Here is a 71,538-nt window from a genome sequence, read left to right on the forward strand (position 1 = left end):
TCTGGTATACACCATCTCCGTGTTGCTGCCCTCCGCCTACCTGATCGGCCTCATCTTCACCCTGAAGACCCACTCCCACATCTACGACATCCAAGTCAGTGACGGGCACGACCACCACCAGGGTCAGTGCCCACCGGGGGGCGCCAGCGGTGAGCCCACCAACCACAAACACTTTATTATTTCAAGCTTTTCCCATAAGTTCTAAACTTTTGTGGTGTCGTGGTTATATAGTAGACAGGAACTGGAATGTGTGATACTTCATTGTATTGGTTTCTAATGTTTGTTTGTGTGTGTAGGGGGTCACGGCACGGTCGTCCACTGGTCCAGGTTGAGGGCTCTGTCTGTGCTGATCATGGCCACGCTGCTAATGGCTGCCTGTGCCGACCTCACCACGGAGCACATCAAACCCATCCTCGACCACTCCGCCATCTCCCAGGTACGCCCACACCTGAGCCATGTTCATTAGGCCACAGCGTAGAAAAATGTTGTGCAACAGAAAATAAGCATTTGCATTTCTTATTGGCTAGGTTCAGATGGTACGTCCCCGTTTCACTCCATTCTAAACCTCTTCCTTCCTTTTCATGCCCATTGACCAACCGAGACCATACCCAGGGGAATAATAATATGATATGGTTCTTGTAATTGGGTAGAAAATGTCTCTGGAAAGCTTATTATTGAAAGCCCCTGTCATTTTATAAAACAGAATTTTACACGCATGATGTGACCTGCTGTTCAGGATAAGCATAAGGATAGCCAAACAACTTTTACAATGTTATGTCCTGACTATGTAAAGGCTAGTGCAATGTGTCACTGTCGGTCATTCATTTCTGCAGTATTTCATCGGCGTGACCGTGTTGGCGATGGTGCCAGAAATTCCTGAGATCTTCAACGGAATCCAGTTTGCCCTGCAGAATAACATCAGTCTCAGGTAAGCCACTATCAAGCTCTAATACTGCGTTTTCACTCTCCTGATGGATCTTGTCTCGTCATGTATAACCTAGTATCTCTAGACAGACCGGTTGCCTCCCACAATGTACCAATGTTCAAGGATACACTGTACATAGGGGGCAGCAGGTAGCCTAGTGGTTAGAGCATTGGGCCAGTAATCGAAAGGTTGCTAGATCGAATCCCCGAGCTGACAAGGTAAAAATCCGTTGTTCTGCTCCTGAATAAGGCAGTTAACCCACTGTTCCGAGGACGTCATTAAAAATAAGAATTTGTTCTTAACTGACTTTCCTAGTTAAATAAAACATAAACCAACATCAGTTTGGCTGAGAGGAAAGGGTGGAGTTGAGCACTGGGAAATCCGTCCAGAACCCTGCCGTAAACATTTCTGGTAGCTAGCTTGATGGAGCTTGCGAAAGATATTTTACACTCCCAATGAGTGTATTTCTCCAGTTACTAGTAGTATTACAAGCTTACAACAACCACTGACTGGCTGTGGCTAAAATTAGCCTAGCTGTCCGCGTCCGCGTTGTGTGTCCGCCTCTGTCATGTTTCCAAGGGGATTGTTTTTAAGCCCCACCTACCCAAACTCGTCGTTTGTTGAGAGTTGTCTGTCTGAAGATCACCCTTATTGATTTGGCCATGAAAATCTGACATGATTCCCAGAGCAAGTGCTGTTGCCCCCCTAGGCCCGGGGTTTCCCAGAACTGTAACCTCACATTGATTTGTCTGCAGCTTGGAGGTGGGAAACTGCATAGCAGTGCAAGTCTGCATGATTCAGATTCCCTTACTCATCTTGTTCAACACTTTTTATGTAAGTCGTTTTAAATCTTTATCTGCATTGTGTTTAATTGCATCAGATGTGCACTTAATCAATATAATTGTCAGTATCTCACTTGTTTCTGTACATAAAGCCTCAAGTTTTGATCGTAGACTGTAGTGGTCAGTGAGAAGGTCCCATCAAACAGGACTCCATCTCTTTTCCAGGATGTGGGATTCATGCTCCTGTTCAGTGACTTGCATCTTTGGGCCAGCATCTTTAGTGTGATTGTGGTCAACTACATTTTCATGGATGGCAAGTCTGACTACTTTCAGGGTAAGTTGTTGTGCTTGCTTCACATTGCTATGCAGGATATCACGGATTAGACTGAATTCCAAACCTCTGTTTCCTTTCCAGGGACTGCTTTGGTGGTGGTTTACCTCATTCTACTGGCGTTGTACTTTTTCGCCCCATCACCCCGTGCCTGTTGAGCTGCTCCGCAAAGAACAAACTTCAACTCCTAGAGTCCTGTCAGTCACTATTTACAGGAGCTGCCTTTGTGTTAACTATTTCGATGCCATGTCGAGTTATATTCTGTCTTTCAGTCGTATTCATAAGGGCTCGCAGTGGGAAGTCCAGGTAGTCCCTCCCTGTTGCAATTTGTTTTCTTCCATTTGTGCCTAATGAACATGCCCTTTACCTTTGGAATTATTTGCATTATGATTTTTAAATTAACATTCCTTCTATTTAAGCACTGCACATCCTGGGGTGTATGTAAATGACATGTAGGAGACATGTGTTTTCAGTAGGATTTTGGTAGATTAAAATGCAAATGTTAAAGCAGGGTATGTTAATATTGAATTTATAAAGTGGTCACAATTGTGCTTCACATTCATTGGCCTTTGGGTATTAAGCTGGGTTCATATGGACCAAGAAATCTACACATGGTGTTATGCTAGGATTTGTATGGGAAAAAGTACACATTTACTGCCACTTTCTTGACCTTCCTGTTCTGTTTTCTATTCTTGTGATTTTCTTTGTTGCAAAGTATTGCATTGGATAAGGTGCAGCCAGGTCTATTTCAACAAGGTCTTGTACCTGAGCAGGCAGGTAAACAACCTTCCACACAGCTCTCTGTAAAGGAATGGTATCTAGTCATAAGCAAGGGCATGCCAATTTCAATGTGCTTGTTGCACAGAGGATGTTATGGTGGTTAAATAAATCTTGACTATTAGGCAAACCTAGATAGTACTTGGTAAAGTGTGCACTACAAGGGTTCATGCAAGGATGACAGCTCATTCCATGCCAGTTACCATTACTGTTGAAGCAGACAAACCATTCCCAGATCGGTTTGTGCTGTCTTGCTTCAACGACTATCGGCAAGACCGCACAAACAGATCTGTGACCAGGCTAAGCAAACGAAGGTGATACCGAACTATTTACAGTACATGTTTATTGACTTGTCAACAATCGAAACAAAACATTCACAAATACAATTATCAATTCAGCGATCGCCTAAAAACCATTTGCTGCACAGAAGGGATTCAAGTCCAAGGGAGATGACTTTTCCAACTCAAAAGGTGACTAATGACATCATGCGGAGAAGAGGTGTAATAAAATGAGGACAGGCACAGATTTAGGCATTTCCTTGATGGGGAGTAGGGAATCATGGGTTTTCATTAACATTTTAAACTACCCCCTTGGCAACGATCAATAAATACAATTTTGTTCCACAAGGCAGATTTTAATGGCATTGAATTCAAGGTGCCATAATATTTGGCGTTAAACCACGTCCCCAACTCAGCATATAATCTGAACTGTGTTGATTATCTGACCCTGGCACTCTGTCTGCATACATTGAGCCTTAACAGCAGAATACTGTTCAGATTCAGCCCAAGTACAACATACATGAACTCTAAGTCATCCATAAATACAGCAGCATAAATACATATTCCCACATTATTGCTGCTTTAACTATTTGTCCAATGATTGCTTGACAATGGAGCAGTTCAATGTGTTTGGAAAGGGCACAATGAAAAGATTCAGCAATGCATTGTTGACTGATCTGACAAGTGATGCATATGTTATCTTTAATGTGAGGGGAAATTATAGAGAAGGAGAAATGATCCCAAATGGGAGTCATTTTTAGATGGTCAGTATGTTCAGATCAAGCTAAACCATTACTCATGTTTCCTTCTCCTTTCTAGGTTGTGGTACTTCAATATCATTGAAACTTTGGGAAAGGCACTGAATCAGATCAATGTTAGTATTCTACTTAAAACAGATCCCCCAAAATCTGTTTATATTTATGTTCTATTAGCAAAGATGGAGTAAAAGTTGGAACAGAAATTGAATATTTTATTTAAATAAAAACATTTTAAAGTCTTTTATGGAGCACCATATTCACAGTGATGGGATGATTTAGTTTACAAATGGACTTACCACAAGCATACTAAAGTGACTGATACAGTTCAGAATGAATGGAGACCAGGTGTTTTGACTCTTACCCATCTTCCATTCATATTATGTTTCTACTATGGTGGATATAAGTCCCTTGGTCAAAAATAGTGCACTACAGAGAGAATAGGGTGCAATTTGGGACACTGATACAGATAACTATCACAGAGAACTGTATATCAGAGATAATTGTTCCAAATACCTGTATGTATATCCGAGATACCTGAATGCATATCAGATAAGTGTTAAATGGGTATTAGGTGAAAGGGAAGGGGTCTATTAGAGACCCAACTACAGTAGCATCAGTCTGTTCTTCACACATAAACTATTAAAATCAGACACTATCTGTTATTAATAAGCCTTGAATAGGGAAAAGTGTTGACGACAACCTCCGTCTAAGTCTGGCATGAGGGTGGTACCAATACTACCTTCCCCTTGTCACACAAAAACATGCCAACTTTCCTAATTGTATGTAGAGAGAAAATAAATGTGAGAGAAATGCCGAACAGGATGTCTCGTGAAAATACATACAAATAAACGTCCTTCAAATAAATAATCATTCCTCTGAAATGTCTTTCTTATTAAAGTCATGAAGGCCAATATAAAATGAGGAAGTAGTGAGGGTCGTCGTGAATCTGAAAGCCGTGGAGCAAATGATTTCTGGGTCTGCACTGGGTCTGTAGGCCGGCGGATTGAGAGGCTAGAGGCGTGTGGGGGGGGAATGGGGGTGAGACGGGGGAATGGGGCGGGGTCAAGAAACATTCAACTTGGATTCCCTTTAAAATCATCAGACGTCCAAACGCAAAAAGAAATCCCATTGTTTTTGGTTTTAAGGCGGGGCTACGTAGGCAGAGGGACCATCAACTCCTTCAAGGCGACCCCCTTAAAAATAAATCCTGTGTTCTCCGTCCGACATCACCTCCCGTCCGTCCATCCATCCTCCCTCCTTTATTTCAAGCGCTCGATGAGTTCCTGTGTGAGGCCCAGGTGGAGGAGCTGCATGGTGGGCAACTGAGCCAGCTGGGGGTGGGCCTTGAGCAGACGCTCCCAGCACAGCTCCAGCAGGCTGGGCACCACAAGCCAGATCTTAAACAGGGAGCCAGTCCGCTTGTTCTCGTGGATGTTCACCACACCACCGTGGATGTACATGCAGCCAGCCTGACCGGAGAGAAGATCACAATCAGAAACCTTTATCGCCATGCAACAGTCAGTCGCACAGAGAGAGTGAGTGAAATATGAGCTGGATATTGAATTGTGGTTATTGATTTAGGATGATCCTGTGTTCTTGTTTTGGCAGTGTAAGAATATACTGACTAATCGTGCCAATAAAGCTAGTTGGATTGGAAACAAATGGGCTTAGGCCAGAGAGATGAAGGGACTTACAAATGAGTTCTGAAATGAGGTAGTAGAGAGGGGTTAAGGAGACATAGCACCTTATTAAAGGAACATCGTCAAGTGACACTTTGCTTCTTGAAAGTCCAATATCTTTGAAGTTTGACTGCTGACATGCAAAACATTTTGGGACTGTATCAACATTGGTAGTTTTTGAGTGGCGTTTCCTTTTAAGTCTACTATGCTAGATCTTGAAACCAGCGAAATGCGTATACACTAAATGGGACACTATGACAGTTCTACATCAACTACTACATAATAAACAGCTGAGCTTTCCTCTGGTGTAGTGCCCTACTGACCGGGGTCACAGCAGCACAGTGGAAATAGGCTGGCTCAGGCATCACTGCTGGGAGCTTGGTCCACTGGAACGTCTGCAGGCTGATCTTCCACAGATCAGCCACTATGACTTCACCGTTGTAACCTCCGCATAGAAACACATCTGAGACACACAACATCATGGGTTAGACTGAGACCAGTTAGAATATATTGATGGGATGAAGAAAATAACTTTTTTTTTTCCCCCCAAACCCTATTTGAGACTTCATTGAATGGAACTGTTGAATGAGATGCGGAGGCAGACAGAAGCAGACTAATGAAGACTTCTGAAAGTGGCTCTGATAAAACCACCACCGTTAGAGGGTTAAGTGGTCCGGAGTGGGCAACGACACCCCTACACCTCCTGTACAAACATTGTAATACTACTGCTATGGAATAAAATGAGAAGAATCTCACCGTTCCGTATCTGCACACAGCTGTGACATCTCCTGGGAGCAGGGTACCCTGTCAAAACCCAAAGCAATTGGATGAGTAGTGATATGTGAAGAAAAAGACCCATAGACAGCACATTCGTTTTCTATTAAAACATCAAACACAAACCTATTTTATCATGAGGCTTGGTTGAGATCTCCTCCCAGGAGTTTGTCTCCAGGTTGTACGCATGTATCTGGTACAAAAAAAAGAGGAAATGAGTTCACCTCCAACACACACAAACACAACCCGGCCACACAACCCAGCCTCACAACCCAGCCTCACAACCCAGCCTCACAACCCAGCCTCACAACCCAGCCTCACTCAGTGACAGAAGTCGCTGCTTCCTCGATCTTTATGGCTTTACAGCACTAAAAATAGCCTGAAAACCACCAAGTGACCAAATGACCCAGATTAGCTGTCTGTTTGCCTAGTCAGATTCACTACCATCACAGGTTTACGATCATTCTTCTGACCTTCCTTGAAGTTATCACAGATCTGAATTGGATGGATAGGTGAAAGTGATTGGAACAGGGCCACAAACTACCACAGGTTTATGTTGATGACAGATTGGTGTACTACCTTGTCCAGAGGATAGGAGGTCCAGGAGGTCCCTCCTCCCAGGATGTATATCCTCTGACGGTCGTGTGCTATTTCATGTCTGTACCTGTGACACAAACAGACGTGACTCATTACTTATGAGGCCCTCTGCTCCTCTAGGAGCTGAAAGGAATAAGTCAGGTCATGCTACCCAGTGACTAGGGTGTATTCGCTAGACACCAACCAGAAGAAATTGGACAAACAGGGAGGGACAATGACATGATCCGGTGGGACCGATTAAGGCGTGATGCTCACCGTTCCTCAGGCAGGTCATCTGGTGGGTTGTTGGGTTTGAGGTGGATCCACTCTCTAGTGTTCAGGTCCAGTCTGTGCAGGTCTGTGCTGTAGATGTAGCCCGTTGTTCCCCCAAATACATACAGGAAGCTGTTAATGATGGCCATCGCCTTGGGGAGAGAGAAACAAAATGGCTACCAAATCAAACTTTAATGGAAATCAACAACAATAAATATTTTTATTTGCAAGGATTGCCTATATCTACTTCTGCTATATAATATGCTCCCCTGGGATTCTTTAATGCCTTCTAGTTAAGTCAATCAGAATTTATTCAAATTTTACAAATGCATATCAAAGTGCATAAGAGCTTTCTAATCTAATGTTCATTACCTCCAACTCAATACCAGTGTCTACAAGTGAAAACAGTGCATTTCTACATTTTGTAGAACTAAATATGACGTTAAAAAGTTATATCCAATGACATCATCAAAAGTTAAAACATTTTGAAAAACTGTGATTTTCAAACACTATGAGATTCACGGTGACGTGGGCAACAAGAAAAAAACCTCCCTCTGGCTAGAAACGATTTGCAGGCTTTGAAAATCCCTTGTTTCACGATTAATCCTACCCTGTTATGTCACAGAGAAGCAGTTTTTTCAGGACCCTTCTTGTGTTTTAACCACAGATCACAGAAAGGTGCTGTTTTCACATACAGTGACTTGAACTTTCCACATTTTGTTATGTTACAGCCTTATTATAAAATGTATTAAGTATTCAGACCCTTTGCTATGAGACTCCAAATTGAGCTCAGGTGCATCCTGTTTCCATTGATCATCCTTGAGAAGTTTCTACAACTTGATTGGAGTCCACCTGGGGTAAATTCAATTGATTGGACATGATTTGGAAAGGAACACACCTGTCTATACAAGGTCCCACAGTTGACAGTGCATGTCAGAGCAAATACCAAGCCATGAGGTCGAAGGAATTATCCGTAGAGCTCCGAAACAGGATTGTGTTAAGGCACAGATCTCGGAAAGGGTACCAAAACATTTCTCCAGCATTCAAGGTCCCCAAGAACACAGTGGCCTCCATCATTCTTAAATGGAAAAGTTTGGAACCACCAAGACTCTTCCTAGAGCTGGCTGCCCAGCCAAACTGAGCAATTGGGGGAGAAGGGTCTTGGTCAGGGAGGTGGCCAAGAACCAGATGGTCACTCTGACAGAGCTCTAGAGTTCCTCTGTGGAGATGGGAGAAACTTCCAGAAGGACAACCATCTCTGCAGCACTCCACCAATTAGGCCTTTATGGTAGAGTGGCCAGACGGAATCCACTCCTCAGTAAAAAGGCAGATGACAGCCACTTGGAGTTTGCCAAAAGGCACCCAAAGACTCTCAGACCATGAGAAACAAAATTCTCTGGTCTGATGAAACCAAGATTGAACTGTTTGGCGTGAATGCCAAGCGCCACGTCTAGATGAAACCTGGCACCATCCTTACGGTGAAGCACGGTGGTGGCAGAATCATGCTGTGGGGATGTTTTTCAGCAGCAGGGACTGGGAGACTAGTCAGGATGGAGGCAAAGATGAATGGAGAAAAGTAGCGAGATCCTTGATGAAAACCTGCACCAGAGTGCTCAGGACCTCAGACTGGGGCGAAGGTTCACCTTCCAACAGGACAACAACCCTAAGCATACAGCCAACACAATGCAGGAGTGGCTTCGGGACAAGTCTCTGAATGTCCTTGAGTGGCCCAGCCAGAGCTCGGACTTGTACCCGATCGATCATCTCTGGAGACCTGAAAATAGCTGTGCAGTGACACTCCCCATCTAACCTGACCGAGTTTGAGAGGATCTACAGAGAAGAATGTGAGAAACTCCCCAAATACTGGTTTGCCAAGCTTGCAGCGTCATACCCAAGAAGACTCGAGGCTATAATCGCTACCAAAGGTGCTTCAACAAAGTACTGAGTAAAGGGTCTGTATACTTACGTAAATGTGATCAACTTTTTTTTAAGCAAACTTTTTTTTTTTTTTTTCTGCTTTGTCGTTATGGGGTATTGTGTGTAGATTGATGAGAGTAAAATATTTGTTTAATCCATTTTAGAATAAGGCTGTAACCTAACAAAATGTGGAAAAAGTCAAGGTGTCTGATTACACTGATATGGTACTGGAGATAATGAATGAGGTTGAAAAGTGGCGGAAGTGCCCTTTAACAGGAAACGGAGTGTAGGCCTAAACCTCAGAAGAGTCCAGAGCAAGCCAAGGAGGCAGTGGCAGACAGAACAAGTAGAGAAGATAATCAGAGGTGAGCCAGTAATGCCAGATTTGATTGGCCTACCTGTCCGTAGATTCGGTTGGGCTTCTTCCCTCGGCAGTTGAGCAGCGACCACCGCTTGTACTTGACGTTGCAGACGTGGACGTCATTCCCGTTGTTTTCCCCAAAGGGAATCCCAGTGCCACCAAACACCAGCAGATTGTTTCCATGTAAAACAGCTGAGGGACACAATACTGAGGGTTTAAGCTGGGTCGTGTTCATTAGGGCACACAGTAGCAAAACCTTAAGACATTTTGCAACGGAAAACAAAGTGTTTCTTACTGGACTTATTTTACAAGCATTTCGCTACACCCAAAATAACATTAGCTAAATATGTGTTTTCAACCAATAAAATTAGATTTGAAGTCCCTCCCATTGTCATGGCTACTGGACACTATACCCAGCGGTCTGACAGCAGGTGGGATTGTCCATCTGGAGGCTTTTCACCAAATCACTAAACTTGATAATCCATTGTCTTCTGAGGTCATAATATCATGGGATGACGAGGTAAAACCGGAAAATCATCCACAGACCAATTATTTATCAAACAGTCCATTTGATGTTAATGAGGTGTAGAAATGCTCTTTCGTGATTTAATACATCAATGAGTTAGCTAAATCATATTTTACTAACCAAAACTTGTCACAAGTGACTGCGTTCTAAATCAGTTTAACCCCCACCAGCATCTCATTGGCAGTGCTTGTTCATTCAAGCATTCTTTCATACAATCACAATTGGTTTGATTTAATTAAACATTTTAGATGTGGAGAATTCTAGGATTTTTACTTTACCCTCTTGATAAGAAGTGACCATACTGTATTAAGTTGTTATTGATGGATTACATGCATTGGAAATGAAAAAGTAAATACTGCAACCTGAGTTTTCCATTCATAAATGTCAAGGGTAAATTACTACAGTAGATGGGCCCTGGTATTTCATTTGTACTGAATGACTGTCAAATCTGTGCTAAGTCTGCTCAATGAGCTACATTTATACTGCAGATCAGTGGCGATTTTAGCATGTAAATCTTGGTGGGGCAAATTAAAACAAAACAAGTTTTTATATGCATGCCAGCAAAGCCACTACACAACACCAACTGAGCCACACGGGACCCCTGAACATAATACCCTTCAGTACCCCTGAACCTAATACCCTTCAGTACTCCTGAACCTAATACCCTTCAGTACCCCTGAACCTAATACCCTTCAGTACCCCTGAACATATTACCCTTCAGTACCCCTGAACATAATACCCTTCAGTACCCCTGAACATATTACCCTTCGGTACCCCTGAACATAATACCCTTCGGTACCCCTGAACATATTACCCTTCAGTACCCCTGAACATAATACCCTTCGGTACCCCTGAACATAATACCCTTCGGTACCCCTGAACATAATACCCTTCAGTACCCCTGAACATAATACCCTTCGGTACCCCTGAACATAATACCCTTCAGTACCCCTGAACATAATACCCTTCAGTACCCCTGAACATAATACCCTTCGGTACCCCTGAACATAATACCCTTCAGTACCCCTGAACATAATACCCTTCGGTACCCCTGAACATAATACCCTTCAGTACCCCTGAACATAATACCCTTCAGTACCCCTGAACATAATACCCTTCGGTACCCCTGAACATAATACCCTTCAGTACCCCTGAACATAATACCCTTCGGTACCCCTGAACCTAATACCCTTCAGTACCCCTGAACCTAATACCCTTCGGTACCCCTGAACATAATACCCTTCGGTACCCCTGAACATAATACCCTTCGGTACCCCTGAACCTAATACCCTTCAGTACCCCTGAACATAATACCCTTCAGTACCCCTGAACCTAATACCCTTCAGTACCCCTGAACCTAATACCCTTCGGTACCCCTGAACATAATACCTTTCAGTACCCCTGAACATAATACCCTTCAGTACCCCTGAACCTAATACCCTTCAGTACCCCTGAACATAATACCCTTCGGTACCTGAAGATACTACATCAAGGGACACCGTAGGCTAAAAGATCATTTTCACTGTAGTGTCCCTTTAAATTCCATACCTGAAAAAAACAATCCTACTGGTTCCCTTACCTGACATGGAGGCCAGCTCGGTGGGCATGTAGCCCTCTGTACGGATCTGCTGCCAGGTGCCCGTGGCAAAGTGGTACCTCCACAGCTCCCTGAACAGCGGGTAGTCCTCGTTTTCCTGGCCGCCCGACTCATCATAGTCCGGATTGTACCCCCCGAACACGTACAGGTTGGTGTTGTCTGCCACGCAGCGATGCCCGCTCCGAGCTGGGGGCATATGGAGACCTGTGGGGTGGTACAGAGTGGTAGAGGTATTAGGAGGAGGATGACAGTAAGGGACAAGGTGGAGAGAGATGTTAAGCTACAGCGGGCTACAACTACAGGAATCACACATAGCCTAGTTGGCCATCGTTCATCAGTCCTGTGTTAATCTTCATGGGTTCACATCATGCTGCCATGATAATAAAAGTTGATCAAAAAAATATAAACTGTTCTAACTAGAACCAAAAAATAGAAAAACAAGGAAAATGTTCCCTTGTGGGGACATTTCCCAGATCCCCAATAAGGCAAAGGATATTTTAGGCTTAGCTTAAGGGTTAGAATCAGGGTTAGGAAAATAGTATTTTGATGGGAATAAATGTTTGGTCCCCACAGGGATAGAAAAACAAAGTGTGTGTGTGGATTCACTGAAAACAAAACGTCTCAGACTTAGGAACACAGCTTTCAAAAGGTCCCACCGATGGGGCGCTCTTTTCCACAGTGACTGTCCACCAAGAGAGATCACAAGAGCCCTGCCACCTTCACCTTTCAGCTGCATGACTTTCCTCTCTGCAGTAAAAACACAGAGCTCACCACCAATAGCCTAATTCCTAGGCTGGGCATTTGGTCCATAACCTGCAACACTGCAGCTGATACCAGTGTTCCCAGCCAACATAAAGAAAACAGTTCAATTCTCATTTGGATGCATCAATTAAGTAGCCAGCCACATAAGGATTAGGGCGAGTAGTCAGCTATTAGACTGGCAGCTGGCACGTAGAGAACACGCTGATTCTTACATTCTTATCATTTACCAGACGCTCTTATCCAGAGACATTTACAGTAGTGAGTGGATACATTTTCGTATATTTGTAAGTACTGATCCCCCATGGGAATCGAACCCACAACCCTGGCGTTGCAAGCGCCATGCTCTACTGACTGAGCTGATAGTCAGAGAGAATCAACAAAATGGGTGGGTGCTGGAAAGTGACAAAAAGACACTAACATAAGGCAAGTGTGTTTTTCATGGCCCGGTGACCCGGGTGGGTGGAGAGTTCACTTAATGATCAATGAAATGGTCTAAAATGGAAGGACCGATGGAAGGGTCTGCCCATCCGGGGCATGCAAAACGAACTCGCCCAGACACACTCACACCCAACCTAGAGGCCATACTAATTTTCTTAGGGCCCGTCACCACAATCAGAGTCGTCAGTCGGTCAGTACACACACATCAACCACTTGTTTCTTAAACATCAGCAGCAGAGCAAGGGGTCCCTAATGACTCAAGGGGGTCAAAATGGCCTCTTCTAACATAGCACCATGATGATGTTGTGATTAGATGCAGATCCTAGGTTAGGCTAACAGAACCCAGGACATTGTTTACAGGGTAGTCATTTTTCAGAGACCGTGGGTTGCAGTGTGAACTACAGAGGGCAAGCTATCCAAAACATGTTTCCCATGTCCAACAGCATAGCGAGAGTCCGTGCTAAACAGAATAACCCGTTTCTGCAGCACACTGTGTACAAGAGAAAGGAACACACATTCCAGAGACCTAGAATGTTACTGGTTTGTTTATAACAGGGTGTTGGGCCACCACAACAGCTTCAATGCGCTTTAGCATAGATCCTACAAGTGTCTGGAACTCTATTGGAGGGATGCGACACCATTCTTCCACAAGAAATTCCCTAATTTTGTGTTTTGTTGATGGTGGTGGAAAATACCATCTTAATAAGCACTGCTCCAGAATCTCCCATAAGTGTTCAATTAGGTTGAGATCTGACAGACACACACACACCACCCTTTAAACCCCCTATGCTCTTTTGAGACCCCTCTTTCAAAGTTCCTGAGATCTCTTCTTCTAGCCATGCATGGTAGTCATGATGGGATGTTAATTCCTTTATTAACTTTATTAACTCTGCAACTCCACCTGTGTGGAATCACCTGCTTTCAATATACTTTATATCCCTTATTGACTCAAGTGTTTGGTTTATTTTGTCAGGTACTTGTCCATTCACACCATATGTGAAACACTGATACTCTCAGCGCCAGGCTTGAGACCGAGATAAAGCTTTACCATGCCAAAACGACACTCAACTAACAAGCTAAAAGACGAGATAAGAAATGGGTTGAGCACAGGTCATTCTTCATCTTCAGTCTCAATGTAGGGCAGGCATGATCAAATCCACTCTACTAGAATCCAAAAATGCTATACTTTAATGAAGTACAGGACCTAGGCTACCTTAGGTCAAGGGAAAGGGAAAACCTAGTCAGTTGCACAACTGAATGCATTCAACCGAAATGTGTCTTCCGCATTTAAACCAACACATCTATTCTAGGTTTGAGAACATTCCACCATTCAATGCCACTTTCACATAGCACGAACCGAGTGGGGATGGTGATGCCGTTGTATAATGCAGTATAATGGACCAGGCATGTGTTTTGTCCATCAGCAGACAGACAGTGCCAAGCTCAAGAGGCTGGCTCACACCCAAGCTCTGCTACCAAATCCCACTGTCACTGTCCATTGGCCCAGTTCCTGTCACACTGTTGTTCTCCCAGGCCCTAAACATCCCCATGCATTCTGTTCTCCCAGGCCCTAAACATCCCCATGCATTCTGTTCTCCCAGGCCCTAAACATCCCCATGCATTCTGTTCTCCCAGGCCCTAAACATCCCCATGCATTCTGTTCTCCCAGGCCCTAAACATCCCCATGCATTCTGTTCTCCCAAGCCCTAAACATCCCCATGCATTCTGTTCTCCCAGGCCCTAAACATCCCCATGCATTCTGTTCTCCCAGGCCCTAAACATCCCCATGCATTCTGTTCTCCCAAGCCCTAAACATCCCCATGCATTCTGTTCTCCCAGGCCCTAAACATCCCCATGCATTTTGTTCTCCCAGGCCCTAAACATCCCATGTATTCTGTTCTCCCAGGCCCTAAACATCCCCGTGCATTCTGTTCTCCCAGGCCCTAAACATCCCCGTGCATTCAACTTTGTGAGCTGGTCTGACAGCCTGGCTTTATATTGCCCAGGCACTCATGTCCTCTCTATGTTGCTAGGTGGCTTTTTTCAATGTCACTCAATGTCCACGCATTGAAAGAAACATACATAAGCTTATCTGGACATACGATCTATAAGTGTTTCTGTGTCTGTACTGTAAGACATTTCACCAGCCGCTGAAAACCAGTCTAGGATTACATCTGCTCAGTGATCATGAGTTACAGAGAAGAGTGCATGTACATTAGCATGCATGTAGCCTAGCCTCTTTCTACAGCATGTAGCCTAGCCTCTTTCTACAGCATGTAGCCTAGCCTCTTTCTACAGCATGTAGCCTAGCCTCTTTCTACAGCATGTAGCCTAGCCTCTTTCTACAGCATGTAGCCTAGCCTCTTTCTACAGCATGTAGCCTAGCCTCTTTCTACAGCATGTAGCCTAGCCTCTTTCTACAGCATGTAGCCTATCCTCTTTCTACAGCATGCAGCCTATCCTCTTTCTACAGCATGCAGCCTATCCTCTTTCTACAGCATGCATTCTCATTAGCACATGTCCTTTGTGCACACACACTCAACATAATTTTAGAAGAAGGAAGGCATTGCCTAGATATTGCACAACAGCTAAATAGTAGGCCACACACAACTATACCTACAGAGAGCAATAGTAATGGCGTCTTTTTGTAGGCACTAACTCCGCCATGGCTCATTAGCCAAAGCCTATGGGGAATGTATATTGATAAACAGAGAAAATAAGGTCTGTGGTAAACACAGGCTTAGGAGATCTTATACGTTTTGTGATAATCTTCATTAGCTAATGTCACTTTAAGCATTTATTTAATCAAAACAAGAACATAGTCTTCATAATTCATAATTCAGAAAGGTCCTGTTAATTGACTGATATTATCTCATAGGGGGGGAAAAAACACAAGATCTCCTAAGCCTGCGTTAACCTCAGACCTCATTTTCAGTGTTTATTCCAAAACCCCATTCTTTCCCACCATAGGAATTGCTGAACGAACCAGATGTAACCGATTTCCTGTATTTAGGACTACAAGCTGGTGAGCTCTATGTTACTATGAACAAGGGTTGCCGCCAGCTGGCTAACAACTGTTGGACTGTGGACCACAGTACCTGGGGCTCCGTATGCAGTCCTTGATGTAACAAACACAAATCCACCCGGCATCAGTATATATGTGATTATTAAACAGCATTAGATTATATTCCTGTGTATTGACAACAATAGAAAGCCTAATGCCTGAGGACCAAAATAATGTGATGATGTGTATAATGAAATATGATCAATTTCTCATCTTGGTGGTTTGGAGTCAGTGTCGAGGTCATTCGCATACTGTAAATCAATCAATACCGTGGTCAATAGCTTCAGTTAAATGTATGAATCACGTTCTACTAAACAGATTTTTTTTGCAAGGATGGAGGATCACCTGGAGTTGAGCATTTCTGCAGATGAGTCGACCACCAACCATCTTTCCATAATCATAATGATGTCAGTCTAGCGAACGTTATGCATCAAGCATTTGTATAGCCAACAACTGACCCAGAATCTGGTCTTATTAATGCACGTCTCCTGTAAAGACAGATTCTGGTTCAGCCAACAACATGAAGCGCAAAAAACTGACATACGTGAAATAACGTTAGCTAGAATTAACGTTAGTCAGCTAAAACATTTGCAATCCAGCTAATAACGTTAGTAGATTAGGCTAATATGAGATTGTTTACGTTCATATTTTATTCTTAAACGTTGTTTCCATGGTTTATTGCTCTCTGACCAAACCAAAATAAACATAGATAGCTAATTACCTACCTAGGTAACGTTAGCTAGTTAGTGGTTCAGACATAGGCTAACTAGTTAGCTACCTAGGTCGCCGCTATTGTTACATTTGGTTAAACATCTTGCCTTTCAATGTCAATAGCATAAAACCCCAGTTATCCTCTGCAATCAAGATTTGCGGACTTTGTCAAACATATATTCATTGAATTGGTTTCATAACAGTAACGTTACCAGCGGACAGGTCTCTAGTAATATGGCTAACGTTAGCTAGCTGGATATGCTACATGTTGTTTTTGACTGACCTGCTACTCTGACTGGAGGCCTCACTGTCAGTTTCTCGAATTTATTCAGTTGTTCCGAACTGCGATCGCCTTCTGCGGCCGACATCGTTTTCCAGATCCAAGACGATCAACAAAATGTTACTCAAAATTGCGACAAAATGCTTTAAGGTGCTGATAATACATTACAACAAATAAAACATTACATTATTCCCAAGGAAAGCCATTTACAAATGCACCGTTCATGTGTCCCTGACCAATCAGAGAGCCTGTTATTGATGTGCATCGCGTAGGAAAGTTATTGGGTTTCCACTAGTTACCACAGCCATCGTAAATATTCATGAAAAACAAACGTTTTCTTTTTGGTCTTAATGTAAGGCTAAGGTTAGACATAAGGTTGGCAGTGTGGATAAGGTTAGAGTTAGGTTTAAAATCATATTTTGAGAAGATACATTTAAGTAATGGGCGGGGTTTAGTACTTTGTGGCTGTAATAACTAGTGACGAACAAATTATGGGCGGTGCGAGGTACATACTATGTTGGAAATAATTTATTTTCAAGCCAGGGTGCATAATTGAGCGCTTTGCATAGTTCATAGATGGTCCTATTTTTCTAATTGTCCATAAATTACTTGGATTTAATGCAAAAAGTTTGGCATATGTTTCCTAATGATGGATTAAGCATGAATGACCAATTACTAATACTGTGTCACTGTGACTTGGTTAATAGAAAAAGGCTTAAAGTCAAATGAAAATCCATTTATTCATATCTAGGCCACATGAAATTGTTGAGGAGGAAAATATTCATCAGGGACGAAAACACTTTATTGACACCATCAATTCATGAAGCAAAAGCACATCACTGACAATAGTCATAAAACCCTAGAAAGAAGTGTTGGATATTCCCTCTTGGATTTCTGGACAACATCGAGCTGAAAATAAATAAAAGGGAAATACATTTTATTTATTGAAAGAAGCATTTACGTTTTAAACATTGGCCTGTTGATCATTTAAATTCCACAATATGAAATTATATGAAGACAAAATGCATCTATCTGTCAGTTCACTTTCTCAGGGTAACTGAACTGATTGGATGGCAATGACTTCCTTACCCTCCCTGTCCTGGATGGCTGTGCTTATTGCCAGAGTTACAGCCACAACCACTTGTGGTTCTAGCTTATATGGCTCCCTGAGGGGAACCACCCCTTCAACAATATGTCTGTGAAACTATATATTCACAGTATTACGAATGACTTGTGTTTTATTTGGTAACATTTTGTAGTGTGACTGATTTTACTAATTGAATTAGTACTGTACAAAGTTAGAGGTGCACTATTTGATAGATTCCCCCGCTCTCCCTACCTTGGGCTTCCAGTGGGGAGACCTGAGGTCAACCTACCCCCGCCCCCTCCCCATCTCGTACTTCTGAGTGGTAGACCTTCCCAGGCCTGCCTAGCTCACAAACTTGAATTAGGGCACCCACTCCGACAAGGTTAATTGACCCACAGTCCCAGACGGTGACATGATATCATTGACGTGACTTGAAAATGAGCGATTGAAAACCGATCGCGTAAATGTCACCAATCCAATTTTTTTGCGGCTGCCCATGTCGCCTATACCTAAATCCTCCACTTGCCACAACAGACTGCAAACAGAGAAGACAATACTCACATTGTACATGTAACTCACCAGCCAGCATTCTACAACATACCCCAATGGTCCTTGGGGCTGGTGTTATGTCTTATTTTCTCTGTCTCCTTTCTCTCTGTCATGATGTCAGCTGAAAGTGTGTGTCTTCGGACAGTGAGGTGGAAGATGGACCCTGATGAGGCCACTGTTGTAGATAACCTGCTTATGGCCATCAGATGGTACCAGACAAACTTTGAATTGAACTCCAGCTCTTGCCAAAATAGTTTGTTTTGCTTTACACAACTGAACTGCTTCCAATTGGCTCATTCGTCCCCCTTCCTCTCCCCTTTAACTATTCCCCAGGTTGTTGCTGTAGATGAGAATGTGTTTTCAGTCAGCTTAACTGGTAAAATAAGGGTTTAAAAAACTGTGATCTCAAATTCTTTAGTGCAAGGGAAATTGATGGGTTCATTCTCTGCTAAAGTTTCTCCACAAATCTATGGATGGATGATGCCAGAGATATCCCTGGTCACAATTTTGGTCCTGGCAGACATAGAAGGGAAGAGTTCCCTATGGAACCATTGCTCTCATCCAGGCTGTTGATGGTCACTGTGTAAGTGACCTTGACTTCAAGAAAGAGCTGGAGTTCAATTCAAAGGGTATGTAACAATACATCTGCCACGCTGATCCTCAACACTGGGGCCCCTCAGGGGTGCATGCTCAGTCCCCTCCTGTACTCCCTGTTCACCCATGACTGCGTGGCTAGGCACGACTCCAACACCATCATTAAGTTTGCAGACGACACAACAGTGGTAGGACTGATCACTGACAACGATGAGACAGTCTATAGGGAGGAGGTCAGAGACCTGGCCGAGTGGTTCCAGGATAACAACCTCTCTCTCAACATGATTAAAGACAAAGGAGAGGACCGAGCACGCCCCCATTCCAGTCCACGGGGCTGTAGTGGAGCAGGCTGAGAGCTTCAAGTTCCTTGGTGTCCACATCACCAACAAACTATCATGGTCCAAGCACACCAAGACAGTCGTGAAGCGGGCACGACAAAGCCCACTCCCCCTCAGGAGAATGAAAAGATTTGTCATGGGTCCTCAGATCCTCAAAAAGTTCTACAGCTGTACCATCTAGAGCATCCTGACTGGTTGCATCACTGCCTGGTGTGGCAACTGCTCAGCCTCCGACCGCAAAGCACTACAGAGGGTAGTGCGTACGGCCCAGTACATCACTGAGCCCAAGCTTCCTGCCATCCACGACCTCTGTACCAGGCGGTGTGAGAGGAAGGCCCTAAAAATTGTCAAAGACTCCAGCCACCCTAGTCATAGATTTGTCTCTCTGCTACTGCACGGCAAGCGGGTACCGAAGCGCTAAGTCTAGGTCCAAAAGGCTTCATAACAGCTTCTACCCCCAATTCATAAGACTCCTGAATAGCTAATCAAATGGCTACCAGGACTATTTGCATTTGACTTATCTATTTTTTTCTTAACACTTATTTTTCTTAAAACTGCATTGTTGTTTAAGGGCTTGTAAGTAAGCATTTCACTGTAAGGTCTACTACGCCTGTTGTATTCGGCTCATGTGACAAATAAAATGTGATTTGATTTGATTTGGTCTTTCTTTACTTCTTAATGGTATATTTCACCCCTGCTGCAGTGCAAAGAGCATGGTTGATCATGTCAACCACTGGCCTCTGGTACCCATGTGTGGGTAAGAATCTCGGCACCTACTGGCCTGTACTTTGATCTCCTTTCTCTCTGTGTCCCCTTCATTTCACACTGTTTCTGTCAATAAACAATCAAATCTGTAAGGAGAATGGCCAGTTGTGCAGCCTTGTCACAGGTTGTAACATCTGATGTGTGGTGATGATGCCAAAACCCTGTGTGCTGTGCACAACCAGTTGATTCCACTAGCCTTGATTTGTCTAGCTGACCCTGAAACAAGCTTAAATATACCACGGCTTTGGGCTGTATCCAGGCACTCCGCGTTGCGTCGTGCTTTAGAACATACCTTAACCGTCGTATATTGGCCATATACCACACCCCCTCGTGCCTTATTGCTTAAATATGTAACCTGAAAAAATTCACATATGAGTATGAGTTATAGATCTATCATTCTACTTGAAAGCAAGTATAAGAAGCTGTAAATCTGTTCTATGTGCGCTTTTTATATACTTCCCGTTTTTAAGTTTTGTTTTTGCATAATTTTACTTTTGGTTTTGTACACCAGCTTCAAACAGCTGAAAATACAATATTTTTGGTTATGGAAAATATATTTCACAGCGGTTTAGATGGTACAATGATTCTCTACACTATACTAGCTTATTTTCTCAAATAAACTGAAATTATGCGAACAATTCGAGTTTTAACAACCAGGAAACGATTTCATTGCTAGCAATATGAGTGCAAAGCCCTCCTCAGGGAGTGTGCCCGGGGGCCTACCTGATCCTTCTAATGAGGCATTTTGCATCATATTGTTGTGGCCGGTGACACTTTGCTTCCCGAAAGTCTGTCATGGATATTCACCACTAAGGACTCAAACTCAATGTAAATGAATCAATCTTCATTATAACGGCCAGAGAGGTTCACAAACTCAATCCAAGCTTGATGAAATCTCCGAGGAGGGCGTTCCCTTTCAGTACTCTTATACTGCTACTCAAACAAGTCAAATAAGCATGATTGACATTATTCATTATTCATCATTAAAACGTTGACTCAGATTGTTTCCAAGCTCTTACCACAATTGGGTTGCATTGACCTGTTCTGTACGAACTTCCTGTGACATCAACTAGTCAAAATATAAAACCTGTTTTTTAGCAAATCTGCTAGGGCCTTCAAAAAGTTAATGCTGACTTATCAGCTCAGTATTCAGTACTAAAACATTGACTTGGATTTACTCCAATTCTGGACAGTGTTCCACATCATGGAAACAGATGATTGTTTTAGATGACATTACCTTCTTACTTAAATCACTGGTATATTCAAACTATCGAATTAATATTATATTAGTCCCAAGGCTCAATCCCTCTGTTCATCATGTGACCTTGTATTGAAACATTTACTCCTTCAAATTACTAAGATATTGCCTCATTAGAGTGCTGTCTGAAAGCCACTAATATTACCATTCACTTTGTTACTTTCACTCGTGTCCATATCTGTTTCCTTCAACAAGACCCTCCCTTTCTTCCCAATAGGAAAGACCCTCTCAATCACTACTACTAATGCACACGGATCACTATCAACCTGTGTTCTGCTTTCACCGCCACTGTAAGGTTTAAAAACAAACAAAACAAACATGATAACTTTTTCCTTATTGGAAGGCAGTGTTTGCATTTAAGTCTACTCTTAATATTTATTACCAATTTCTGTTGGATATTCACTTTCTGCTTCACACTCATTAAATGTCCATTATTTTGAGGTTCATATGTAATGCGCCGAAATTATAAAATACATCGGCCAATTCTGAAGGGGAGCAATAAACTTCGGAGAGAGCTTCCTTTTTAAAGTAGCTATCTAGACTAGGGTTTCTTTCTGGGATCAACAGTCCACTGTCATTGGAATATTCTGTCCATATGGTTTCTGGCATCTGAGACAAAATAGACTGGGAGGCAGTGTCAGACCCCGACTCCTCCTGGGAGAGCCCTCTCCTCAATTTGCCTGCTTACTCATCGGTTTAATATATCATCTTTTGGGATATCAACGAAAACTCTATCTGGGGTACAATAAACTGTAGCATTAAGTTTAGTTAACAAGTCTCTACTTAACAAGTTACGGTTGGGTGGGTGAATACAGAAAATCATTTTCAACATTCATTGATCCTATGGAATAGGGCATAGGTTTTGTTTCACGATGTATTACTGGGGTGGAGGAAATCCCAAAAGCGTTTATAGTTTTATTGGTTAGGGGTAAGTCTTGTACCTTTACCAAAAGTGGAGGTAGTAGCACCCGTATTCACCAACATAGAAAAACCCTGGAATGAGTAGTTGTGTCCAAACTTTTGCCTGGTACTGTATTTTTGGAGAAGGCATAACAGGTATAGGCAAAGCTTTAATTGCCTCTAATCTATCTTTGGAGAGGGCGCGACCCTCAGAAGTAATGTCATGACTCATGACCAAATATCTATCTTTGGAGAGGGCGTGACCCTCAGAAGTAATGTCATGACTCATGACCAAATATCTATCTTTGGAGAGGGAGCGACCCTCAGAAGTAATGTCATGACTCATGACCAAATATCTATCTTTGGAGAGGGCGCAACCCTCAGAAGTAATGTCATGACTCATGACCAAATATCTATCTTTGGAGAGGGCGCGACCCTCAGAAGTAATGTCATGACTCATGACTCAAATATCTATCTTTGGAGAGGGCGCGACCCTCAGAAGTAATGTCATGACTCATGACCAAATATTTAATGGAGCTTTGGCATAATTGCATCTTACTGGGGGAAACTGGGGGAAACCTTATGACAATTTTCTGTCAAAAAAAATCAACAATGACAGAGTGTCCTTGTGACATAATTCTTCTGATTGTGAGCAAACCAACAAACGGTCAACATACTGAACCAAAATACGCCCTCCAGGAGCAACAGAAGAAGAGAAGAGAAAAGAAAGAAAGCATTAGCTAAATGAATTACTGAACAACAACAACTACATGGAGGCCCCTGGGATAAACAGTGTTAGGCATCAGGGGTGCTCTAGCATCTACAGCATCATTTACTATTCTAAGGTCTTGCACAACACGATAATCACCAGATTGTTTCCTAACAGGGAAAATTGGTCTGTTACATGGCGAATTCGGGCAGAGAACCAGAGCGCCTCTTTCAACAAGAGCACTATGAATGGGAATGGCTACCCAGACTATTTGCATAGCCCCCCCCTTCTGCGCTGCTGCTACTCTCTGTTATTATCGATGCATAGTCACTTTAATAACTCTACCTACATGTACATATTCCCTCAATTACCTCGACTAACCGGTGCCCATTGACATTGACTATGTACCGGTACCCCCTGTATTAAGCCTCGCTATTGTTATTTTACTGCTGCTCTTTAGTTATTTGTTACTTTTATTTGTTACTTTTTTTTAGGTATTTTCTTAAAACTGCATTGTTGGTTAAGTGCTTGTAAGTAACAGTACACTGTTGTATTCGGTACATGTGACAAATAAAATTTGATTTGATTTGAATCCCTTTTTGGCTTCTTTGCTGAGAGGGTACTGAGCTTTGTAAGGTTTGTGGGTGCTTTTTGGAACAACCACAACTTGCGCAGCTCCTTTCATGCGTGCAATGTCGGTCTTTGATTTAGCCCACAGTTCTTCAGGTATATCTTTTAGCCAATCATTGATCAACAGGAATTGATTATTTTCTTGGTGTTGTCATTGCAGTAGCACAGTATGGGGAATAGAAAGTTGCTGTTGGAGCTGACCACTTTCTCTCTTCTTCCCAAGCCACCCAATCAGTTGTTTCCATCACTTTCTTAATCCGAACAGCTACATCTTTCCATTGTGTTCCAGGAGCCTTTGATAAGCTACAGTGGGGAACAGAGCCAGGGAGTTCATACAGACTCATCATAGTATCCGTCAGCAACACTCCAGCTGCTACAAAGTCTTTTCCTCTGTGTATCCCATTCATGGTTATCTCCACTTTCTCTTTTTGTTTTGACAATCTCTGTTGGTATTCAGGGTCCTCTTCACATAAGGGAACAGCAGCAGTAGAATGTAGGTGTTCAGACACTTTGTCACACCCTGGCCTCTGTTATATTGATTTTTTTTATTAGTTTAGTTAGGTCAGGGTGTGACATGGGATGTTTGTGTGTTTTGTCTAGTTTAGGGTGTGTGTATTGTTTAGGGGGTTGTGGATAGTGTATGGGGTTGTGTTCAGTATAGAGGTTTAGGAAAGTCTATGGTTGCCTGGTTTGGTTCTCAATCAGAGATAGCTGTTTATTGCTGTCTCTGATTGGGAGCTATATTTAAGGCAGCCATAGGCTTTAGGTGTTTGTGGGTAATTGTCTATGTCTAAACGTTAGTAGCTTGTGTGTGCACTTTCGTTTTGTAGCTTCACGGTCGTTTGTTGTTTTTATGTATAGTTTGTAAAAGTGTTTCGTTTCGTGTTCATCTTCGTTATATAATAAAAGGGAAGGTGTTTTCATATCACTCTGCGTATTGGTCCGATCCATGCACCTCCTCAGACGAGGAGGAGAACGAACGTGACAGAATTACCCACCAGAACGGGACCAAGCAGCGTGTAAAGCAGCAGCAGGAGCTATATACACAGGATTCTTGGACTTGGGAGGAGATACTGGATGGTAAGGGACCTTGGGCACAACCGGGAGAATATCGCCTCCCTCGTGAAGAGCTGGAGGCAGCTAAAGCCGAGAGGAGGCGATATGAGGAGGCAGCACGGAAGCAAGGCTGGAAGCCCGTGAGTAAAACCCAAACATTTCTTGGAGGGGGCTACAAGGGAGTGTGGCGAAGTCAGGTAGGAGACCTGCGCCAACTCCCTATGCTTACCGTGGAGTGAGAGTACGGGCAGACACCGTGTTATGCGGTAGAGCGCATGGTGTCTCCTGTATGTGTGCATAGCCCGGTGCGGGTTATTCCACCTCCCCGCACTGGCAGGGCTAGATTGGGCATTGAGCCAGATGCCATGAAGCCGGCTCAACGCGTCTGGTCTCCAGAGCGTCTCCTCGGGCCGGCATACATGGCACCAGCCTTACGCATGGTGTCCCCGGTTCGCCTACACAGCCCAGTGCGGGTTATTCCACCTCCCCGCACTGGTCGGGCTACGGGGAGCATACAACCAGGTAAGGTTGGGCAGGCTCAGTGCTCAAGGGAGCCAGTACGCCTGCACGGTCCGGCATTTCCGGCGCCACCTCCCCGCCCCAGCCCAGTACCACCAGTGCCTACACCACGCACCAGGCTTCCAGTGTGTCTCCAGAGCCCTGTTCCTCCTCCACGCACTTGCCCTATGGTGCATGTCTCCAGCCCGGTACCACCAGTTCCGGCACCACGCACCAAGCCTCCTGTGCGTCTCCAGAGTCCTGTGCGTCCTGTTGCTGCTCCCCGCACTAGCCCTGAGATGCGTGTCCCCAGCCCGGTACCACCAGTTCCGGCACCACGCACTAGGCCTAATGTGCGTCTCCAGGGTCCAGTATGCCCTGTTCCTTCTCCCCGCACTAGCCTTGAGGTGCGTGTCTCCAGTCCGGTACCACCAGTTCCGGCACCACGCACCAGGCCTACTGTGCGCTTCAGCAGGTCAGAGTCGGCCACCTGCCCAACGCCGCCTGCACTGCTCGTCTGCCCAGCGCCGTCTGAGCTGCCTGCCTGCCCAGCGCCATCTGAGCCATCCGTCTGCCCAGCGCCATCTGAGTAATCCGTCTGCCCAGCGCCATCTGAGCCATCCGCCTGCCCAGCGCCATCTGAGCCATCCGCCTGCCCAGCGCCATCTGAACCATCTGCCTGCCCAGCGCCATCTGAGCCATCCGTCTGCCCAGCGCCATCTGAGTAATCCGTCTGCCCAGCGCCATCTGAGCCATCCGCCTGCCCAGCGCCATCTGAGCCATCCGCCTGCCCAGCGCCATCTGAACCATCTGCCTGCCCAGCGCCATCTGAGCCATCCGCCTGCCCAGCGCCATCTGAGCCATCCGCCTGCCCAGCGCCATCTGAGCCATCCGTCTGCCCAGCGCCATCTGAGCCATCCGTCTGCCCAGCGCCATCTGAGCCATCCGTCTGCCCAGCGCCATCTGAGCCATCCATCTGTCCCGAGCCGTCAGAGCCGTTTGTCAGTCAGGAGCCGCTAGAGCCGCCAGTCAGCCAGGATCCGCCAGTCAGCCAGGATTTGCCAGAGCCGCCAGTCTGCCAGAGCAGATTCCAGAGCCGCCAGTCAGCCAGGATCCGCCAGTCAGCCAGGATCTGCCAGAGCCGCCAGTCAGTGAATGATGAATGAAGAAAACAATGATGAAGAACCAGAAGAGACCTGTCAACTGCTAAAATTGACCAATTTTGTCCACCCAAAACCCCTTTATTGACATTTGAGCTAATCAAACATAGAATTATGCCCTGTCTGCCCCCCTCAAATAAAAAAGGAATTTATCTGTTGCCTGTACTGAAGAAGGATTGTCATTGGGATTGAGAGAAAATGGAATCTTCCCATGCCTGATGAATTGTTACTATGCTGGGCACTTGAATGATCAGCATGTTGAGGGACAGTTGAGATAGCTATCCCTTGCTTCCCCATTGCATGCTAACCGGGAAGTGTGTCACGTTCGTTCTCCTCCTCGTCGGAGGAGGTGCATGGATCGGACCAATACGCAGAGTGATATGAAAACATCTTCCCTTTTATTATATAACGAAGATGAACACGAAACGAAACACTTTTACAAACTATACAAAAAAACAACAAATGACCGTGAAGCTACAAAACGAAAGTGCACACACAAGCTACTAACGTTTAGACATAGACAATTACCCACAAACACCTAAAGCCTATGGCTGCCTTAAATATAGCTCCCAATCAGAGACAACAATAAACAGCTGTCTCTGATTGAGAACCAAACCAGGCAACCATAGACTTTCCTAAACCTCTATACTGAACACAACCCCATACACTATCCACAACCCCCTAAACAATACACACACCCTAAACTAGACAAAACACACAAACATCCCATGTCACACCCTGACCTAACTAAACTAATAAAGAAAATCAATATAACAGAGGCCAGGGTATGATAGTACCCCCCCCCCTCAAAGGTGCGGACTCCGGCCGCAAAACCTGACACAGAAGGGAAGGGTCCGGGTGGGCCTTCCTATGGCGGCGGCTCGGGTGCGGGACGTGGACCCCCCTCCACCATAGTCACTACCCGCTTTGATGGCGCCTCTGGAACAGCGAGTCCCGGACTGAATACCATCCCAGAGGGCGCCACTGGACTGAGGGGCAGCTCCGGACTGAGAGGCAGCTCCGGACTGAGGGGCAGCTCCGGACTGAGTGGCTGCTCATGGCTGGCTGGCGACTCTGGCTGCTCATGGCTGGCTGGCGACTCTGGCTGCTCATGGCTGGCTGGCGACTCTGGCTGCTCATGGCTGGCTGGCGACTCTGCCTGCTCATGGCTGGCTGGCGACTCTGGCTGCTCATGGCTGGCTGGCGACTCTGGCTGCTCATGGCTGGCTGGCGACTCTGGCTGCTCATGGCTGGCTGGCGACTCTGGCTGCTCATGGCTGGCTGGCGACTCTGCCTGCTCATGGCTGGCTGGCGACTCTGGCTGCTCATGGCTGGCTGGCGACTCTGGCTGCTCATGGCTGGCTGGCGACTCTGGCTGCTCATGGCTGGCTGGCGGCTCTGGCTGCTCATGGCTGGCTGGCGGCCCTGGCTGCTCATGGCTGGCTGGCGGCTCTGGCTGCTCCTGGCTGGCGGCTCTGGCTGCTCCTGGCTGGCGGCTCTGGCTGCTCCTGGCTGGCGGCTCTGGCTGCTCCTGGCTGGCTGGCGGCTCTGGCTGCTCCTGGCTGGCTGGCGGCTTCCCAGCGCCATCTGAGCCATCCGTCTGCCCAGCGCCATCTGAGCCATCCATCTGCCTGAGATGCGTGTCCCCAGCCCGGTACCACCAGTTCCGGCACCACGCACTAGGCCTAATGTGCGTCTCCAGGGTCCAGTATGCCCTGTTCCTTCTCCCCGCACTAGCCTTGAGGTGCGTGTCTCCAGTCCGGTACCACCAGTTCCGGCACCACGCACCAGGCCTACTGTGCGCCTCAGCAGGTCAGAGTCGGCCGTCTGCCCAACGCCGCCTACACTGCTCGTCTGCCCAGCGCCGTCTGAGCTGCCTGCCTGCCCAGCGCCATCTGAGCCATCCGTCTGCCCAGCTGACTTGCCTAGTTAGAAAATAAAAAGACCATGTTACCTTTCTTCATTTTTATGTTTAGTTTTATTGTTGTATTTTTTTTTCTTCTACACATTTATTTAAATTGACTAACTGAAATCCGTTGAGTTGTCCTTCTAGGTTTCGTAGATGTTGTGTTTCTTCCCAGACGCGTCCCACAGTGGAGGTCTGTTACGGGTGGGTCCTCACCCTCTTTAAGTGAGACGGTAATTTCCCTTTATGCCTTCCCAAGAATGTGCCACCGGTGTTCCCTCTCAGACTTTCACTGAAGGATCACGTCGAGAAGATCAAACATCCTGTTCATGACGCCAGGATTGTCGTGGAAATTCACCACTAAGGACTCAAACTCAATGTAAACGAATCAATCTTAATTATAATGGCCAGAGAGGTTCACAAACTCAATCCAAGCTTAATGAAAACTCTGAAGAGGGTGTTCCATTTCAGTCCTCGTATACTGCTACACAAACAAGTCATATAAGCATGATTTACATTATTCATTATTTATCATTAATGTTGTTTGCTGCACGTGACTGATTGACACCTCATGATGACTGACCCTTAAACTGAGATACTGATTTTGGTTCCCAAAACAATGTTGTGGGCGTACTGCCAATTGGTCTGAAGAGGAGGTCACAGTCACCTGGAGGGATGTGTACAATTCATTGCTATCTCTTCAGACAACAACATTTTCCCTCAAGTCCAATATCTTGAAAACTTGACATGCAAAACATTTTGGAACTGTATCAACAGTGGACTAGTGATTTTTTTTCTTCTGAAAGATACATTTTTGAGTGGATTCTCCCTTTAAAAATTTCATAATTTAACCACCAAGGCAAAGGATTTCATAAGGAAATAGTTAAAACATGTATTTGATAAATAGCACTGTAACAGTATAATGATTACAGTGTATGGACTTCGACAGTAGCCTACAGCAAAGGTACATTTAGAAGAATATAATAGATTTTATATGGACTTGTAAACATTGGCCACGTGAGTTGAAATCTAAGCAGGGCATTATCCCAAGCGGAACAGATAGCGTTCCTCTTTCAGGGGGGAAGATTTAGCATCTAGCACCGACCGATCATGGCGACCCTTGGCAGTCGTGGAAATCGTCTTGACAATTCTCCTAACAGACAATTAAAATCTCGTTTAGCAACTCCAGAGAAAGTCCGTGAACTTCTTAACGCAGGTGTGTTGTCAGATGAAAACAGATCAACTGGGTAAGTTTTTGGAGAATCTACGAAAGCAATTTTTTAGGGACCTAACGTTAACTAGTTAGCTAGCTAGCGTAGTGTGGCTGGCTCGCCGTCTAGCTAACTAGGTACCCAGTTACGGATCTAGTTTCCACATGTTTCAATACATTAGCAAGCAAGTTGCACACTTTATAGAGACAGGTTATTTTTTTCTTGATGCCTTTCTTACTCGACAGCTAATTTGTGTTTGTCTGTTTTGTTATTTACAATACTGTCTAGCCATTATAACGTTAGCTGGCTATTAAGTCTAGCCATTAGAGCTGGCTATGTTACGTAAACGGTCAATCATATATGCAATGTAAATAATAATCACAAATGATCAAGACATTTAATTGCAGTATTGTTTTCATAGTAGCTGCTGCATACACCACTGTAGTAACATGCAATGTCTTCGAGTGTGAACTTGGTTATGTTTGTTTTTTTAACCATATTTGATTGCTCAAATGAGTCCACATGTGTGTGCATAAATTAGGGTTTGTAACTATTCAATTACTGGAGTGGCTATGTCATAACCCTCGAAGTACCAGCATGAGGTAAAAATGGCATCCATATTGGTCAGGGGGAAATCCAAACCAGTGTAATTGGAATGAACGGCAGTAGAGGCATAGTCCTAATTGTACTTATGCGGGAAAATAAAAGTAAGGTATGTGTTATATCAGAAATTGTGTAATTGTTCTCAACCTAAAATATTGTCACATCATTTAATAGTTCACTCCCCTCAGCTGGTCTAGGCGTGTAGTCAAGGACTTTCTTGGCGACTACGGGATAGAGAGAACTTGAGGGACAGAATAACCTGTTAGCTTTGCTTCTGAGTAACTTGGTCACACAGCATAAGACAAGAGTGACCACAGTTCTTGAGTCTATCCTTTTATTTTGCTATCTTCCAAGGGCACAGCTGTGTGGAGGTATGAAGAGAACAGAGGCTAGCTTGAACTGAAAGGAGAAACGGAACTGCTGTTATCACTTGTTTGTGCGCTATGATCTCACACAACCAATACACATAGGCACAAGAAGATAACAAGGTAGCTTATGATGCCCCGGGCTGCTGCGGATGGGTCTAACCAACCATGACTAAGCAGTTTTTTGGTTTCTATATAGACCCCTTGCGTTTCTGTATTATTCGGACTCTCAACGATCACTTCCGGGTGGTATAGACCAGCTCCTTTTTGGCAAAAATTCATCGATATTAAAGTATAATTGTTTGAAGAAATAACAAAGTCTCTCCTTATTGGTTAGAATTTCCACGACACCAAACAAACAGACTTGCTAGTTTAGCTAACCAGACCATCAGTCCTAGCTTGCTATTATGAAAATCAAATTCAACAATACCAATACTGTTTTCAAGTTCACTTTTGCTTTCAAAAGCAGCTCAAACAAAACATGTAAACATGAACTATGGCCATTGAATTCTACCATACAAATATACTGTGCATTATAGGGAAATAATGCACGCTCTGGAATGCCCTTCAGGCCAATCAGAAACACGTTTTCAACAATGCTATGGTATAATTAAGCAATAAGGCCCGAGGGGGTATGGTAAACTCCGCAAAAAAAGGAGCGTCCTCTCACTGTCAACTGAGTTTATTTTCAGCAAACTTAACATGTGTACATTTTTTTGTATAAACATAACAAGATAAAACAACAGACAAACTGGACAAGTTCCACAGACATGTGACTAACAGAAATAGAATGTGTCCCTGAACAAAGGGGGGGGTCAAAATCAAAAGTAATAGTCAGTATCTGGTGTGGCCACCAGCTGCATTAAGTACTGCAGTGCATCTCCTCCTTATGGACTGCACCAGATTTGCCAGTTCTTGCTGTGAGATGTTACCCCGCTCTTCCACCAAGGCACCTGGAAGTGCCCGGACATTTCTAGGGGGAATGGCCCTAGCCCTCACCCTCCGATCCAACAGGTCCAAGACATGCTCAATGGGATTGAGATCCGGGCTCTTCACTGACCATGGCAGAACACTGACATTCCTGTCTTGCAGGAAATCACGCACAGAACGAGCAGTATGGCTGGTGGCATTGTCATGCTGGAGGGTCATGTTAGGATGAGCTTGCAGGAAGGGTACCACATGAGGGAGGAGGATGTCTTCCCTGTAACGCACAGCATTGAGATTGCCTTGAATGACAACAAGTTCAGTCCGATGATGCTGTGACACACCGCCCCAGACCATGACAGAACCTCCACCTCAGTATAACGCTCATTCCTTCGACGATAAATGTGAATCCGACCATCACCCCTGGTGAGACAAAACGCGACTCGTCAGTGAAGAGCACTTCCAGGCCTGTCTGGTCCTGCGATGGTGGGTTTGTGCCCGTAGGCGACGTTGTTGCCAGTGATGTCTGGTGAGGACCTGCCTTACAACAGGCCTACAAGCCCTCAGTCCAGCCTATTGCGCACAGTCTGAGCACCGATGGAGGGATTTTGCGTTCCTGGTGTAACTCGGGCAGTTGTTGCCATCCTGTACCAGTCCCGTAGGTGTGATGTTCGGGATGTACCGATTCTGTGCAGGTGTTGTTACACGTGGTCTGCCACTACGAGGACGATCAGCTGTCCGTCCTGTCTCTCTGTAGCGCTGTCTTAGGCGTCTCATTGCAATGTATTGCCCTGGCCACATCTGCAGTCCTCATGCCTCCTTGCAGCATGCCTAAGGCACGTTAACACCGATGATCAGGGACCCTGGGCATCTTTCTTTTTGTGTTTTTCAGAGTCAGTAGCAAGGCCTCTTTAGTGTCCTACATTTTCATAACTAGGACCTTAATTGCCTACCGTCTGTAAGCTGTTAGTGTCTTAACGACCGTTCCACAGGTGCATGTTCATGAATTGTTTATGGTTCATTGAACAAGCATGGGAAACAGTGTTTAAACCTTTTACAATGAAGATCTGTGAAGTTATTTGGATATTTATGAATGATCTTTGAAAGACAGGTTCCTGAAAAAGGGACATTTCTTTTTTTGCTGAGTTTATATGGCCAATATACCACAGCTAATGTCTGTTCTTATGTACAACGATCCGCGGAGTGCTAGGACACAGCCCTTAGCCATGGTATATTGGCCATATATCACAACCCCCTGAGCGGCCTTATTGCTATTGATGAACTGTTTACCAACATAACTAGAGCAGTGAAAATAAATGTTTTGTCATTCCCATGGTATACGGTCTGATATACCACAGCTTTCAGCCAATCAGCATTCAGGGCTCGAACCACCCAGTTTATAATTTACACTATGTTATGACAGCACTGGCAAACCATGGTTGACCCAACTCCCTGACCAAAATGGCTGACCTTTATCCATTATAAGAAGGTCCATGACCGTTCTAGTATTCTAATTCCTAATTCTATGGTTGGTACACTGTGTACATGAGATATTGCTGACTTGTGAGCGTGCGCGACACAGAATATCATACGTAACATTTTTAAAGTACCCTATACGAATTGTTGTTTTTGATGAATGTTTGTTTAGCCCTATAACTATAGCTAATGCAAATTCCTTCTGTGAAATGTTTTTTCTTCTTGTGAATTTCAGTGTTCAGGGGGAGCTGGATAAGGTGGCACCAAACGGCAACAGTCAAGTTCCTTGTGAAGCGTCTAACAAAGAAGCCTTTTTCACAAGAGTGGAGTCCTACTCTATATCCTTTCCGCATCCAAGCCAGGACATTACATGTTGTACTGCCAAAGAGTTGTATGAATAACCTTTTGAGTAGTACTGTAGTTGTCCAGCACACCCTTTGTGTTGCCTTTTACACACTAAGAACATTGCCTACATTCCCCTTTTCACATTTATTTAATCATAATACTCATTATGATCATTTCTAGTGTGCTGTGTAAACTTTCTGTGTAAAACGTTTCCTTAGCGGAAGCACTGTTTGAGATGGGCAGGAAAGCCTCGGACACTCTCCCCCCTGAAGTGTGCCAGCTATGGCTGGATCAACGTGGGATGTGACATGTTGAAATGTTCAAGTTGCCAGGCTTTCCTCTGTGCATCACTACAACCAACCCTGGACTACCAGAAATGTGAGCAGAGCAACCGGTTTGACACGTCTGCTGAACTTTCAACCATTATTGCAAAAGCCTTTTAAAAAAAAAATTAAAACACAGAATGTTGTCATTAATTTGTAGCTAAATACTTTTAGCGGTTGGATCAATGTTTGCCCCTACTTCTTTCCTCTCCATAGATGATTCCCGGATAGCAGAGATAACTAGACAACTACAGACACAGCATGAGAAGTTTTGTCCATGGCCAGACTTTCCATGCCCAGGTAATGCACAACTTTAATTAATCCTCTTGTTGATTGGAGGTGGGTACATTTGTCTGTGTTCATTAGGCAACAAAAGGAAGAAAATGTATGGATGTACTGAAACAGGGAGGGACTACCTGGACTTGTCCAATAAGAAACAGTCATTTTTTATTTATGTTGTGTGCCTTACTGAACATGACCGTGATGTTGTATTGCCGTTTTAGACCGGTTCTGGCTTGTCCCGGCGGACGAGCCATCAGTGCTGCTCAGTGCTTTCCTGGAGCGCTTTCACACCACCTGTCTCCTGGAGCAGCAGCTACCTGCCATGAAGCCAGAACAGCTTAAAACCATGGTGAGGGAGGGGAGCCATGTTCCTACACAACAATGAATCACCTATAGAAAGACGGGCTCTGTCCAGATACTAACCCCCTCTGCTAGCCCCTTCTGCTAGCGGAGGTCTATCTATGAACCCTTGGTTTGGGAAGGCAGTTTAGCTGTTTCCCACATGGCTTCTTGTACTACGATCCATTATCCTTTGCAAAAAGAGAATCCCACCCATCTCACCACTTTGTTTCCCTGCAGTCTTTGACGGAGGATGTGATCAGCGTTCTACTGCAGTTGATTGAGGAGGAACAGAAGAAGCAGGGCAGGTCCCCTCTGAAGTCCACCTCTGAGGCCCTGGCTGTCCAGGTGGCTGCCTGCATCGTGGCCCTCTGTGGCTGGACTGGAAGGTTAGATATGAGAACAAGTCTGCCATTCTCCTTTTTATTGACCAAAAAATGGGGAGGCGAAACATTGTAACATTAGAAAAATACCAGGTCACTCTTACCAGATTGTGGCACTTAAAAGCCTTTATTGAATTGGCATCTCCATGTAGGAAAGTTAAAAACATTTGATTGTCTTTAAATTTGGGAAAGCAAAAAGCAGCTTAGCATATTAACTCAACTCTTTTTTCCCCCTATATATTCATGTTCTATTAATAGGTTTGTTTCCACCTTCTCCTCTTGCTGTTTTTGCAGCTCCGCTCTGCACACCATGAGCCTACCCCTCCTCACCTGCTCCTTCTGCATGCGCAAAGTGGGTCTGTGGAACTTCCACCAGATGGAGGGAACAGGAAAAGAGGTAGAGGGAGACGCCCCAAAGTCCCCCACCACCCCAACGTCATCTATACCCCTGCCTGCACCCGAGGCCCAGGGGGACAGGAAAACTCCCACCTCGCCCTCGCCTTCTACTCCCTACCGAAGGGGGCTGCGGAGCCAGGACAAGACCAGAGGCTCAGAGCAGGTAGGTCTCAGGCAAGGCAGGCCACTTCAACTGGGTGAATAGGTTACGGTGGAACTTGGATGAGTTGGAAGTTCTAGCAAACCCGTTTCTCATTTCTTTGTAGCTTTCAGAATGTTGTAACATGGACTCTCACACCTCTAGTCATGGATCTGTTTGTTAAAGTTGTTCTCTGTTGATTGTGTCTTGGCAGCCTGTGGGCAGTCTGTCCCCCATGGTGGTCCGCACCCGCAGCAGGGACTCTCCCAGCCCCAGCGAGGAGCAGCCCAGCCCTCTGCCCAGGGGGAAGAGGCCCATGACCGGGGGCCGAGGCCAGGGGGAGGGGACAGGGAGCGAGGGGACTGCTTCGGGGGGCTCCAGCCCCCAACGCAACCCCAAACGCATGTGTCTCTCCTCAGCCAATAGCCCTGTAAGTCTTTACTCTCTGTGATCACACCAGGTGTGTCTGGATTGTCCAGACCTGGGATATGTGTGTGTGTGTACTCTGTAGCAGATATAATACAGACAAATCTATCATCTATTTTAACACCACCCTTACCTATAAATGTCTGCCTTGTTCTAACTGATCTTGTTCACTGGGTGCATGGGGGAGGGGGATGCACTTAAGCTACTAAACTGACCCATGAGCAGCATCTAACTTCACCCTACTCCGGTGCATGCCACAACATATGCTACAGTCGCCTATTGACTTTCTCCATTCTCTTGTTTTCAGGAGGGCCCCCTGCATAGGAGTGTGTTTGACCCACTAGCCCAGCACAGAGACTGGTGCCCCTGGGTGAATGTAGGCAAGGAGAACACCCAGCCCACTGGTGGTGTACCCCTGCTGGGTCAAGAGGGAGAGCACCAGCAGGGCTGGAAGGCCGCACTCACTCTCCTCCTCCCCATGAAGAAGTGCTTCAGCCCAAACAAGGCAGCCAGTCCCCTACAGGTGAGAATCAAAACCTGGATGTGGTAAAATGGTGGTCCTGTGTCTCACTTGGTTGAGCATGGCTCTAACAATTCCCGCATTGTGGGTTTGATTCCTGCTGGGACCACCCATACGAAAATGTATGCTCTCAATGATGTAAGTCACTCTGGATAAAAGCGTCTGCAAAAACGGCATACTATTATGACAATATGAAGGGTTGACATAGATATGTTCTACAATGGAGCAATGTCTATTGCATTGTTACAGTTTCAGCATTTGGTCATACCTCTGCTATATGAGCAAGCTTCCATTTCTAACACTTCTGTTCCCTCTTTCCTCCAGGGTCCACATGACAAGTCTAAAAGAGTGTTTGCTATATTCCGTCAGTGGCAGGTATCTTCCCCATCTCAGTAAGGTCTTTCTCTCTCCACCCCAGAGACAGGGTCGTCGTGACATTCTCCATTGATATTCTTCCCTGTGGTATGCTGTACTGTACTAGTTGCACTGACAGTGGTTTCATATCCGTGTATTTCTCCCATCCGTTAAGTCTGGTTTACAATCATGGGGGGGGGTTGGTATGAATTGAAGTACAGATGAGGATGGTTTTGCCAATGGACTTTTGATTGTTGCCCGGCTGCATGGTTCGAAAGCGATGAGTTCTTCACGGACATTGCCCACCAAGGAAATTCTGTTCTGAATGCAGTTTTTTTAAAGTGGGTTGACTTTACACTAAACTTAGAACCACAGAGTGCAAAGGCACACGGACACTGCCTGGTCTCAGTCCAGCGCCTTGCCTCGTTTGTTTTACCTCCTATGAAGACCGCATGTGCTCTTGTCCTGTGTCTATGGAATATATGAGGGACAAGGACTCTGAAATCTATCCCGTGAGAGAAAGAGCCATCTGGCTTACACTGGAAAAAAAGTCATATGTATTATCTTCAAAGGGTATACTCCATCATGTAGAAGTGTAAACATTTATTTACATTTTTACCCTAAAAGCTGTGAGGAAGTCATTTTTTTTTCAGTGCTGTTTTTTCCAGGGAGTATAAAGACGTAGATATAGGATTTCTAAACTTTACGCATACTAAATTTTGTTGTAAAGCAATTTTGTTACACAAATATTTTTAGTAACTTTGAAAAGGCTTTTTGGTTTTGTTTGTTTGCAAGTCTAAAGTGCTAAAGGGAGGGAGCGGGGGAAATCAATTTTTTTTGTAGATGTTAAACCAGGTAGAACAAATCATTTGCCATAGAAGTCAGAGGATGTTTGAGGATAACATTGATTTAGTCTTTCATTCCATTTGCCTTTGTGGTTTTCTTAGCCAATGCAGTCCCTTCTACTGTGCATGTGCTTTTACTCTCCTAAGAGGATTTAATAAAATGTTCCTCTTTCTGCATGTTTATTTTTACTCTGCATTTTATTTTCATGTGTTTCCACGGCATATCCAATTTGTTTTGGAAGGATAAACTAATGACAAATTCAAATGCAGCTTCAAAAGAGAACATGTCGCTGGCACTGTTCCAGTAAATGTGGTCTTAATAAGTAGTTTGGAGAACAAAGCTAAGCTCTGAGCCTGTATCCACATAGCATCTGAGTGCTGATCTAAGATCTGCCCGTATAAACTTGTCAATTATGATCTAAAATGCACAACTGATCCTAGACCAGCACTCCTACTCTGATATGCTTTGTGGATACAGGCCCTGGTTTTGAGTGGCCCTTAGTCTTCTCACAGCAGCGTCTATGACCTACACAATAGCCCTAACTCTTCCCGGGCTGTCCTGTGGTTCCACACTGAAGTACTCAAGGTCAGCCCATTATACATTACAGTGGCAGTGAAGAGTTGCATTTCAGGGTCCTCCCTGGTGGCCATTTTGTCTGCTCTCATTTAAAACCAGACAATGTGTGCAGTGTTGTCCTTCACATCTCAGAATCAGCTGAGCTTAGTACTAGTAATGCTACTCAGGTTGAGGCATAATATGTAGCCTATTAGTCTGACTTACACAACCAATGGTAATATATTAGAAAAAGGGAAAGCAGTTAGTAGAGAAGAAAAACATGGCTGTTATGAGAGCAGCAGCTAACTGAGCTTGTCCTTGATACATCATTGCATTTATAGCCTTGGTCTTTCTCAGAAATAACTCCCTTGGTTAGGTCCCATCTGTATCCTATGTTGTTGCACAAGTTTCGAGTTATACCATAATGTTTCTGTTTCTAAGAGGCAATTCAACTGTGAGAAAGCTGGTAGAAATCCTTAACATGTGTTATCTTAAAGGATCCTGGAAAGGTACTAAGTGTGCAGCTAAAACAAACCTGGCAGCGATGCCATTTTGTGGCCTGGCTTCCCCTGCTAGTGTTGCTATGGGGGAGAGAGGCCATAGAAATAGAATGATCCTATCAAGGAACGTTGACTTGAATGGGGACGTCCATTCTGGTCATTTTATTTAGAAGAGAGAGGCTGTGTGCTATGGACTGTCAATGTTAGCTATCTGGGGTCTGCCTTGCCAGTTGCCACCCAACATCTGTGCATTCACCACTGGGGGAGAGAAGGGGAGTCAAACAAATATGCCACATTATGGGGGTGAATCTGTCTGAAATGGAAGCAATCCCACAGAGAAGAACGTGTCCATAAAAATAATATATTCCTGAACTCAGAACCAAAATACGTAAATCAAATGTTTTTATAAAGCCCTTCTTACATCAGCTGATATCTCAGTGTTGTACAGAAACCCAGCCTAAAACCCCAAATAGCAAGCAATGCAGATGTAGAAGCACTAAGCAACTTAAGATATTCACGATTTGATGGATGAGGAATCTGACAAGCGTGCCTTTTAGCTTTTTATTGCATCAAGGATCAATGCAAGCTTTTATATTCAAACACCCATTTAATTAAGATCACTTCATTGCTCAATTACACACAAGGACTTACTGAAATTTGATTTCCACTTTTAACCCAACCCCTCCGAAAGACATACAGTACCAGGCAAAAGTTTGGACACAGCTACTCATTCAAGGTTTTTATTTTATTTTTTACCATTTCCTACATTGTAGAACAATAGTGAAGACATCAAACTATGAAATAACACATATGGAATGTAGTAACTAAAAAAGTGTTAAACAAATCAAAATATATTTTATATTTGAGATTCTTCAAAGTAGCCACCCTTTGCCTTGATGACAGCTCTGCACACTCTTGGCATTCTCTCAATCCAGATTCATGAAGTAGTCACCTGGAATGCTTTTCCAACGGTCTTGAAGGAGTTCCCACATGCTGAGCACTTGTTGGCTGCTTTTCCTTCACTGCGGTCCAACTCATCCCAAACCATCTCAATTGGGTTGAGATCGGGTGATTGTTGAGGCCAGGTCATCTGATGCAGCACTCCATCACACTCCTTATTGGTCAAATAGCCCTTACACAGCCTGGAGGTGTGTTTTGGGTCATTGTCCTGTTGAAAAAGAAATGATCGTCCCACAAAGCGCAAACCAGGTGGGATGGTGTATTGCTGCAGAATGTTATGGTAGCAATGCTGGTTAAGTGTGCCTTGAATTCTAAATAAATCACTGATAGTGTCCGCAGCAGAGCACCATCACACCACCTACATGCTTCACACGTGGAGATCATCCATTCTCCTGCTCTGCGTCTCACAAAGACACGGTGGTTGGAACCAAAAATCGCAAATTTGGACTTAAATTTCCACCGGTCTAATGTCCGTTGCTTGTGTTTCTTGGCCCAAGCAAGTCTTTTTTCTTATTGGTGTCTGTTAGTAGTGGTTTCTTTGCAGCAATTTGACCATGAAGGACTGATTCTGACAAGGTCTCCTCTGAACAGTTGATGTGTCTGTTACTTGAACTCTGTGAAGCAATTATTTGGGCTGCAATCGGAAGTGCAGTTAATTGCCGATTTCTGAGGCTGGTAACTCTAATGAACTTATCCTCTGCAGTGGAAGTAACTCTGGGTCTTCCTGTGGCGGTCCTCATGAGAGCCAGTATCATAGCGCTTGATGGTTTTTGCAACTGCACTTGAAGAAACTTTCAAATTCTTTAAATTTTTCAGATAGACTGACCTTCATGTCTTAAAGTAATGTTGGACTGTCATTTCTCTTTGCTTATTTGAGCTGTTCTTGCCACAATATGGACTTGGTCTTTTACCAAATATGGCTATCTTCTGTACACCACCCATACCTTGTCACAACACAACTGATTGGCTCAAATGCATTAAGAAGGAAAAAAATACACAAATTAACTTTTATCAAGGCACAACTGTTAATTGAAATGCATTCCAGGGTGGTTACTTTTTTAGAATCTGAAATATAAAATATATTTTGATTTGTTTAATACTTTTTTGGTTACTACATGATTTCATATATGTCCTAGTTTGGATGTATTCACTATTATTCTACAATGTAGAAAATAGTAAAAAATTAAGAAAAACCCTTGAATGAGTAGGTGTGGCCAAACTTTTGACTGGTACTGTACATATACAGGTTTTGGAGAGGGGGCCTGTTCTTGTGTGGGGTTAAGTGCCTTGCTGAAGGGCACAACGGATAGGATTTGATACCAGCAACTGGTTGCTCCCTCTCACACACTTACGCTGATTAATGTGGCCCTCTGCTCTATTTCGTTTTTTTTTTTTTGCCTCTGCAGCGCCTTTGACCTTGTGATTCATGAGTAGTGTGTGTGTGTGTGTGTGTGTGTGTGTGTGTGTGGCTGGATTGGGGTTGCGGGTGGACTACACGATGTGCAGTTTGCATTGGGCTGTGGGGAAAGAGATCCTGCTGTCCGACGGTACGTTATGGAATACTCCTTGTGAGATGGTGTTGTGCCGAAAATCTCCCCGACAGAATTCTAGTTCTTCATTGCTGCAACTTGTTTGCTAGTTGAGATTTCTGCTCTTAACTCCGTTGTCAGTTTACCCTACATTTCACTGATCTTAGTAGCAGAAAGCATTTTTGTCTGCAGTTTTCGTTTTGGCTATTTGTTTCAGGTATATGCGGCGGTTCTAGCTTGTATGGCGCCCTGGGCGAACCCCCTTCAGCGCCCTGAGTGCGGGCGCCCCGTGCCGCCTCTGGCAAGATGTCGCCTGTACCTAAATCCGCTACTGATATGTATTAGTCTATGAATAAATCTCTGACAAAAATCGTCATCTCTCCCATGTCTTATTCGACTAATATTTTTGAAAGTGTAAGGATAATAATTCAGCCATAGTTGTTCTGAAATGTTTATTGCTTGCCAACATTTTACTCTCTCCTCTATGTTTAATATAACACACATACATTCATTATTAATTTCGGTTGCCTAATCTGACGTGAAGTTTGTTCAAAAGAAAGTATTTTACTCTGATGTGTACCATAGAATGTATTTGACTCTAGCAACAAAATTAAGGAAATTAGAAGGGGGGTGGGTTCTGGCAGGGGGAGAGAGATAATTCACAGGGAGTGCCATTACCACTTTTTTTTTTAAAGCAAACACTTTATTTTCATATTAAAATCTCAGTCTATAGTCAAAATAATAGCTTAGCTTTGTGGTAGCTTGTCCATCAAAACATTTTACGTTGATAAATCTGTAAAGACTACTAACACAATTTTGCCATTTATGTTGACGTTTTTTGTCTCGTGTATATGACGCAATCGGCGGAGGGATAGCAGAAGCTTCAGGACAGTGAGAGCTAGGCAGCGAGAGAGAAGGGCTATACGTTGCTTCAGATAGAGTAGGGGACGTGGAAAGATTTCGTTATACGCATTTGCGACGAAAGCAAATGTAAACTTTGGGATAATACAGCTAGACGTTTGAGCTGCCATCACTTTACGACTTGGTGTTCTACAGTGGAATATAAAAATGTCGTCTCCAAGTCCGGGTAAAAGGCGAATGGATACTGACGTGGTGAAACTGTATCCTTTCAGAACATAAACAACAGAAGAATTAAAGCTAGCTGATAACGTTTTACACTAGTTAGCTAGCGATATTTTTTTCTGTGGTTTTCCATCTTGCTACAGATGACTAGTAATGACAGCTGCTTGAAATGCATAGTTTGTATAATACATTAATAGCATTGATTATTGCTCACGTTTAATGGCAATAACGTTAACTATGTGTATTAAAAAAAAGTGTATTTCTAATGCTAGCTAGCTAACGTTACAGTAGATAACTTGGCTTAGGTAGCTAGCTAACGTTACCTTGATGAATTGCATGCCACAGTTAGCTATGATGCCTAGCTAACGTTAACTAATTAACCAGACCAGGCACAGAGACTGATAGAATGTGTTGCCAAGTTTGTTGATAATTACCTGCTTGTTAGCTTTAGCTATCTTGTTTTTAAACCATTTAAAATGTTGGAACAAGGAGTATAACGTTAATTAGTTTTTTCAAACCAGCCAGGTGTATAAACAAAGCTCAGTATTTTTGACGTGGTTACAGTAGCTAATAATCCCAAATAAAAAAATATTGTCCGGCTAGCTAGCTATCGTTACACAAACGGACATCCTGTTGTTTTGCTCGAGTTGACCTAGCTAGCTATCTTAACTTACCTAGTGGAAAATGCAATTTAAACTTAACGATTTTTATATATTGTATGTATTATTGACCGAAATGACGAACATTGATTAAGACTCAAGCCTGCGGTCATGAAGGCTATTAGCTAAAGCACTTTTTATCCCATTTTCAGGTTGACTTATCATGTTTGTTTACATAACGCTACATGAAAACTGCTTTATTTCGACCATCACTGAGTCTCGAAGGCAAACTAAACGCGAGCCCTATCTGAGATTTGGTCCTCTTCGAAGTATAGCTAGCTATTTTGTTATTTTCTATTAAATTATGAATAACTTATCTATCACGAAAATACCAATCTGTTTATTTGATTAGCTGTTAAGTATGCTTTGCTAGGTAGGCAGAAATATTGGATGTGTATCTATCATAACATGGCTGCATTGCGGAATAGAATAGTTTGCAGAAAAGCTTATTCTCATATTTCGATAACCACTAAAGAACCATTGGCTAGAGAACTACGGCTTAACCATCTAGGATTGTGGGGCTTCATGGACTTGCGTTGTGCTGTCTAATTCTTTACTTTGCTTTCAACAACAACTCGAGAGTTCCCATTTTGTTATAGATCGCTTTCTGCCTTTATACGTCTACAAAGAAAAGAACAAAGGCAATTTAAAAAACTGTTTTTTAAAGTTCATTTTCGTTGTATATGCCAAAGTGCAGTGCAAAATTATTGAAAAATATTCTAGGCCTATTGAAGTTCCCTGCAAGATTCAGGAGGGGGGAGAACAAGTTTTGTTTTTGTCCCCAGTGTGCCCTGCAGTGGAAGGGAGTTTAATGATTGGGTAGGTCTGTTACTACCCGGAAACCAGTAGAGGGTGGGACTAGGAACAGCTGATTGAGTGACCTCAGTTCTTGTTCAAATATGGGGTAGGAGGAGGGGGTTGGAGAAAACCACAAACAAGACTAAGCCCTTCCTCCGCTGAGAGTCACAAAAACAAGTGCTGCAGGGAAAAAGTTGTTGAACAAAGGCAGTTTTTTTCTAGTAGGGTGAAAATGCTTCTTTGTCAATACTTGCTGCTGAACCCTTTGCAGCTCTAGTTAAGCTTTTAGCCTACTTGTGCTTTTTTATTTTGTCATTGGGTGTAGTTTGCCGGAGTTAAATGTGGATAGTGGTCACTTCTAGCAACCGCATTTGTTTCAGCTAGTTTTCGGCTCTTGTCTGTAGCCTGCATGATAGCGATGACAGTGTATTGTGAGCACGCACGAGTGTAGCGCTGTGAAGTGAACCCCAACTGTTCTCTGAAGATGTCACTGTGTCTGTGACGGGTCAGAGCAGGTTTACTCTTACTGGAAGCCACCTGCACAATCACATACAAGGACCTGTGTGTGGGGCATATGTTCAAGAAAAAAAGCTATTTGTGTGCATGCATGGCACGCTTGTGCGGACCTCCATCTACGCTTGAGTTGTCCTTGTTTGTGTATTAGCGGGTTTGGGGTCAGCGAAACTGCGCAGCTGTTTTGTGTGGAGTGTGTCCCTGCAGTAGGCAGCACAGCACAGTCCTCTGTGCTCCAGATCACCACAGCCTCCCCCATGTAACCAAAACCCGAAACTAACGCCATCTTTGGAGAGGGACTTCTTATGGGGCTGACTGACGCCGAGAACAAACCACACACTTAATTTGCTGCGGCACAAGAGAGCTTAAAAATCTGGAGCAAGCTCAATAGGGACTTCATGTCAGAATGGCCTGGCCATGTAACATAGGGTTTGAAACTCTTCCTAAGACAGAAAACAAAATGGGGATCTGCCTGTGACGTTGGCACCTACCTCCATAACATGGAATAGGTCAGGTCTGTCCTTCAGATTGAATGAAACTGTCCCAGTAGAGGTATGGAATGTCTTGTTACACTTCATGCTGCTGTAGGCGCACTCCCTCTTCTGTTTTTCTCTTCTGTCTCCCCCTCTTCTGTTTCTCTCCTTTCCCTCTTTCCGTCTCCCTCTTGATCACTCACACCACATCAACGCTTGCTGTCTGAGTGGCAATGGATCTTGCATCAGTAATGCCTGCAACATGAAATACCTATAATCTACTACATAAATCCACTTCTATCTACTTTTATATGTGACTGTTATAGCTAAGTTACACTGACTGCTTGAATGTTTCCAGTTAATTGGTGACATACTGTACTGGTTGACCGGTATTTTTCTTTCTCAGCATCTCGTGTAGTGGGAATAAGCCTAACCCTGTGTCCTCACTCCTCTTTCACCTGCCTGGGCAGTACTTCACTGGATGGGCATCTTTTCAACAACATGTAGGCTTTGCATTGATCTGTGAAGGTGCACTTGTGTAGGAAGTGGTGCTCGTGAGGACCTGAGAGAGTCTCATTATTCTGTAATTTACCCTGGCTGTGGATCTGGAAGCCCCCAGGACTTCACAACCAACTGAGTACAATGGGCTATTATCTATAGCACTGTCGCTATACGGAATGACTACAAACTATGGTTTAAAAGACTTGGAGAGAGTTGAACAAAGTTTCCTCTTATTGTTAAACACATGGACAAAAATATGTGAGCCATTTTTATATTTGAAGGTAGACATTTAGTATTGAGAATAGGTGTAGCCTACACTTAGCCTAGTATTTCAAAGGTACAGTAGACTTAACCCTAAGCACTGAAAGGGTAGAGCTGCAGCTTTCAATGTGCTTTCAAGCTTACAAGAAATCCTGCTATGCCCTGCGACGAACCATCAAACAGGCAAAGTGTCAATACAGGGTTAAGATTGATTCATACTACACCGTCTCCAACGCTCGTCTTATGTGGCAGGGCTTGCAAACTATTACAGACTACAAAGGGAAGCACAGCCGCGTGCTGCCCAGTGACACAGGCCTACCAGGCGAGCTAAACTTCTTCTATGCTCGCTTCGAGGCAAGCTACACTGAGGCATGCATGATAGCATCAGCTGTTCCGGATGACTTTGTGATCACGCTCTCCGTAGCCGACATGAGTAAGACCTTTAAACAGGTCAACATATACAAGGCTGCAGGGCCAGACAGATTACCAGGACGTGTGCTCCGGGCATGTGCTGACCAACTGGCAGGTGTCTTCACTGACATTTTCAACATGTCCCTGATTGAGTCTGTAATACCAACATGTTTCAAGCAGACCACCATAGTCCCTGTGCCCAAGAACACAAAGGCAACCTGCCTAAATGACTACAGACCCGTAGCACTCACGTCCGTAGCCATGAAGTGCTTTGAAAGGTTGGTAATGGCTCACATCAACACCATTATCCCAGAAAGCACTCCAATTTGCATACCGCCCAAACAGATCCACAGATGATGCAATCTCTATTGCACTCCAAACTGCCCTTTCCCACCTGGACAAAAGGAACACTTATGTGAGAATGTTATTCATTGACTACAGCTCAGCGTTCAACACCATAGTACCCTCAAAGCTCATCACTAAGCTAAGGATCCTGGGACTAAACACCTCCCTCTGCAACTGGATCCTGGACTTCCTGACGGGCCGCCCCCAGGTGATGAGGGTAATTAGCAACACATCTGATCCTCAACACTGGAGCTCCACAGGGGTGCATGCTCAGTTCCCTCCTGTACTCCCAATTCACCCACAACTGCATGGCCAGGCACGAGTCCAACACCATCATTAAGTTTGCAGACGACACAACAGTGTTAGGCCTGATCAATGACGAGACAGCCTATAGGGAGGAGGTCAGAGACCTGGCCGGGTGGTGCCAGAATAACAACATATCCCTCAATGTAACCAATACTAAGGAGATGATTGTGGACTACAGGAAAAGGAGGACCGAGCATGCCCCCATTCCCATCGACGGGGCTGTAGTGGAGCAGGTTGAGAGCTTCAAGTTCCTTGTTGTCCACATCAACATCAAACTAGAATGGTCCAAACACACCAAGACAGTTGTGAAGAGGGCACGACAATGCCTATTCCCCCTCAGGAAACTAAAAAGATTTGTCATGGGTCCTGAGATCCTCAAAAAGTTCTACAGCTGCAACATCGAGAGCATCCTGACTGGTTGCATCACTGCCTGGTACGGCAATTGCTTGGCCTCTGACCGCAAGGCACTACAGAGGGTAGTTCGTACGGCCCAGTACATCACTGGGGCTAAGAAGGCCATAAAAATTGTCAAAGACCCCAGCCACTCCAGTCATAGACTGTTCTCTCTACTACCGCATGGCAAGCGGTACCGGAGTGCCAAGTCCAGGACAAAAATGCTTCTCAACAGTTTTTACCCTCAAGCCATAAGACTCCTGAACAGGTAATCAAATGGCTACCCGGACTATTTGCATTGTGTCCCCCCCCCCCCCCCAACCCCTCTTTTTACACTGCTGCTACTCTGTTTATCATATATGCATAGTCACTTTAACTATACATTCATGTACATACTACCTCAATTGGGCCGACCAACCAGTGCTCCCGCACATTGGCTAACCGGGCTATCTGCATTGTGTCCCGCCACCCACCAACCCCTCTTTTACGCTACTGCTACTCTTCGTTCATCATATATGCATAGTCAATTTAACCATATCTACATGTACATACTACCTCAATCAGCCTGACTAACCGGTGTCTGTATGTAGCCTCGCTACTGTATATAGCCTCGCTACTGTATATAGCCTGTCCTTTTACTATTGTTTTATTTCTTTACTTACCTATTGTTCACCTAACACCTTTTTTGCACTATTGGTTAGAGCCTGTAAGTAAGCATTTCACTGTAAGGTCTACACCTGTTGTATTCGGCGCACGTGACAAATAAACTTTGATTTGATTTGAAGTTGTGCTCGTAGTAGCAACAAGGGAAGATTACTTTTCTGAAGGTGCCCTTAAACATGTAGGGAACTTCTTCCTTACGTTGTTTTTTCTGATGTTGCCCATCTTGTGTTGTACTGAGTCAGTGACACATTTTCCTTACTTGAGAGTTAATCAGGATATGGATATTTTATTTGTATTATTATGGATATTCATAACCAGACATTGTTGTGTAAGGTTAAACCTCTCTCAGGCTGGGCTGGATAGGGCCTGAATCCCCAACTGAAAGCCCATAATAAGTGATTGGATAGCGGATCTCTGAAGCATGTCGGACAGCCAGTGAATCTTCAGGGAGGCTGTCCTATGGGAGCCTGGGGCTGTGTTTTCATGTGCTTCGCTGGGCTGAGTTATCCGTCATCATTCCTGGAGTCGCCTGCCTCAAGGTCCGTCACTCAACTCAGCATCTTTTTGTGCGTGGGGGAAGGGGTCCATTGGGTGAGGTGGTCTGTGTGCATGTGTTATATTGTGTCTTTGCTGAAGTGACTCCAGAAGTGAGGGAGCGAAGGGTTGGGCTGGCAGGAACGCTTCCCTTCTTGTTAGACATTGTGTGGGTCCCATTCCACTGCACACACATCCCAAGCAATGAGTCAATCAGGCAGTCACTGAATGGAATACCAATTCTGGGCTTTAGCTGTCCCGGGTTTGGCCCCGTTGTGCCCCCTCGTCTGACATCCGGCCCTCATCAGCACGCCTTTGTCTGCCCTTACAGGAACCGTGTGACCCCCATCCCTCCCTCTGCTGCTGTGTCAGTCCATGTGATGCCACATTGAACAGGTCCTTCACTGCATGGCCCCTTTATTACAGGCCTGCACTAACTAGATTGCTGGCACACTGTAGGGAAGGAGCCAGTGGTTTTGTGTGGTGACTGAGACAAGGAGAAAAGGCTCCTGTTGAATCAGTGGGGACAATGAGAAAGGCCTATTGGGTATAATAGTAAGTCATATTTACCCTGCTGTATTATTACATTTGTGAGGCTGTTTTACACTTTCAAACATTAGACCCCCACAGCCTCCCGTCTTGTTTTCGCATTGGTCAATATTTGTAACGGTCTTCGTTACGATTCGTAAATCTGTTTCAGGGTTCTATAGCAGGGGCCCAGACCTGAGTGACGGGCTGTGTTTTCCAGGGTCTTGGATCAGGGCATCTGTGACAGTGGGAGATTTGAGGCCCTCTGTAATCCCACAGCGCTAACTGTAAAGGCTTCCTGCACGCATGGCTGAGTCGTCTCAGAAGAACAGATGGACTCCAGTTCCTGTCTTTGTCTCCCAACATTTGCTGCTGTTGCTGCTGCGTGTACATGGCTTGTCCTGTCCAACGGTTTGAAACACTAGGTTACATGTTAATCATTCTCTGGAATAGCAATGTTACCTTATTACAGCATGCTCCATAGCCCATCAGCTGGTTAAATAGAAGTGGAATGAGAGTGAAGTTAATGTGTACAGTAATCAGTCCTATCAACACTTCCCTGGACTGTATCTGGTGATGGGGAGCTCTCTGTGGCTCTCCCTGGATCAGCTTACTAAAAGCAGCCCCTGTCGTGTGTGTTTTTGTGCAATGATTAATTTCACTCCCTTTCCAGCTCCCCGACAAAGGCTGCTGCTAGCTACAGCCGTATCCACCCCACAACAAGCTGCCAAAGATGTCTTCTCTCTGTCCACATCTCCTTTATTCTTAGCTACAGTGAGCAGCACTCTTTAAGCAATTGCCTAGCGTTTTGTTTTTCTCATCCCTCTCCATTCAAAGTAATGCAATCACAAGCCTGCCTGCTTATGGATGGATGCCTGGTTTGGTTGTTTGATCGTACGTGGCACAATGCTCTGTAAATAGATAGTTCATCTAGTGAGGGGGAGAGTGGCGTGGAGTGCTCACCCAGGGAGGGAGTCATTATTACTGCAGTGGGGGGGATTTCACACCAGAGAGGAGACAAAGAGAGAGAGCTAGGCCCTGGAAAGTGCCTGTAGTGTAGCTCACTGATCTAGCTAGCTCTCTCTGTTCCCAGACATGATCTTGTGCTGTGGTAAACATGCTGCGTTGTTGCAGAAGGTAGGTCCCTAAATGGCAGGTAATCCAAAGAAAGAAGACTAGTAGATTGTTGCAGATAGAAATGACATGAGCTGACATGATTCCTTATTCTACATGTCGAAGTGGCATGTTTGTTCTATGTAACATATTTCTATCTGAATGTTCCACAATGCTGTGCGTGCCCCAGGACTGTTCTGTTAGTCAGTGTTGTTTCTGGGTCACACAGGTTTAGCCTTTAGTGGTTTTGTAATGTAGCTCTGTCACAGGCAGCCCCACCTCAAGGGGTAGATGGTACCACCAGGGACAGGGAGGTACTATCAAGGCCTCTATCACCAGGCTGGGTGTGTCTCTCTAGGCCTGGCTGCTAGAGAGCGCCTGGGAAAGGCTGGATCAATTGGTCTAGCAGTCTCAAATCATATACATCAGATTTTATTGGATGAAATTATATAGCGTATCACGATTCTATATCACGATTCAATACTGCAATTTAGTGATTTGATGTTCCAAACACATTGCTTACCATAGTAGGCTATGTCTGCTGCAGAGGTTCAAGAGAGAACCATGAGATATTTGATTACAAATATATGTATATTGCTGATAACATGTTGCCATTTGGGCCTCTGGAGCAAAAATCGGGGTTCCACTTCTCCTTAATTACTCCATGTTGTTTTTTAACCATATCCAGACGTGTGACCCATCCAAAGTACAGTCTGTGACCATGTAGCATAGTAGAGTCTGTGACCAGTACATCTCCAGCACGTACCATAGTAGAGTCTGTGACCAGTACATCTCCAGCATGTACCATAGTAGAGTCTGTGACCAGTACATCTCCAGCACGTACCATAGTAGAGTCTGTGACCAGTACATCTCCAGCACGTACCATAGTAGAGTCTGTGACCATGTAGCTTAGTAGTCTGTGACCAGTACATCTCCAGCACGTACCATAGTAGTCTGTGACCAGTACATCTCCAGCACGTACCATAGTAGAGTCTGTGACCAGTACATCTCCAGCACGTACCATAGTAGAGTCTGTGACCAGTACATCTCCAGCACGTACCATAGTAGAGTCTGTGACCATGTAGCTTAGTAGTCTGTGACCAGTACATCTCCAGCACGTACCATAGTAGTCTGTGACCAGTACATCTCCAGCACGTACCATAGTAGAGTCTGTGACCAGTACATCTCCAGCACGTACCATAGTAGAGTCTGTGACCAGTACATCTCCAGCACGTACCATAGTAGAGTCTGTGACCAGTACATCTCCAGCACGTACCATAGTAGAGTCGGTGACCAGTACATCTCCAGCACGTACCATAGTAGAGTCTGTGACCAGTACATCTCCAGCACGTACCATAGTAGAGTCTGTGACCAGTACATCTCCAGCACGTACCATAGTAGAGTCTGTGACCAGTACATCTCCAGCACGTACCATAGTAGAGTCTGTGACCATGTAGCATAGTAGTCTGTGACCAGTACATCTCCAGCACGTACCATAGTAGAGTCGGTGACCAGTACATCTCCAGCACGTACCATAGTAGAGTCGGTGACCAGTACATCTCCAGCACGTACCATAGTAGAGTCTGTGACCAGTACATCTCCAGCACGTACCATAGTAGAGTCGGTGACCAGTACATCTCCAGCACGTACCATAGTAGAGTCTGTGACCAGTACATCTCCAGCACGTACCATAGTAGAGTCTGTGACCAGTACATCTCCAGCACGTACCATAGTAGAGTCGGTGACCAGTACATTTTCAGCACGTAGCATGGCAGCATTCTACTGCTTGTACTCCACTTCACTCCCCATGCCTCAGTGGGGAAATGCAGTTGGTTATAGATGAGATTTAAATAGAATTGGAATGCCTGAAGCTAGATGACAAGTTAGTAAGATTGCTGTGTATTGTACAGTTAGTCTCAGGGTACAGAATTAAATAGACCATATTATGTTTCTCTGTCTCAGTGTCTTGAAGATGAGCTCTGTGATATCCACTTCTTTTGAGATGCAAGGACCAGTGGAAGTAGGGAAATCAGTCCCTTAAATGTTGTTGAGCTTAACTTGTTGACTTCTATAGGTCACTGTTGCTAGAGAAAGCTAAATGGGCCTATACGTTACTGTAGGTCGCCATATTCAATTCACATCAAAGCTAAGGAAGGAAGTTCACTGCCAGTCTTGGATGGAAACGTATACACTACCATTCAAAAGTTGGGTCACTTAGAAATGTCCTTGTTTTTGAAAGAGAAGCACTTTTTTTGTGCATTTAAAATAACATCAAATTGATCAGAAATACAGTGTAGACATTGTTAATGTAAAAACGGAAGATCTCGTACAACGCTATGTACTACTCCCTTCACAGAACAGCGCATCACGCAGTCGCCTCTTCACTGTTGACGTTGAGACTGGTGTTTTGCGGGTACTATTTAATGAAGCTGCCAGTTGAGGACTTGTGAGGCGTCTGTTTCTCAAACTAGACACTAAATGTACTTGTCCTCTTTCTCAGTTGTGCACCGGGGCCACCCACTCCTTTCTATTCTGGTTAGAGCCAGTTTGCGCTGCTCTGTGAAGGGAGTAGTACACAGCGTTGTACCAGAGCTTAAGTGTCTTGGCAATTTCTCGCATGGAATAGCCTTAATTTCCCAGAACAAGAATAGACTGACGAGTTTCAGAAGAAAGTTCATTGTTGCTGGCCATTTTGAGCCTGTAATCGAGCCCACAAATGCTGATGCTCCAGATACTCAACTAGTCTAAAGATGGCCAGTATTATTGCTTCTTTAATCAGAACAACAGTTTTCAGCTATGCTAACATAATTGTAGAAGGGTTTTCTGATGATCAATTAGCCTTTTAAAATGATAAACCTGGATTAGCTAACACAACGTGCCATTGGAACACAGGAGTGATGGTTGCTGATAATGGTCCTCTGTACGACTGTGTAGATATTCCATAAAAAGTCACCCGTTTCCAGCTACAATAGTAATTTACACCAATAACATTGTCTACACTGTATTTCTGATCAATTTGATGTTATTTTAATGGACAAAACATTTGCTTTTCAAAAACAAGGACATTTCTAAGTGACCCCAAACTTTTGAACAGTAGTGTATATTTGGGATTTGTACAAGAAAAATCTAAGTGTGCCTGACCATCTGGTCATGTAAAACCCCCTGTACTGTAGAAAATAGTATCTGTGGAGAAATGCCGTCATACCCTGTCCTTCAGATGAATAGACATGTTTCTCCTCAGTCTTTCCCGTTTATTTGACTCCGGTGTTGGTTTTAGACTGTTTCCTTTTGGATTTTGCTGCTCCTTTTCAATACTGAATTGGGAGGAAACGGAGAACAACTAAGTGGCAACTTGGTTTATTCTAGGCCAAAAGCTATACGATCATCCAAGTTACAATTTAGGCTTGGGGTTACTGAATGGGTGGTGGGAAGCCCTAGGCTGCGTCCCAAATCTCACTCTATTCCCTACATAGTGCACTACTTTTAACACGAGACCCATGGGATGCAGCTCTAGTCTAAGAGACTGGAGTTGTCCTGCACAACAGGGCTCCAGTTGAGAAGCCCCAGAGCAGTGTTGGAGGAGTGTTGGGACAGTGAGTAAAAGTCGACACAAAACCCTTCCCTGAGGCGAGGGCAGGAAAGGGAAGTGGGAACAGCTGTTGGAAGGCTGCAGCAGTCCCACTCCCTCCTACCGTGGCACCCCACCTGCATTCACTTATCACTGCAGACCAGGGAGTGGAGGGAGGACGACGACAACACCTAGCACTTCAATGATATGGCCTTTTCACAGCCTGATTTCCAAGTTTGTTACATTGACATTGCTTAGGCTAATTGCTTTGCTGCTCTTAAAGCAAAAGCCTAATAGCCTGTCTCAGTAACTGGTCTTTAACTTTCGCATTTTTTGCGAATCATTCAAGACAGCCTGTCTTAAAAAATATATATATATATATTTCACCATTATTTAACCAGGTAGGCTAGTTGAGAACAAGTTCTCATTTGTAACTGCGACCTGGCCAAGATAAAGCAAAGCAGTTCGACACATACAACAACACAGAGTTACACATGGAATAAACAAACTTAGTCAATAATACAGTAGAAAAGTCTATATACAGTGTGTGCAAATTTTTTATTTATTTTTTATTTAACCTTTATTTAACCAGGTAGGCAAATTGAGAACACGTTCTCATTTACAATTGCGACCTGGCCAAGATAAAGCAAAGCAGTTCGACACATACAACAACACATAGTTACACATGGAGTAAAAACAAACATATAGTCAATAATACAGTGAAAAAAATAAAAAAAATAAGTCTATATACAATGTGAGCAAGTGAGGTGAGATAAGGGAGGTGAAGGCAAACAGATATATGTATAAATAAATAAAATATAAAAAGGCCATGGAGGCGAAGTGAGTACAACACAGCAAGTAAAATAAAAACTAAAAAAAACACTGGAATGGTTGGTTTGCATTGGAAGAAAGTGCAAAGTAGAGACAGAAATAATGGGGTGCAAAGGAGCAAAATAAATTAATAAATAAATACAGTAGGTAAAGAGGTAGTTGTTTGGGCTAAATTGTAGATGGGTTATGTACAGGTGCAGTAATCTATGAGCTGCTCTGACAGCTGGTGCTTAAAGCTAGTGAGGGAGATAGGTGTTTCCAGCTTCAGAGATTTTTGTAGTTCGTTCCAGTCATTGGCAGCAGAGAACTGGAAGGAGAGGCGTCCAAAGGAAGAATTGGTTTTGGGGGTGACTAGAGAGATATACCTGCTGGAGCGCGTGCTACGGGTAGGTGCTGCTATGGTGACCAGCGAGCTGAGATAAGGGGGGACTTTACCTAGCAGGGTCTTGTAGATGACCTGGAACCAGTGGGTTTGGCGACGAGTATGAAGCGAGGGCCAGCCAACGAGAGTGTACAGGTCGCAGTGGTGGGTAGTATATGGGGCTTTGTTGACAAAACGGATGGCACTGTGATAGACTGCATCCAATTTATTGAGTAGGGTTTTGGAGGCTATTTTGTAAATGACATCACCGAAGTCGAGGATTGGTAGGATGGTCAGTTTTACAAGGGTATGTTTGGCAGCATGAGTAAAGGATGCTTTGTTGCGGAATAGGAAGCCAATTCTAGATTTGACTTTGGATTGGAGATGTTTGATGTGGGTCTGGAAGGAGAGTTTACAGTCTAACCAGACACCTAGGTATTTGTAGTTGTCCACATATTCTAAGTCAGAGCCGTCCAAAGTAGTGATGTTGGACAGGCGGGCAGGAGCAGGCAGCGATCGGTTGAAGAGCATGCATTTGGTTTTACTTGTATTTAAGAGCAGTTGGAGGCCACGGAAGGAGAGTTGTATGGCATTGAAGCTCGCCTGGAGGGTTGTTAACACAGTGTCAAAAGAAGGGCCAGAAGTATACAGAATAGTGTCGTCTGCGTAGAGGTGGATCAGAGAATCACCAGCAGCAAGAGCGACATCATTGATGTAAACAGAGAAGAGAGTCGGTCCAAGAATTGAACCCTGTGGCACCCCCATAGAGACTGCCAGAGGCCCGGACAACAGACCCTCCGATTTGACACACTGAACTCTATCAGAGAAGTAGTTGGTGAACCAGGCGAGGCAATCATTAGAGAAACCAAGGCTGTCGAGTCTGCCAATGAGGATGTGGTGATTGACAGAGTCAAAAGCCTTGGCCAGGTCAATGAATACGGCTGCACAGTATTGTTTCCTATCGATGGCGGTTACGATATCGTTTATGACCTTGAGCGTGGCTGAGGTGCACCCATGACCAGCTCTGAAACCAAATTGCATAGCGGAGAAGGTGTGGTGTGATTCGAAATGGTCGGTAATCTGTTTGTTGACTTGGCTTTCGAAGACCTTAGAAAGGCAGGGTAGGATAGATATAGGTCTGTAGCAGTTAGGGTCAAGGGTGTCCCCCCCTTTGAAGAGGGGGATAACCGCAGCTGCTTTCCAATCTTTGGGGATCTCAGACGACACGAAAGAGAGGTTGAAGAGGCTAGTAATAGGGGTGGCAACAATTTCAGCAGATAGTTTTAGAAAGAAAGGGTCCAGATTATCTAGCCCGGCTGATTTGTAAGGGTCCAGATTTTGCAGCTCATTAAGAACATCAGCTGACTGTATTTGGGAGAAAGAGAAATGGGGAAGGCTTGGGCGAGTAGCAGAGGGGAGGGCAGTGCTGTTGTCCGGGGTAGGGGTAGCCAGGTGGAAAGCATGGCCAGCCGTAGAAAAATGCTTATTGAAATTCTCAATTATAGTGGATTTGTCGGTGGTGACAGTGTTTCCTATCTTCAGGGCGGTTGGAAGCTGGGAGGAGGTGTTCTTATTCTCCATGGACTTTACGGTGTCCCAGAACTTTTTTGAATTTGTGTTGCAGGAAGCAAATTTCTGCTTGAAAAAGCTAGCCTTGGCTGTTCTAACTGCCTGTGTATATTGGTTTCTGGCTTCCCTGAAAAGTTGCATATCACGGGGGCTGTTCGATGCTAATGCAGAACGCCATAGGATGTTTTTCTGTTGGTTAAGGGCAGTCAGGTCAGGAGAGAACCAAGGGCTATATCTGTTCCTGGTTCTAAATTTCTTGAATGGGGCATGCTTATTCAAGATGGTGAGGAAGGCATTTAAAAAAAATGACCAGGCATCCTCTACTGACGGGATGAGATCAATATCCTTCCAGGATACCCCGGCCAGGTCAATTAGGAAGGCCTGCTCGCTGAAGTGTTTCAGGGAGCGTTTGACAGTGATGAGTGGAGGTCGTTTGACCGCTGACCCATTACGGATGCAGGCAATGAGGCAGTGATCGCTGAGATCTTGGTTAAAAACAGCAGAGGTGTATTTGGAGGGCAAGTTTGTTAGGATGATATCTATGAGGGTACCCGTGTTTACGGAATTGGGGTGGTACCTGGTAGGTTCATTAATAATTTGTGTGAGATTGAGGGCATCAAGCTTAGATTGTAGGGTGGCTGGGGTGTTGAGCATGTTCAAATTTAGGTTGCCTAGCAGCACGAGCTCTGAAGATAGATGGGGGGCAATCAGTTCACATATAGTGTCCAGAGCACAGCTGGGGGCAGAGGGTGGTCTATAGCAGGCGGCAACGGTGAGAGACTTGTTTTTAGAGAGGTGGATTTTTAAAAGTAGAAGTTCAAATTGTTTGGGAACAGACCTGGATAGTATAACAGAACTCTGCAGGCAGTCTTTGCAGTAGATTGCAACACCGCCCCCTTTGGCCGTTCTATCTTGTCTGAAAATATTGTAATTGGGGATAAAAATGTCTGAATTTTTGGTGGTCTTTCTAAGCCAGGATTCAGACACGGCTAAAACATCCGGGTTGGTAGAGTGTGCTAAAGCAGTGAACAAAACAAACTTAGGGAGGAGGCTCCTAATGTTAACATGCATGAAGCCAAGGCTATTACGGTTACAGAAGTCATCAAAAGAGAGCGCCTGGGGAATAGGAGTGGAGCCAGGTACTGCAGGGCCTGGATTCACCTCTACATCACCAGAGGAACAGAGGAGAAGTAGGATAATGGTACGGCTAAAAGCTATGAGAATTGGTCGCCTAGAGCTACTAGAGCAGAGAGTAAAAGGAAGTTTCTGGGGGCGATAAAATAGTTTAAAGGAATAATGTACAGACAAAGGTATGGTAGGATGTGAATACAGTGGAGGTAAACCTAGGTATTGAGTGATGATGAGAGAGATCTTGTCTCTAGAAACATCATTGAAACCAGGTGATGTCATCGCATATGTGGGTGGTGGAACTGCAGGGTTGGATATGGTATAGAGAGCAGTGCTAGAATCTCTACAGTGAAATAAGCCAATAAACACTAACCAGAACAGCAATGGACAAGGCATATTTACATTAAGGAGAGGCAAGCTTAATCGAGTGATCAATAAGGGTCCAGTGAGTAGAGGTTGGTTGGGGTCGTGGCGATCCAGACAGCTGGCCGGGTATATGGCTGTCGGTAGCAGCATAGGATGGAGGTCTGTTTGTAGATACCTCGTGCGTTTCCGTCGGTAGGTTCCGTGTAGTGGGGTTTTGTTCAGATAGCAGCCGATAAGACAGCTAACGATTAGCGGGCCTCAGATGAGCGTTCAGGTAACGCCGGGACGGAGGTGCCGGTTGGATAAATCCCTCGGGCAGATAACGTCGGCAGTCAGTCGTGAAGGCCCGGTAGGGTTCCGTATCTGCAGCAGCAACAAAGAAACGGGTCCGGATGGTGATGGAACTCCTCAGCTGGCTAGCTCCAGCATGATTTGAGTTAGCTCCGGGGTCGACGTAAGCCAATAGTCACACGGTATGCAGCTAGCTAGCTGCGAAATCAAGGTGCAAGTGTCCAGAGGCTGCGGTTGGAATCCGGGGAAACTGAGAGAAAAAAAGTCCCGGAGTGCTCCGGTCCGAGTCGCGTTGCACAAAAGTGCCGGTAGATTATCGAGCTAAAGGAATAGCTGATGACCGCAAAACGTGGGCAGCTGAAACACCAACGCTAGCCAGCAAACCGGCTAATTTCGGGGCAGCTACAGATTAGCTTCTGGCTAGCTATCGGAGTAGCTTCTGGTTAGCTTTCAGGCTAGCTTCTGAATTAGCCCCTGGCTATCTTCCACGATGGATTTTCAGATTGAGGTAAATAATACTTATTGTAATTGGTGAAGCGGGTTGCAGGAAAGCTTTTGCAGGAAAGCTTTTGTAGTTGAGTTCTTGGATAATAAAATAAATAAAAGATATGTGAAGAAAAGGTGTAAATATATATATATATACAGGACACGACACGACAACACGGAAAAATACGTCTGAACTGCTAAGCCACCTTGGTAAGATAAGGGAGGTAAGGCAATAAATAGGCCATGGTGGCGAAGTAATTACAATATAGCAATTAAACACTGGAATGGTAGATGTGCAGAAGATGAATGTGCAAGTAGAGATAATGGGGTGCAAAGGAGCAAGATAGATAGATGAATACAGTATGGGGATGAGGTAGTTGGATGGGCTATGCACAGGTGCAGTGATCTGTGAGCTGCTCTGACAATTGGTACTTAAGCTAGTGAGGGAGATATGAGTCTCCAGCTTCAGTGATTTTTGCAGTTCATTCCAGTCATTGGCAGCAGAGAACTGGAAGGAAAGGTGGCCAAAGGAAGACTTGGCTTTGGGGATGAACAGTGAGATATACCTGCTGGAGCGCGTGCTACGGGTGGGTGCTGCTATGGTGACCAGTAAGTTGAGATAAGGCGGGGCTTTACCTAGCAGAGACTTGTAGATAACCTGGAGCCAGTGGGTGTCTAAGTGTTGATGAAAGTAAAATGGCTGACTTGGTGGCTCCTCAGAAGTTTGGCTATGCTACCGCCCTTGAAGCCTGTGAAGGCACAAGGCCTATATACTCCAGAGGCTGCTAGCTCTGTGAACCCAGCTCTGTCAGTGCAGGCTAATGCTTGGCTAACTCTCCAGCTAACAGCTGCAGTCATGTCCGTGATTCAATAAGGAGTTAATGAACAATAAGGGCGGATGAAGTGATAGATCAGGGCGGGGGGAGAGAGAGGAGCAGGTCACTGGAGTTTCCTGCCGGTGTACTATGGGGAGTTTTAGTTTGGCGGCGAGCAGATTTAATCACGCTCGGAATGGCCCTACTTTTCCTCGTGTTGCCGTGGACTCGGTCGAGGACTGTTGCCATGCCATACTGGTAGCCTGTGTTGTGTTTTGTGTTCCTAGACTCAGTGTAGTGAGGTCACTCACAGTAATCCTGCTTGGCATTGGCACATGGCAACACTTCTGTCTTTCTCTCTCTCTATAATGCCCTATGTCAGAGAGTGGACCTGTCATGTGAGAAAGGACAGCATTGTTGCTGGCTTATTTTTGTGGAGTTCAGCACTCTGTCCTAATATTGGCTCTTCTTTTTTGAACTTGCGTCTTTCTCTAGTTCTTCCTCTCTCCGTCTTCCTCCTCACCCTTAAGGACTTCTTTGTTTCCTGCCTTTCATCTGCAAGGCCTTTGATTGCACATTGGGGCCCAGAGAGAGAGGGGGTGTGTTCAGAAGCACTATTCACCAGTGAACATTGGTGAAAGGTGCCGGTGCACATCTGAGAAGGGCATCTGAGTTCACCCTTTCAAATTAGTCATTTGCTCTATCCTGCCTGGAGTGCAAGATGGGAAGGGTTTGCTGTTGTGGGTCTATTCTCTTGGTCCTTTAAGCCAGGCAAGCTCAATCAAGCACAAATAATGTAGGTAATCCATGTAGGCAGGTAATCAGGGGGTAATTAATGAGCTGACCATGGCATGGGTAGTTGGTAAATATTTGTCCTGCAGCACAAGGCCGGTGTAAAGTGGTACAGTGTTCCAAATGGCACCCTATTCCCTACATAGTGCACTACTTTTTACCAGAGCTCTACTGGAGCCCTATTCCCTACATAGTGCACTATTTTTCACCAGAGCCCTACTGGAGCCCTATTCCCTACATAGTGCACTACCTTTCACCAGAGCCCTACTGGAGCCCTGGCATGAATGGAGGGAGGAGTATGCTGCCTGCCAGCCCTTGGCCTCTGCTCTGCTCTCTCAGCACCTTTATGGTTCATCATCATCCTCTTCTCACTCACACACAGTGACATCACTGTAGCCATCGGCCTTGCAGTGTGCTGTGATGTCATTTGGATTTGTTATGATCACCAGATCTGCCGTGAGGCTAGGTCAGCATTCACCAGGATGATCTCGCTCTCTCTCTGTCTCTCTCTCTCTCTCTGTCTCTCTGTCTGTCTGTCTTTCTCTTTTTTATTTTTTTATAAATATCTTGGCTCTGCAAGAATTTGGAAGTGGGCCTGATACACTTCACAGCATGGGACAGCCATCTATCTTCTGTCTGTTTATGTTGGTGGGAGTTCGATCAGGAGATGTTTTTGTCTGGTCTGCATTCCTCTTGAAGAGAGCTGACTTCACTTCACCTCAGTGTTCAGCCAATGTCGTGTCAGGTCTCTGAATAACTTCCCCATTACTTTGCTTTCTAAAGTGGGAAAATGTTTGAGTGGTTACACCACGTTACAGCACATAGCCATTTATGATAATTATCGTGTTTGTTTTCAGTCTTTTTGCTCCGGGGATATTTTTACTCCGGGTGAGTCAGAGAGGGACGATAGTATTGGTCAGAATGGCCTGAGGGGCTAGGCCCTTAGGCAAGACGTGATGTCTAGACCAGACCAAACCAGTGTTGGTGAGTGTCCAAACAGAATACATTAAAAAACATGTCTGTTGTCTCACAGGGAAGCCGATTGATTGGGCCCCTGAGATATTAGATTATGTGTGTGCGTAACGGGATATTGACCTAATGGCCCTCCGCAGATTATGACTAAATCTATACAGATCCCAGGTGGGGGGATGGAGGGGTGACGAGATGGGAGAAAACAGGAGGGATGAAAGGAAGGATAGGGTGAGTTAGCGACTGCTTCTCCTGTGTCACCATCATGACATATGTCAAACTGGAGTTAGTGGAAGTTCGTATGGAATTGTTAGTAAATTGCAGTAGGACTTGAGAGGCAAGGTAAACCTGCTCATCTCCCTCTGTTTTAGTAGCTGTCAGGCTGCATAGCCAACTGTCTTTTGCTGCATCAGTCAGTGTAACAGTTGGAGTTTAGGCAGGTTAGTAGCCCAACACCCTCTTAACACCTGAGCTGCCCTCACATCACTGTGTGTGTGGAGTTGACAATGACATGGTTTTATTTTCTGGCCAGGAAGAATGAGTGAATAAACTGCTACATAGCTTCCTGGGCTGTCTCAATATAAAAAAAACAGTGGGATCTGACTGTAAAACTGTTACTAAATCATGACGGACGGTGAGACCCTTGAATCCATCGGCGGACGGGTTCGTTCACAGGCCACTGGGTATGGAGGCAGAGAGAGAGTGTGTGTTTCTTCCTGTGTGAATGTATTTTTAGTTTTTGTGTATGCAGGTTTCGTGTGTGTTTTGTGTTCGTGTCTTGCTGTCGTGTATGTTTTGTGTTCATGTCTTGCTGTCGTGTGTGTTTTGTGTTCATGTCTTGCTGTCGTGTGTGTGACCAGACAAAGACAGTAGGTCCTCTGCCACGTGTGATTGGGCCAGGCAAGGCTGGTGTTGGCAGGCCGACTCTGCTCTGTAGGAGATGTAGCTCTATCACCTGTTTAGTGGCCGTGCTCAATATGCCCAGTGTCAGTTAGTCTGTGAGGCGTCTGCTGGTCACTACTGCTGACTCAACCCCATTAATAACCCTAACCCCCTTCTCCTCCTCCCTACCCTCCAGCACATCCCTTTCCCATCCTCAAGGGGAACTTTTGTCTCCTAGTTAACACACTAGTAATTCCCTACTGGTAGATTCCCCTGACATGAAGGCTGGATTAACATGGAGATAAAGACAAAGAGTAGGCCTGAGCTTTCTGATAAAACAGCCCTTTTGATCCCTTGTCTTGAATTGTGTTCAGACAGACTCCTATAGACAGGTACAGCACATGAAGGGTTTGTTTTGTCAATAGTGGCTACTCATAAGTGTGTACATTGTGTCCTCGTTAAGGGATAAGTACTAGGCTGACATGCTGATCAGACCGCACACGCACCATCACTCGCATGTTGATGTTGTCCCCCCACACCAGACGTGATCAGGACACGCAGGTTGAAATATCAATACTCTGAATCAACGATATTAATTTGGGGACAGGTCAAAAAGCATTAAACATTTATGGTAAGTTAGCTAGCTAGCTAGCTTGCTGTTGTCCTGGGATATCAACATTGGGCTGTTATTTTACCTGAAATGCACAAGGTCCTCTACTCCGATAATTAAGTCACAGTTAAAAGGGTCAACAGAGCCCGTTTCTAGTAATCTCTCGTCCTTCAAGCGTCTTTGGACTTGATATGATGGTTGGCAACCACCTTTAATGTGCATTACCACTACCGACTGGAGTGTGAACTTCAGTTCGTTTTTCCATCACCCGGCCTCTCCACTGGTGCAGTGGTCTAAAGCACTGCATCACAGTGCTAGCTGTGCCATTAGAAATTCTGGGGTTGAGTCCAGGCACTGTTGCCGCGACCGGGAGACCCATGGTGAGGCGCACAATTGTCACAGTGTCCGGTTTAGGGGAAGGTTTGGCCGGCAGGTATGTCCTTGTCCCATCGCGCACTAGCAACTCCTGTGGCGGGACGGGTGTAGTGCATGCTGACACGGTCGCCAGGTGTATGGTGTTTCCTCCTACACACTGGTGCGGCTGGCTTCCAGGTTAAGTGGGCATTGGGTCATGAAGCAGTGCGGCTTGGTTGTGTTTCGGAGGACGCACGGCTCTCGACCTTCAACTCTCCCGAGTCGTCCGTACGGGAGTTGCAGCGATGAGACAAGACTGTAACTACCAATTGGATACCACAACATTGGAGAGATAAAGGGATAAAATATATATTTTTATTCTTTCAATCACCAATGTGGGTATATGCTCCTAATAACCAATGAGATGGCACGTGGGTATATGCTCCTAAACAAAACAACGAGAGGCGGGACTTGCAGCGAGTCAGGCGTCACAAACGAAACCAAGTTCTAATTTAGTGCCTGGCTACGCATGAGCATTGTGGCTGCAATGATTGAGTAACATGTATGTGAAAATGTATTTTGTGACGCAAGCGGTGTGGTCAGCGTGTTAGCTGTATTGCTGGCTGGCTGCGGTTTCCTTTAACTTCATCAAATCAACTGATGTCTGTGTTGTATTAGACTCTGTCAAAGCCTTGTTTTGAAATTGTGTCATCCAAAATGGCTATCGGTTGCTACCCAACACACTACAGTACTTCCTTTCTGAGAGCAACACTTCTTGTGACATGTCGGGACTCACTCAATCTGCCCTTGCATGTTCCGCAGAGCTTAAAATAACCTTCAGTTTGATTTAACCCTTTGGGGGTGGGTCACTACTCCACTAATGGGATCCCAGCCTACTCTGTCAGGATCCACAGCCAGCTGCTGCTGTGTGTCAGAACATGATGGCTCTCTGTTTGAATCACTCTCTCTTTTTTTCTCCCTCTTCCTTTCTCTTTTGCTGCTTTTCTCTTCTCTAGCCCCCGCTCTCTCTTCTCTAGCCCCCGCTCTCTCTTCTCTAGCCCCCGCTCTCTCTTCTCTAGACGCCCCGCTCTCTCTTCTCTAGACCCCCCGCTCTCTCTTCTCTAGCCCCCCCGCTCTCTCTTCTCTAGACGCCCCGCTCTCTCTTCTCTAGACCCCCCGCTCTCTCTTCTCTAGACCCCCCGCTCTCTCTTCTCTAGACCCCCCGCTCTCTCTTCTCTAGACCCCCCGCTCTCTCTTCTCTAGACCCCCCGCTCTCTCTTCTCTAGACCCCCCGCTCTCTCTTCTCTAGACCCCCCGCTCTCTCTTCTCTAGACCCCCCGCTCTCTCTTCTCTAGACCCCCCGCTCTCTCTTCTCTAGACCCCCCGCTCTCTCTTCTCTAGACCCCCCGCTCTCTCTTCTCTAGACGCCCCGCTCTCTCTTCTCTAGACCCCCCGCTCTCTCTTCTCTAGACGCCCCGCTCTCTCTTCTCTAGACCCCCCGCTCTCTCTTCTCTAGACCCCCCTTGCTCTCTCTTCTCTAGACCCCCCTTGCTCTCTCTTCTCTAGACCGGCCCCGCGCTCTCTTCTCTAGCCCCCCCGCTCTCTTCTCTAGCATTCTCCCCCCCTCAGCCAGCAGTGGGTAATCTCTCTGTGATGAATCTAGCTCTAATGTACTAGAGTGGGATGTAGACTAAAATCTCTGGATGATGTGAGATGGGATATGACCCCATACTGTACTGAGTGGTAATGAGAGATGGGGGGGATAACATGACCCTGTACTGTACTGAGTGGTAACGGGAGATGGGGGATAACATGACCCCATACTGTACTGAGTGGTAATGAGAGATGGGGGGGATAACATGACCCCATACTGTACTGAGTGGTAACAGGGGATAACATGACCCCATACTGTACTGAGTGGTAACGGGAGATGGGGGATAACATGACCCCATACTGTACTGCGTGGTAACGGGAGATGGGGGATAACATGACCCCATACTGTACTAAGTGGTAACGGGAGATGGGGGATATCCTTTTCTTAACCAGTTGTGCTAAGGGGTAGGGGGCACCCTATTCCCTACATAGTACACTACTTTTGACCAAGTAGTGCACTATATATGGAATAGGGTGCCATTTGGGATGAAATCCTCAGTGATTACTGTAATTAACTTGGTGTATCTGGAGTCGTGGGCATTAAATGGCCAGAAGAGGAGAGATCCACCTGAAGACTGGCAGATTTTCCAACGTCTCTTTGGAATAGAATTTAAATGGGTATGTCACACTCCAGATGAGGGAGTCAAACGCATGAAAAACACAAGCCTAGTCCCAGATCTGTATGTGCCACTTTTGATTCAGCTGCCAGCTCTGACTATTGTTCAACATGTCATGTATGGCAGGACAACAATAGCACCAGGACTGTTGGCTAAAGATACAGATTATGGACCAGGCTAGAGATTTGTAAATCGCTCTGGATAAGAGCGTCTGCTAAATGACTTAAATGTAATGTAAATGTAGAGATTGGCAAATCTCATAATCCCTTTACATAACCGGTAAAAGACAACACCACACAAAGCAACAGAACACCAGTTGTTGGAAGCATTTGATTCTCACTCTCTATTGAAACGTGTTGTAGATCTGCAGAGCTTGACTTATGGGGCAGCAGGAAGCCTAGTGGTTAGAGTGTTGGGCCAGTAAACGAAAGTTTGCTAGATCGAATCCCCGAGCTGACAAGGTAAAAATCTGTCGTTCTGTCCCTGAACAAGGCATTTAACCAACTGTTCCTAGGCCGTCATTGTCAATTAGAATTTGTTCTTAACTGACTTGCCTAGTTAAAGGTTAAAAAAATGTGTGTGTGTATGTGCTGTAAACTGCTCCCAGCCCCCAGATGAGAACAGTAGCGGCGTGGTAAAAGGCCAGGTTGACAACAGTAGCGGCGCGGTAAAAGGCCAGGTTGACAACAGTAGCGGTGTGGTAAAAGGCCAGGTTGACAACAGTAGCGGTGTGGTAAAAGGCCAGGTTGACAACAGTAGCGGTGTGGTAAAAGGCCAGGTTGACAACAGTAGCGGCGTGGTAAAAGGCCAGGTTGACAACAGTAGCGGCGCGGTAAAAGGCCAGGTTGACAACAGTAGCGGCGTGGTAAAAGGCCAGGTTGACAACAGTAGCGGTGTGGTAAAAGGCCAGGTTGACAACAGTAGCGGCGCGGTAAAAGTCCAGGTTGACAACAGTAGCGGTTAAAGCAGCTGTCTCTGGGTCTTACTGTCTTCCTGTCTGTACTGTATCATGTTGACTAGTGAGGGGGTGTGTGTGTGTTTTGAAAACTGTAGTCTGATTTGATGGCCCTGGTGGTTGGGCTCTCTTTCCTGGAGAATGGTGACACTAGAGATAACAACAGAAATAAGAGGGCTATTATCTGTTTGAGTGGATGGGCAACACGTCTGGATCGGGGGGGGGGCTGTGTTATGGTTTTGGATGGCCAAATAGCTAGCTACAATGACAAGCTGCCATGTGGAGAATCGTAGGTGGCTCGTTTCAGCTAGTTCCATCTTAGTTAGTTAGCAACAAAACCGACACGTTCTTGATACCATGTCTTGTTTTGAGGTGTTTTGACTGTCACCTCTATGCTAATTTGGCAAAAATTCGCTAGCTAGCAAACCAACTGTAACAAAGTGTTTGAGACAAGTGCTCATTTTGCAAATGTATTTGTTTTCAATAAACAATGGAGACTAAATATTTGATTTTTATTTAACCTTTATTTAACTAGGTAAGTCAGTTAAGAACAAATACTTATTTACTATGACGACCGGGGAACAGTGGGTTAACTGCCTTGTTCAGGGGCAGAACGACAGATTTTTACCTTGTCAGCTCAGGAATTCGATCCAGCAACCTTTCGGTTACTGGCCCCACGCTCCAACCACTAGGCTACCTGCCTCCCCAAATATAAAAATTGTTTACATGTTGTCAACAATCTAAGCCAACCCGTCAGTTTTGGTCCATAGTTGCGCACGTGTCGGTTTTGTTGCTAAACGACCAACCCGTTTATAGTGTTCTCTCCTCCACTCCATTGTGAGGAAGCTTGTGGTGACATTCCACAGAGAAAGTGTTTCCTCATCAGCAGGTGCATTATCATATTAATGAGGTCAAACATTTCTGTGACCCAAAACAAAGAGAAATGAGAGATTTGTATTATTTATTTAGCTGCAGCCACCTCCGCTAGCATTTCAGGTTGTTTTGTAATTCAAATCCAGTGTGTCCAATATCCATTATCCTTAACCTCCTTCAACACAGCATCGAGAGCAAACACGAAGTCACGATCCTCAGCGGACTCAATGAATTTGTAGTGAAGTTTTATGGACAACAAGGAAGTAAGTGTCTTTTATGTTATGGAAATGTTTCTGTCCTATTTACCTATTAACTGCCTTCTGTTCAAGATGCCATTATGAAGCCCCTCCCCTAATCAAATAACTAAAGACATTCTCCATTGTTAAAGTGATCTCCTAGTTCATTACAAAATTAATACCGGACTAAACCACTGAGGTCTGAAAGCGTCTGACAAACATTGACTTTGAAATGAATTATCACAGGTTTCAAGTATTTGTTCATATGTCATGAATCACTATCATGTCTGAAGTTTACTCATAAGAGAACCACAACAGAGAGTCAGTTATAAAGGTCCTGTTGGACTGAAGCCCTCAGCTCAGCTACCACAGGAATGTCTCCTGCTCTGAATGCTGAGTGAAGTTCCAGGGCAGGGTGTAAAATGGATTGGAACGTGGCCTGTACAGAAGGTGTAGGTGGAGGTCCTTCTCACCATGTTTTTCACATCTGTAGCACTAAACCCTCCCCTGATTGCACAGCAATAAAGAGAGGAAGTTTGTGTGTGGTTATGATGCAGACAACAGCATTCTGGGAAATTACTCTTTGGAGTGTGTACACTAGTGTCTGTTTTCTTTGTGTGTGTGTGTGTATGCATGTGCTGTCCCGTTCCAGTTCGGCACGACCCTCTGGTTCTATACCAGGTATTCTGGTGGATCAGGACCCACACAAGCCCTCTCCATTGGGACCCAGTCATGGGATGTCTTTATATTATGTAGATTGATCTGGAAGTAAAGAGCTCTTCGCTGTCTATGGCTAAAGTACATTACTGTGTAGAATCAAAGGAAAATCAATTCCTGCTCATTTTACCTCCACGCTGCCTGTTGATGTCAGTGGTGTGGAGTAGACTGTTCCTGACTGTTGATGTCAGTTGTGTGGAGAAGACTGTTGATGTCAGTAGTGTGGAGAAGACTGTTCCTGACTGTTGATGTCAGTGGTGTGGAGAAGACTGTTGATGTCAGTAGTGTGGAGAAGACTGTTGATGTCAGTGGTGTGGAGTAGACTGTTCCTGACTGTTGATGTCAGTTGTGTGGAGAAGACTGTTGATGTCAGTTGTGTGGAGAAGACTGTTGATGTCAGTGGTGTGGAGAAGACTGTTGATGTCAGTGGTGTGGAGAAGACTGTTGATGTCAGTGGTGTGGAGAAGACTGTTGATGTCAGTGGTGTGGAGAAGACTGTTGATGTCAGTGGTGTGGAGAAGACTGTTCCTCTGACCGTTGTGAAGGGCTACACCCTTGCAGTGTCAAGTCCATAGGGTTTCTATGGTTAACTGCTGTAATCCCTGTACTCATATTAAGTATCTCCCTTAATGTCAGTAGTATATAAGCCTACCAGACCTGGGTTGAAGTACTATTTCAGATCTCACTTACTTTCACATGCATTCAAAGTATTCATATCTTACATTTGAAAAGACAAGTTGTTGAATATTTTAATGTATTTGGAAATACACTTGGAAAGTAGTTGATATACTCAAATACACTCCCATGTATTTGAAAATGCTGTCAACTTTTTTTTTTTTTTTTTTTTACAAATAACCATTCAAATACTCAAGTACTTGTTTTGGGCTGTGCATTTGAAAATACTCATAGTTTTTTTATTTTTAAATACCAGATACTGTGAACCCAGGACTGAATCCTACATGATGTCTATGTACATGCGTGGGAAAAAGGCACTGCACATTGCATTCTATGTTCCTAATGTGTTTTTTTGGTGACAATGTTGGTAACCAATCAACCACATGGCAGCATAGGTCTATATTGCGACCTGCAGAGTCTCATAGGTCTCATATTGCGACCTGCAGAGTCTCATAGGTCTCATATTGCGACCTGCAGAGTCTCATAGGTCTCATATTGCGACCTGCAGAGTCTCATAGGTCTCATATTGCGACCTGCATAGTCTCATAGGTCTCATATTGCGACCTGCAGAGTCTCATAGGTCTCATATTGCGACCTGCAGAGTCTCATAGGTCTCATATTGCGACCTGCAGAGTCTCATAGGTCTCATATTGCGACCTGCAGAGTCTCCATAGGTCTATATTGCGACCTGCAGAGTCTCCATAGGTCTATATTGCGACCTGCAGAGTCTCATAGGTCTCATATTGCGACCTGCAGAGTCTCATAGGTCTCATATTGCGACCTGCAGAGTCTCATAGGTCTCATATTGCGACCTGCAGAGTCTCATAGGTCTCATATTGCGACCTGCAGAGTCTCATAGGTCTCATATTGCGACCTGCAGTCTCATAGGTCTCATATTGCGACCTGCAGAGTCTCATAGGTCTCATATTGCGACCTGCAGAGTCTCATAGGTCTCATATTGCGACCTGCAGAGTCTCATAGGTCTCATATTGCGACCTGCAGAGTCTCATAGGTCTCATATTGCGACCTGCAGAGTCTCATAGCTCTCATATTGCGACCTGCAGAGTCTCATAGGTCTCATATTGCGACCTGCAGAGTCTCATAGGTCTCATATTGCGACCTGCAGAGTCTCATAGGTCTCATATTGCGACCTGCAGAGTCTCATAGGTCTCATATTGCGACCTGCAGAGTCTCATAGGTCTCATATTGCGACCTGCAGAGTCTCATAGGTCTCATATTGCGACCTGCAGACTCTCATAGGTCTCATATTGCGACCTGCAGACTCTCATAGGTCTCATATTGCGACCTGCAGACTCTCATAGGTCTCATATTGCGACCTGCAGACTCTCATAGGTCTCATATTGCGACCTGCAGACTCTCATAGGTCTCATATTGCGACCTGCAGACTCTCATAGGTCTCATATTGCGACCTGCAGACTCTCATAGGTCTCATATTGCGACCTGCAGACTCTCATAGGTCTCATATTGCGACCTGCAGACTCTCATAGGTCTCATATTGCGACCTGCAGACTCTCATAGGTCTCATATTGCGACCTGCAGACTCTCATAGGTCTCATATTGCGACCTGCAGAGTCTCATAGGTCTCATATTGCGACCTGCAGAGTCTCATAGGTTTCATATTGCGACCTGCAGAGTCTCATAGGTCTCATATTGCGACCTGCAGAGTCTCATAGGTCTCATATTGCGACCTGCAGACTCTCATAGGTCTCATATTGCGACCTGCAGACTCTCATAGGTCTCATATTGCGACCTGCAGACTCTCATAGGTCTCATATTGCGACCTGCAGACTCTCATAGGTCTCATATTGCGACCTGCAGACTCTCATAGGTCTCATATTGCGACCTGCAGACTCTCATAGGTCTCATATTGCGACCTGCAGACTCTCATAGGTCTCATATTGCGACCTGCAGAGTCTCATAGGTCTCATATTGCGACCTGCAGAGTCTCATAGGTCTCATATTGCGACCTGCAGAGTCTCATAGGTCTCATATTGCGACCTGCAGAGTCTCATAGGTCTCATATTGCGACCTGCAGAGTCTCATAGGTCTCATATTGCGACCTGCAGAGTCTCATAGGTCTCATATTGCGACCTGCAGAGTCTCATAGGTCTCATATTGCGACCTGCAGAGTCTCATAGGTCTCATATTGCGACCTGCAGAGTCTCATAGGTCTCATATTGCGACCTGCAGAGTCTCATAGGTCTCATATTGCGACCTGCAGAGTCTCATAGGTCTCATATTGCGACCTGCAGAGTCTCATAGGTCTCATATTGCGACCTGCAGAGTCTCATAGGTCTCATATTGCGACCTGCAGAGTCTCATAGGTCTCATATTGCGACCTGCAGAGTCTCATAGGTCTCATATTGCGACCTGCAGAGTCTCATAGGTCTCATATTGCGACCTGCAGAGTCTCATAGGTCTCATATTGCGACCTGCAGAGTCTCATAGGTCTAGATTGCGACCTGCAGACTCTCATAGGTCTCATATTGCGACCTGCAGACTCTCATAGGTCTCATATTGCGACCTGCAGACTCTCATAGGTCTCATATTGCGACCTGCAGACTCTCATAGGTCTCATATTGCGACCTGCAGAGTCTCATAGGTCTCATATTGCGACCTGCAGAGTCTCATAGGTCTCATATTGCGACCTGCAGAGTCTCATAGGTCTCATATTGCGACCTGCAGAGTCTCATAGGTCTCATATTGCGACCTGCAGAGTCTCATAGGTCTCATATTGCGACCTGCAGAGTCTCATAGGTCTCATATTGCGACCTGCAGAGTCTCATAGGTCTCATATTGCGACCTGCAGAGTCTCATAGGTCTCATATTGCGACCTGCAGAGTCTCATAGGTCTCATATTGCGACCTGCAGAGTCTCATAGGTCTCATATTGCGACCTGCAGAGTCTCATAGGTCTCATATTGCGACCTGCAGACTCTCATAGGTCTCATATTGCGACCTGCAGACTCTCATAGGTCTCATATTGCGACCTGCAGACTCTCATAGGTCTCATATTGCGACCTGCAGACTCTCATAGGTCTCATATTGCGACCTGCAGACTCTCATAGGTCTCATATTGCGACCTGCAGACTCTCATAGGTCTCATATTGCGACCTGCAGACTCTCATAGGTCTAGATTGCGACCTGCAGACTCTCATAGGTCTCATATTGCGACCTGCAGACTCTCATAGGTCTCATATTGCGACCTGCAGACTCTCATAGGTCTCATATTGCGACCTGCAGACTCTCATAGGTCTCATATTGTGACCTGCAGAGTCTCATATTGCGACCTGCAGAGTCTCATAGGTCTCATATTGCGACCTGCAGAGTCTCATAGGTTTCATATTGCGACCTGCAGACTCTCATAGGTCTCATATTGCGACCTGCAGACTCTCATAGGTCTCATATTGCGACCTGCAGACTCTCATAGGTCTCATATTGTGACCTGCAGAGT

General features: G+C 44.9%; 4 protein-coding genes across 5 annotated transcripts in view; 3 read left to right on the forward strand and 1 right to left on the reverse strand.

The window, feature by feature from the left end:
- The first annotated feature begins 6 nt into the window (after positions 1–6).
- Positions 7–3,048, forward strand: LOC129847431 (uncharacterized). Its single transcript, XM_055915222.1, has 6 exons — positions 7–149; positions 297–436; positions 834–928; positions 1,681–1,759; positions 1,933–2,041; positions 2,123–3,048. The coding sequence occupies exons 2-6, from the start codon at positions 353–355 to the stop codon at positions 2,194–2,196; spliced, it is 441 nt and encodes a 146-aa protein (XP_055771197.1). The 5' UTR covers positions 7–149; positions 297–352; the 3' UTR covers positions 2,197–3,048.
- Positions 3,049–3,141: 93 nt separating this feature from the next.
- On the reverse strand, positions 3,142–17,109 carry LOC129847430 (kelch domain-containing protein 10-like). Its single transcript, XM_055915221.1, has 9 exons — positions 16,813–17,109; positions 11,537–11,758; positions 9,469–9,623; positions 7,157–7,305; positions 6,884–6,968; positions 6,431–6,497; positions 6,287–6,334; positions 5,854–5,993; positions 3,142–5,320 (listed from the first exon to the last, which is right to left on the reverse strand). Exons 1-9 carry the CDS (start codon positions 16,895–16,897, stop codon positions 5,111–5,113), a joined length of 1,161 nt encoding a protein of 386 aa, XP_055771196.1. The 5' UTR covers positions 16,898–17,109; the 3' UTR covers positions 3,142–5,110.
- A 12,214-nt stretch (positions 17,110–29,323) lies between these two features.
- On the forward strand, positions 29,324–37,367 carry LOC129847432 (zinc finger C3HC-type protein 1-like). Its single transcript, XM_055915223.1, has 10 exons — positions 29,324–29,506; positions 33,074–33,176; positions 33,411–33,561; positions 33,723–33,806; positions 34,010–34,137; positions 34,368–34,516; positions 34,805–35,069; positions 35,260–35,475; positions 35,779–35,994; positions 36,316–37,367. The coding sequence occupies exons 1-10, from the start codon at positions 29,370–29,372 to the stop codon at positions 36,385–36,387; spliced, it is 1,521 nt and encodes a 506-aa protein (XP_055771198.1). The 5' UTR covers positions 29,324–29,369; the 3' UTR covers positions 36,388–37,367.
- A 4,226-nt stretch (positions 37,368–41,593) lies between these two features.
- The window catches only part of LOC129847433 (ubiquitin-conjugating enzyme E2 H), a 36,733-nt gene continuing 6,788 nt past the window's right edge, over positions 41,594–71,538 (forward strand). The window contains exons 1-2 of one of the 2 annotated variants that reach the window (XM_055915225.1): positions 41,594–41,856; positions 66,623–66,699. In XM_055915225.1, coding sequence (XP_055771200.1) covers positions 41,804–41,856; positions 66,623–66,699 — 130 coding nt within the window. In that variant the 5' untranslated portion in view covers positions 41,594–41,803. The remainder of the gene's footprint in view (positions 41,857–66,622; positions 66,700–71,538) is intronic. The other variant, XM_055915224.1, reaches the window with a different exon arrangement.

This window comes from Salvelinus fontinalis, unplaced genomic scaffold (assembly GCF_029448725.1).
Source record: "Salvelinus fontinalis isolate EN_2023a unplaced genomic scaffold, ASM2944872v1 scaffold_0841, whole genome shotgun sequence".
Classification (NCBI taxonomy): Eukaryota; Metazoa; Chordata; class Actinopteri; order Salmoniformes; family Salmonidae; genus Salvelinus; species Salvelinus fontinalis.

Bases quoted from the DNA above. Each gene is read 5' to 3' on its own strand.
- LOC129847430 (XM_055915221.1), bottom strand. From the start codon at position 16,897: ATGTCGGCCGCAGAAGGCGATCGCAGTTCGGAACAACTGAATAAATTC. The intron at 6,498-6,883 runs GTAGTACACCAA...TTTTTGTACCAG, and splicing joins CCTCCTATCCTCTGGACAAG to ATACATGCGTACAACCTGGA. The intron at 6,335-6,430 runs GTTTGTGTTTGA...GGGTTTTGACAG, and splicing joins CAAGCCTCATGATAAAATAG to GGTACCCTGCTCCCAGGAGA.
- LOC129847432 (XM_055915223.1), top strand. From the start codon at position 29,370: ATGGCGACCCTTGGCAGTCGTGGAAATCGTCTTGACAATTCTCCTAAC. The intron at 33,562-33,722 runs GTGAGCAGAGCA...TCCTCTCCATAG, and splicing joins AACCCTGGACTACCAGAAAT to ATGATTCCCGGATAGCAGAG. The intron at 35,476-35,778 runs GTAAGTCTTTAC...TCTTGTTTTCAG, and splicing joins TCTCCTCAGCCAATAGCCCT to GAGGGCCCCCTGCATAGGAG.
- LOC129847431 (XM_055915222.1), top strand. From the start codon at position 353: ATGGCCACGCTGCTAATGGCTGCCTGTGCCGACCTCACCACGGAGCAC. The intron at 1,760-1,932 runs GTAAGTCGTTTT...TCTCTTTTCCAG, and splicing joins TCTTGTTCAACACTTTTTAT to GATGTGGGATTCATGCTCCT. The intron at 2,042-2,122 runs GTAAGTTGTTGT...TTTCCTTTCCAG, and splicing joins CAAGTCTGACTACTTTCAGG to GGACTGCTTTGGTGGTGGTT.